Source organism: Euprymna scolopes, chromosome 37 (genome assembly GCF_053919585.1).
Source record: "Euprymna scolopes isolate OS-2025 chromosome 37, ASM5391958v1, whole genome shotgun sequence".
In the NCBI taxonomy this organism is placed as follows: Eukaryota; Metazoa; Mollusca; class Cephalopoda; order Sepiida; family Sepiolidae; genus Euprymna; species Euprymna scolopes.
Window position 1 is genome coordinate 26074690 of NC_136518.1, and position 72089 is coordinate 26146778.

Here is a 72089-nt window from a genome sequence, read left to right on the forward strand (position 1 = left end):
AAATGTTTGACAATTTACTCTAAGTTTATGTTAAGTTAGTGCAGAGATAATGTTGTTTTTTGGCGTTTTACTTCAAAAGATCATAACTCCATTCATAATAAACTTTATTAATCGAAATAAGAACCATTAGAACAGACACATTTTTGCCAATGAGAAACACGTTCATTTATCTCATTAGCATAGAAATTCGAAGTTCTGAAAGCAATGAAGTCAGGTGTGGCTGATCGGCGCCATCTCGGCTTTTGAAGACTTCTTCGTGCAGAAAGCTTCCAAGTGTTAATCCGTGGGCGACAAATCCGGTGAATATTGTGGAGTCTCGTAGCCCAATTCATTCAGCTTGTACAGGGTAAGACAACTACTGTTCCGAACGTTGCCGGTCGTCGTACAGAATTCACCTCTCATCACACGTAAAAATTCGCTACAGAAATGCGTCGATTTTGTTGCGCAGGAGCGTAGAAGACACCTCATAGCGATGATTTTTTTAAACATCGTTCAATTGCAGTTTTTTTTAACAATCATCATGTATTTTTTTTAGTTTCCCTCAAAAAGTATTTTTCCCGATTTTCTTCCAAGCATTTAATTTCGACTATTAAAGATAATATATCACGATATAATTTGTAAGTGTCAACTATCTCTGGAGTATATTCTCTGCTGTCAATAAAACAACTTCAGTTTAGCGCGGTTTCAAGCATCTAGGAATTATTTGAGCCATCATACAAATTAAATCTTAAGTAACTGGTCAGATCTATTATCAGGTCTATGACACAGTGTACCGAAAGATATTATAAGAGATAAGAGAAATAATAATTAATATACAAATAAAAAATTTTGCATACTTTGTAACCTTCAATTGTAAGCAACAGTTTTTTTTTTTTTTAGATTGAAGGTTCAATCCTCAGTGAAAGTAATACTAAAATACAGTTGGGAATTAATTATAACTTCTACCAAGTAATGGCTGACGAAACAAGAGCATGCTACTCCCGTGGGTTAAAAATAGGTTTCCGTTCGAAATTCCGTGCAGATACTCCAGTTTGACCGAAAACTTCTCGACAGAAACATTTCTATGTACGACAATACATCCGAACATGTTGGGATATTACATCGGCCAAAATGTTGTGAAAATAGAACTCAAAATGAGAACACTTAGGATCATTGAAGAAGAAAATGCGTCGCACTGAAAGTGTTTGGAGAGGATTCAGATAGATAACAGAAAATGGAGAAAGTTATTCAAAAGGGGAAGAAGCGAATTGAACCAATGAGAACTTTTTGTACTGCAATTTGCATAAAGCTACAATTAATTATATTTAGGAAAATTAGCTGGTAAAAAAAATACGTAGCCGTGATTGACTCAAAACTAGGTTTTGGTTCCTTTTTTATATGAAACACAATATTTTCCCAACTGATACAAAATCCTTCGCTACTAATGAGCGTATGTTTCCGTACACTCTTCCTCCGTGTGTACCTGTTTATGCCTCCAGTATGCTATCTCTTACAACATGAACATCTTAAGACATATGAACACTCAACACATGAACACTCCTAAGACTCTAATCTCTCACTAAGACTTTCCTAACACGAACAACAACAATACAGAATATACGTAAAATTAATAATAATAACCCATTACATAACACTTGTGTACACGCTAACAGAATTCGATCGTATATTAGCAACAGGCTGAATAAATTATTTCTATATTCATTTCATACCAACTTAGTTTCTGCCATTAAAAATTCCCGATCGTTTATCCATGCCCTCTACAAGCTTCATTCTACATTATTTTTCTTTGTGTTTACTTGACCCTTCTCCAATATATGTTCGCCACCAATCCTTTTATTGCTCCAATGTTTCGGCATGTCATCTGACAACCCAAGTCATCTGTTGAGGTAGCCATTATTAATTCTCTCCGTGGCCTCTCCTTAAAATATTATTAATTAAATGATGTCAGCGATTGCGATTTGCAGTGACTAATTAAACCACAACAGTGAACAAAAATGATCATTAATCAATTGAAATTTTGCTAATAGTTTTTGAAACATTTTTTAAGCAATAATAAAGAATTAGCTAATTTAATCTTTTAGATGAGGCTTTTGTCATCTAGATTATTCGAACTTCTATTCTCATCGTTGTTGTTAGATTCGCAACCTTTCGATCAATGTAATCTCCAACCATCGTTATTAGACTTTTCCTTTCGATCTGAGAAACGTTTAATCGGACTCAGATGTCTTTATATCGAACTCAGGAACCTGTATAAATCATCGAACAGAATATTTTATTTCATAAACCTGGGTAAATAGTTATTTTTTTCATTTGCATTATTATGGCAGAAAGTCCGAGAATAATATATTTCTAGAACAGATCACACAGAGTAAACGATACTGACCTCTGATTTATTTCTACTATAGAATTTAGTACAATATTGGAATTAGAAATTACAAACAGATTGAAAGATGATGAACAAAATTCTTAACAGCAATATTTAGTCATTCTAAACGAATACATCATAATACAATGCATCTAAACACACTCGATAGTAGGAGTATCTACATGGGGCTATTTCTTAACGGTTAAACGCTGTGGAAACAGTCAGTTCAAAGGTAAGTTAGCGTTCGAAGGTATAATTATTACTAAAAGTATAACTAAAAATAACATAACACTTTTATATGATCGTAGCCTATGGAATGTGGACTAAACAAAAAACGAATATTCGTAAATTTGCCATAAAAATGAATCCAAGCAAAGTAAAAAAGTACACCGAGATAAGTAGTTCGAGTGATCGAATTAATAACTTATATTATTGCCTTTTGTGGAAACACGCCTTATTATTCACAGGAAATAAAAATTAGAGTAACTGCGTTTTTATTATTCTTTCAATATTAACATTCTTTGGTTTGTATAGAATTTCTTCTTAATGTAAGCAAAATATATATGTACTTATGTACTATCTACAAGACTAGATTTTACAACTAATGCTATACGCTTGCAACTTCTAATATATAAATAATGCAACAACAACAACAAAAACAACAAAAACAACACCAACAGGCGATGCTTGAATGTCGCCGATCTCGACTTACAATGTCTCTCGCTTACGATTTTGGTTCCATAAATTATTTGACATGGGAAATACAGCAATAAATGACAATTATTTTCTAGTTTAACTTGACAACTTAACTGTGTTATACTCTATATTTTCTGTGACCTTTACTTGGTCTTGCCGAACTCCAATATACGAATCCATATGGTTTTGTGGAGAATTCAGCTTACTATTGTACTTATGTGATTCCGTTTTAAGCCATGAAGATTAGATCTTATTAAGACATGAAAGTGAAATTAGACATTATCTATCGCCATGAAATGTTCATTTGAAGTGTTATTACTCGCGTCGAATATCGTCGTATTACGCGGCGAAAAGTGTCTGTGATGAAAGGAAAATATATCTATTAGGAACTAAGAGTAGGAAAATAAAAATGCAAACACATACACGTATGACATAAATTATAGAGATCGTTACTTTTAAATTTTGGTTTCGTCGATGAATGTCGTGCCTTGGTTTGAAATAATATTTTCATTACAAAACGGATAAACAGATACTACTGATTGATGAAAAAGATCCTACACAAATATAGTTCACAGGAACGTTTCGTATCTAACGGAACATGTAGATAATCGACAATAGCTAAAGCATACACATGAAATAATAAATGCGATACGAGAAACTGGTTTCCCTATGAAGAAAATGTCCATTTGTAGATTTAAGAAATGGGAATAAACATTCATTATTCTGTATAGATGATAATGTTATGAGATTTTGCTGCAAGTGAAAATGCACAAATGATTGAAAGCTAACGAAATAAACGTATATTTGTTTAGAACAATCATATATGAATTGCACTTGTTTTCTGCCGAAGCAGATTCGTACATGACCGTTTGGATTAGAAAGATATAAAAGAGCCAATGAAAGAGGGAATACCATTTCACTTTTTATAAAGAAAATAAGTGTTTTCTTTTGTCAGTTGATCTATCAGGCTTAAGTTAAAAACAGATTGTGTGTTCCTCTGTCATAATAAAATTTGAAACATCTTATTAATGTTCAATTAAAATTCCAAATATCACGCTTTATTTGCAAGTTAACATTTTGTCGACCTGCCATGCTTAAGTTGCACATGACATTTCCGTCAGTTTGCCACGCTTCAGTTTAAAATAAGATTTTCAGCGGTAAAAATGACGGGGCAGAATGGCTAAACGGAGGTGGGGGTATTAAAAAAATACGCGTATAATTGTTTAACTTATTAAACCAAACAAGCTACACTTTCTTAACATTATTTCTTTAAAAGAAAACATGCATTGCTTTCTGTCTATATGATTCCCCGCTTTCGCTTTTCATTTCTTTACATGGTTCAATTTCCATTAATCTTTTTCATGCCCCTTATTATTTCATTTACTGTTTTAATTCTCTTTTCCTGCTTTGTTAATGGCAATAATTTCAACAAGTGAATTTTCTAATTTGATATATATTTAAAAAAGATTTCGTAAGTTTAAGAATAATTGTAACTTCTGCATTCAAAGACGCTCTATTGTTGAACAAAATCATTGATAAAATTCTAAAACTGATGCATTTGCTTGCAAACCGCGCATTCATATATTTGGTGCTTCGTTCTTGTGTCGTTGTTAGGAGAAATTATAGATAGAAATCTCTAAATGTAATAAATCTAACGTGATTCCGTTTTACAGTTAATTATGAAGTATGCACACAGACGTTCAGTACGAATATATATATATATATATATATATATATATATATATAACAGTTGATTATGAGGTAGGCAAAAAGATATTCAGTACGAACATATATATATAGAGATAAAGATGGCTTTACTTGCCCACTGTCCACTATAAAGGTGTGTGTGTGCGTGTGTGTATGTGTGTGTGTGTGTGTGCGCACTCCAACAACGATTCGCCTCCTCCCTTGAAGCTTGCATTTACAAATATTCGAGGACTTAGAACTAACTTAGATGATGTAAAATCATTTCTTCTAGCAACCTTACCGGATATCTTTGCACTAATTGAAACTAACTTGCACTGCCCCATTCCCTCTAACATCTGTAATATGTCTAGTTATCTTCCACTATGTCATAAGTATTCTGACAGACACGTGCACGAACCTGGAGTCTATATTCCTAACACCCTCCCAATGACTAGGGTACCTAAACTAAGATAAGATGACCAGGCTTTCATGGGCTTTAAACTAACTTTAGAACATAGTGTAAGCCACCTATATTATCTGTATCGCTCTCCCTCGACCCATGACTGTATTCTAATCAATCATATTCTGACAGCATAGATGTAGCACTCTCCTTTGACACTAGTGCCCAAATACATGTATTTGGTGACTTTAATGCCCACAATAATTAGCTTGGCTTCCTTAACTACACATACATAGCTGGTATTATCATCCATAACTTTTTATATCCCATTCCTTAAAACGGACAGTATCATTCTCGACCCGACTCCCAGATCGTCAGGGCCAGCAAGCCTCACCTCTGGATCTATTTCAAACAACAGTTCCTGAGGATTGTGCAACAAATGACATTTATCCACTCAGTAATGCTGATCATGCCGTTATAATGATAGACATCACTCTACACTCTCGACCCCAAGTTGAAGAGCTATTGCTCAAAACGATGAGGTACTAAATAAGGCTGACTGGGATGCCATTAGAGATCAAATCAGAGATGCCCCATGAGGAAATACCTTTTTTCTTCCTGCGGAGCAGTGCGCATATAAAACCACCGAATGGTTCAAAGAGGCAATTGAAGCACAAGGAAGTTCTATAGCAAACCCCACTCTCCCCAATGGTTTACTTCTACTTGCGCAGCAGCCATTACTCAGAGGCAACATGCATACGGCAGATTTATCCGGTATACGTTTAGTACAACCTGAAAATAATTTATAGAAACTAGAAGTGATTGTAAGAAAGAAGTAGCGACAGCTAAGAGAAAATATACTGAAATAACCAGAAAACGCATTAAAGCGGAGAAATTTGGAACTTTTAGAAAATCTACCACAATGTAATAATGGGTAATCAACAATTCCCCTAATATCTAACGATCATGGGTTTTTTTGCGCGGCAATCGAGAAAGCTTACATGCTTGCCCGTCAGTTTGTCCCAAACTGTACTTTGGACCCAGCAAATTACTCCCTCCTTGATTTTCCTATGTTGATAAAAACCACACTAGATGATCTGAAAATCACGCCTTCTCAAGTATATGATATCATAAAAATCTACAGACTCTAAAAGCACGTGGACTTGATGTCATCCCGGTTGTACTATTAAAAAATGCTTCCCTGAGGTTGCTCTAGTTCTCTCCAAATTCTTCAACAAATGCCTTAACGAATCATGCTTTCCTGACTTCTGCAAAAATGCTGCTGTGGTTCCAGTTTACAAGAATTCTGGCGAAAGAACTGACCCATTAAATTATCGCCCCATTAGAATTTTCCCTCTTCTCGATAAAATATTTGAGTCCATAATTAATCACCTTAAAATTGCTAGATTCTGTCTGACCATCAATAGAGATATAGGAAAGCCTGTTCTACTACAGATATTCTAACTGTAATCTCTTACCTTATAGACCATGCATTGAATAAGGCAGGGGAGCGGATGGCCCTAGAAATATCTATGGCTTTCGACTGGGTATGGCATGATGGTCTTATCATGAAAATCAGATCCTATGATATTACTAAAATAACTAAAAACTTTTTAAATAAGAGGTGAATCCAGGTGTACCTCAGCGGTCGATGATTGGCCCTTTATTATTTCAGATATTCATTAATGACCTCCCTGATAAAATGGTCTCTGGAATGCATATATTCGCTGATGACACTACGCTCTGTAACAGGCACGAGGGGAAAATGAACGAACATATATGCAAGGTAACGGCGAAACCCCTAGAGAAAGACTTCTAGTCTGTAGTGGAATGGAGTCTAAAATAGATAGTAACGTTCAATGCTGTCAAGACTAAGCTCGTTTCCTTTAATAATTACAAAAAAACTTCAGCATCATCAATAGCTATGGCTAAAGATGCATTACCTAAACGTTCCTCGTCCAAACTCCTCGGCTTAACGTTCACAGGGAACATGACTTGGAACAGTTACATCAAGAACATTGTCAAGATTGCTGCCAAGAAGGTGGGCACTCTATACCGTGTTAAAAAGTTACTTATACCTGCAAGGCTATCATTCGGTCATGCAGGGAGTATTGTTTGTACAGTTGGGATGGTGTATCTGTTACTTGTGTCTCTTACACCTGGACAGAGTTCAAAAAAGTCACCAACCTGATAGATCCTGAACTGTCATCTAATCTTCACACTTTGTCCCATCAACACTATGTGGAATCCCTCTGCCTGTTTTACAAGTATTTTAATGGCTTATGTTCCGACTAACTACAACTTCTTGTACCCGCTCGATGTAAATACAAACTCGATATAAATACAAACTCGATGTAAATACATACTCGATGTAAATACAAACTCGATGTAAATACAAACTCGATGTAAATACAAACTCGATGTAAATGCAAACTCGATGTGAATGCAAACTCGATGTAAATACAAACTCGATGTAAATACAAACTCGATGTAAATACAAACTCGATGTAAATGCAAACTCGATGTAAATGCAAACTCGATGTAAATACAAACTCGATGTAAATGCAAACTCGATGTAAATGCAAACTCGATGTAAATACAAACTCGATGTAAATACAAACTCGACGTAAATACAAACTCGATGTAAATACAAACTCGATGTAAATACAAACTCGATGTAAATACAAACTCGATGTAAATGCAAACTCGATGTAAATACAAACTCGATGTAAATACAAACTCGATGTAAATACAAACTCTATGTAAATGCAAACTCGATGTGAATGCAAACTCGATGTAAATACAAACTCGATGTAAATACAAACTCGATGTAAATACAAACTCGATGTAAATGCAAACTCGATGTAAATACAAACTCGATGTAAATACAAACTAAATGTAAATAAAAACTCGATGTAAATACAAACTCGATGTAAATGCAAACTCGATGTAAATACAAACCGACAAACCCGACAAGCAGCAAAGTCCCACCCGTAGACAGTAGAAATCCCCGGATGTAAGAAAGTCTTCTACTCGAATAGTTTCTTCCCTAGAACTGTTAGACTTTGGAATTCCCATTCCGGGTTCCTACTTCCCCAACTGTACTGACATGTAGAAGTTTTGCTGCTAAAATCCCAACATAGTAACCCTGTGACATATGCCCCTGATAGTAGCTCCCTATCACAAAGTGGCACTGTGCCTTGTGTGGGGTGAAAATGTAATATATATATATATATATATATATATATATATATATATATATATATATGTGGGTGTGTGTGTATGTGTGTGTGTGTGCATATATATGTGTGTTCTGAACCAGGACACGAGAATAACAACGGATATGTAATAGATATAGCAAACCATTATAATGTACAGGAATGCATATATATTACAATCAGTTTACTGATGAAGTGACTATATATGAATAGACTTGATATCGTCCCCGAAATGATCTTCAAAGTTCTAATCAGTTTTATTTTTTGTAAATTATATAAATGATCTTGTATTACTTTACTATATTCGTTTATCTTCAGTTTACATTCTATCTAGCTAGCAATCTTTCTACCGTCTCTCTCTGTATATATATATATATATATATATATATATATATATATATAAATATATATATATATATATCACACTTTGTGTATAAACAAGCGCTTAGAGAATTGTAAAAGTGGTGGACAAATGTTTGTTTAAATAGATATTTGGCGAGGTAATTTACGGGCGCCGCTCCCGTGAGTCGATCGGTAGAACGGCTGACTGACAACGCGGTGGTTCCTAGTTCAATCCTCGGCTTGGGAGTGGTGCTAGTCTAGCGGCACTGATGAGTTGTGATACAACGAAACAGGGTTGTATGTTGATGACTACAAATATATATATATATATATATATATATATATATATATATTGCTGTTATTTCGTATCATTAGAAACTATAGCAGCAATTTTAATCTCCTCTCTGTCAAGTCCAGATTTTTTTAGGGAAATATATATATATATATATATATATATATATATATATATATACACACATATATATAAATATATATAAAGCAAATAGTTAATAAAACATGTTAATATTGTTAATAAAACATTTTATATATATATATATATATATATATATATATATATATATATATATATATACATATTTATATAGGAAAACAATAAAAAACGTGTGGAGCTTTATATTATCCCGATAAGTCTCCTTTTAGAATTGAACTCACTCTCCTCTTTAAACTCAATAATATATATGTGTGTGTGTGTGTGTGTGTGTGTGTGTGTGTGTGCATTATTTTAGTCGTAACCTAGATAACGTATAGATGTGGGGAATGACAATGTTAGCGATCACGAATGAGTTTTGTCTGTATTTATGATCGATGCAACAAGCCTGCATATTGATGTATAGACTATTGAATGCAGTAAACGATATTATGGAAATAACTGCTTTTCTATTATCAAAAAATCAATGATACACAAGGTCACCGCGTACATACTGCTTTTTCTGTTTCTTTTACGCATTCACCCACGCGAATTTTATTACTTTCTCTCTAAATTGGTTTATTCTATAATCGTTTAGTGAATAGCATTGTCTTTTCTCTACTTTGTTCACATTTGCAACAAAGTTTTCATCTGCAAAAAAAAAAACACATATTTCTGCATTCGTTTTGCAATTATCGCGTTTTTTGTTGTTGTTTTCTTTTAGAATTTGCCTTTCATTATCACAAGTCTTTTTTGTTCCCTTTTTATCATATCTACTGTTCGATTTCCTTTTTATCCACACTGTTTCTCTACGTTTTCCCTGCTCTTCACATTTTGTATATAATTCGATTAAACCCTTTTGTGTTCCACACGCTGATATTTGTATTGTCATCATGATTGAGGTGATGGCAATACAAATAGAGATAAAAAAGAAAAGAAAAATATAGAGCAACGGTTAAATGATAAAATAGAAACATCTTCTAAATTCTTGCTTAGTTGGTTCTTTATTCCTCATATTTAATGAGCAATTTTACTATATAACAGAAGAAAGATTACAAAATCATTATAAATTTTCGAACATATATGCTAGTGGTAATCGATCAAAATAAGGACTATATTTAGTTTTATACAATGACCGTCAAAATATGGCGACAAATATCACCTGAAAATGAAAATATCATTTTTATTTTTATTTTTTACAATAAGTATCATAATAATATACGTAAATTTATAAATATTCCTCTTTTAGTATTTTGGAGTTTTTTTATGGATCATAATATACACATATATTTTTTAAATTAAATAAACCAGATTTGCATTAAATTTGAGCCCTGGTCATTAGACATAATTATCACTTCATTTAGGTCTCCTTAAGCTTAATACTATAGTTTGAGATATTTTATAGAAGAAAATCATAAACAACATGGATCAAAATTAGAATAAGGTTTCTAAGCCTGCGTATAATTATATTAGGAGTTTCATTTCTTAGGGGTATACAAATAAAAAAAGAATCTATTAAAGAAATTAACCTCAACCCCGACGGAACAGGTATATTTCTTGCTTTATATATTTATTCCAAATTTGCATTATTTTGATTATTCGAACTACTGTCCTCATCGGTGGTGTTACTTTCATAACGTTTCGATGTAATCTCCGTCCTTCTTCAGGTTTATCTTGGTGAACTTGGGAATTTTTCTATCGAACTAGAGAATCTGTATTAACGAAACTTTTCATTTGATCCTTAGGGAAGTATTCGTTCCATCTTTCATGTCCAGGTAGAAATCCTAAGTAATTCGTAATTTGTGTATTCATTTTTGCGGACTCTTATCCTCATCTTCATAGTTACTGTTTTAACTCGTTTCGAGCAACTCATTCTCTGGCCATCTTCAGATGGTTAACCGCTACGGGATAGGAATGTTTAGTCTTGCAACTTTATCCTCAGTAATTACCGCCTTTTATAGTTGTTGTCTCTGAACGTTTTTGATCAACTAATTCTCCGGTCTGCTATTGGGTAGGATTAAAACAGTCATTTTTAGACAATACTCATCGTAGAGACTCAACACCTCTATCTACTGTGCACGGGCCCGAAAGTCGTTCAAGGTCAGGTCCGTACCGAATGGCAATGTACATTTTTCAATTTTTTTCTTTTGGTATCCTTTGAGATGAGACTTCATAGTTTATGTATTCATACTTTTTTTGCGGATTGTTATACTCATCTTCATCAAAATAAATTCGCAATAGTTCGCAATTGTATTTTGAGTAACCACCACACAGAGGATTGAACCCTCAATCTCCAGAAGAGTTACAACTGAATTTTCCAAATACTGTAAGCGATAAGTCACATCATTACTAATAAATATGATAATTTCATTCATCAACATACAGTCTATGATCGTGTGTGCGATACCATGTCCCATCACCCGTCAAACTGCTGATAATAAAGTTTCGGTATACAGCCACTCCTAGTGCTGCCAGCAGCTTTTGCCAGTGTATTAAAACGCCAGTATGTCTTTTATAGCTGCTTAACATTTTATTAAAACCCAGCTGTTTTGGGCGATTTATAGCATGATATAGGTGTACGCGTTAAAAACACACACACATGATATAGTGTAAACATTAGAAATGACATTCCGTGCGCATGTTTCACGGAAAGTCCATTAAATTAATGAATTGTCTAAAATGTTTTAAATACATTGTTGCTTAGCAATGAAATTCTAAGGACTTTGTGTGTAATTCAGCCGTATATTGATGTTATAAATCTGAATACAAATATTTATCACTGTTATTTAAACAACTTATCGAATATTTGGTCGCCTTTTATATATCAGTAAATGACATCCGATTATTTTATCGAAAACTATTCATGGTCAGATGATAAGATTTTTAAACATTAAATCAGAAATAAACATCACTATTATCGATTGTCGGCAATAAAGATTCCAATACCTATAATTCGATTGTTTTTCTAATAGTGAGTATATATTTTAAACAAATCAGTTTTAAAATCTGTTACTAAATGAACAGTTCATATTTGTCTGATACAGAAACTCTTACTTAACTGTTAGTTGTAACATTGTAATATTACAATAATCTTGCAATGCTCAATTTCAACCTATTATACTAAATTAGATTAATGTACGATTTTTCTAATGCGAAATTCTAGATGGAGTGTTAACTGATCCGTTTTTTTTTTTTTTTTTTTTTTTGGTGGGGGCGTCTTCTGGTAAATCTCCTGTTTCCATGATCCCATCTTTCCAGGACATGACCGTTTTGTGAATAGATGGCTGTGTAGATTTTGTCGCGAGACAATTCTTGTATTTCTACTTAAAAAGTTTGTACCATGCTTTCTGTTATGATGAATCTCCCCTCGAAGTCATTCATTACTCAGTGCGTTTAAGAAGGTTTATCGATCGTCTTTTCATTATAAAATTTAACACGTTTTTATATAATAGCGAAGATATGTGAGTGGATGACTGAATGTTATCATTAGTGAATAAATGAGGAAATGATTCGGCGAATTAAAGAAATAATGTGGAAATGACTTTGTGGTTCATGTGCTGAAATTACTAAGAAATTGTTATTAGTATATTTATGTTTTTTTGTGTGAGATTTTGTTTTTGACATTTTTGGAGATTTAATGCCAAAACAGAAATATTGATTAAAATAAGAGATGCATAAATGGGTTCGTCACGTAAATATGCGATGCTTTTACATATCATGCAGAGGACAATTAAATTGCTGCTACTTGACTGCGTCAATAGTTTATATCTTTATTCATTAATAAATATCATATTGTGTGTATGTCGTGTGTTCCTTGTATCTACGTGACTTATACGTTTATAATTTTTATCTAATATTTCGAAATCCTAATTCAGCAATGTAAAATGATACAAATATTTTTAAAATCTATTAAAATATAATTTAATTACGAAATCAATTATACCAGTGTTTATTTTGCTTTTAAGTAAAGTCAACCAATTAATAGTTTGTTAGTAGTTGAAAACATAATGTATTGCTTCATGAACGTTAGAAAGGGCAGACGAAAAAACTAGTACTTTCTGCTTAGGAATTCATAGCAAACGTACGTGAAAGTTTGAACGATTTACATCCAATCATTTAATAAATAAAGGTAAAAACAACGGCATTAAAATATTACAATGACTAAGAAAATATTGCAATACATATTTTCGTCATTATGCATACTTTTAAATCAAGCAATTTTTTTTCCAACATATTTTGTACTTTTACCAAATAATACGTGGATCGATATTTAAATCTTCCAATAATTGACACCAGCAATGTTAACCAAACACATGAGACAAAATGAAAAAATAAGGATTCCTGGGTAATACTTGCATCCACATTAGTTGAAAAAATAATACTTGCATCCACATTAGTTTTATAGAATTCCATTTTTACATGTGCAAGTTTTTCAATAAACCACTAGAATTTATAAAACTTTTTTTTTGTTTTAAACAATGTCTTTCTAGCTATTTTATCTCTTTAATGCGCATTTTATTAAATACTTTCTCAGCATATTATATTTAGATAATAACTCCTGTAGTATTGACCGTGACTTCCATCGAAAGGGGAATTTCAAATTTGCATTTGGTCCCTAGTCGCATGTGAATTTTGTAGGAAATACTATACAGCGCCTAGTATTCCCAAATGCTCACTCATCTGGTTGCTTTACCAACGAGAACCGACGTGTCAACGTTGTTGTACCGATTTGGCATTACTTTCTAAAAAAGTAAACTTTATTTACTAACTAGTTAATGAATTTTAATGCTCAGCATAAATAACAAAATGAATAAAGTTGCTGCATGAAGTGCGCCTTTATAATTTGTAGATTTATTATTTCTGGCATATTCTTCGACTGGAATTGAATTTGAACTTCCAGTCCGAACACAATACGTTTATTTCGTGAAACTTGTTAATTACGTTCTTACAACATTCGCAATTCTTGTCCAAGTTATTAACTTCGATCCTCGATCCATTAATATTGGTTATACCCAGAACCAAGATCTCCAAACGGAAATTGACTAATTTAATTCTTTTTTCCCAATTTTTCTAAATTTTTTCTGAATATTTATTTTTTAGGTCAATTTCAGATTTTTTATTTGTGTTGATTTTTTTCTCCGATTTTCTGTAATTATCGTTTTTATTCATTCTCCTCTCTTTGTCGGGATGTAGAATTGTTTTCTAACGTTTCTAACGTTTCTCATTACTTTCGCAATCCCTTCTCAATCGCACTCGCTATTTTTATCTTTTCGTTCATAATTCAATTTAAATGCATAACTTCGTTACAGTTTTATTCTAGTAGCTTGACTACCAGGAATTGCCCAACTCTTAATTAGCTAATGATGTCGATGATAACTTAAATAATATACACGTATTGATATTAAAAAGCGTTGTTAATAAAATTTTAAAAAATACTCATCTTAGTTATGAGAAAATTATTTAAAATTTAAGTGCATTTCCATGTATTATTTTTATTCATTGAAATAAATGTATTTATGTGCATCACTACTTATATATATATATATATATATATATATATATATATATATATATATATATATATATATATATATATGAAATGACAATTTGTATGTGTGAGTTTGCTTCTTACCGACTCTTAAAGGGCTGAGTCTGTTTTTTTGTTTTTTTAATTTCACACGCATGTATTATGTGTACTGAGAATATACTTAGATAGGTTTTAGATAAGTATCGAAAATCGAAGAAAGTCCATTAAAGAAAGAATAGCCCAATTATGACCGAAGTTAACACTTTTATACAGCCTAATATTACAACTGCATTTGAGAAGTTTTATCATCGCACAAGTAAACGGACCCGACGTATAAAATCAACCGTAGGTCTATTGATCAAACAATGGCGCATTCAGAATGAATGTTTCTGTAAACACATTTAATCCATTGTACTTAGATCTTACCTTAAATTTTTATATAAAAGATAAGTTCATAAAAAATTGTAGGTTCTGTAAAGTGCAATGTATCCTACAATGATTTGTGGACTAAGTCGCCGCGGGGAGGCATATGAATCTTCACCGCGGCAGATTCCTGATTAGAACAGGCAATCGATTGATGTAATTGTCGAATTTTTATGACAATAAAAGTAGAGTGAGTGTGGAACATTCGTTGATCAACCCCGAGCAACGTGGGTTCTTTTTGCTAGTTTCATGTAAAAACGACATTAGCAATTTGCAAATTCAGACATATTATCGTTAATTTTGGAATGCAAAGTCATTTGTTAACAATCATTAGGCATGATTCCTAATTCCATTTAGATGTGCCCCCTTTATTTTCCGTGATGTGTCTCAAACGGAGAGATGCAAACAATGGTGTTAGCATTTATGCTGCAGAATTGGTAAAGAGAATCATTTGAAAACCATTCGCTGGCCATTAAAGTTCGAAATGTGTCTTGTTTTTGCTATGCGGACCACGTGATCTTACCTTGGTGAAATAATTCCTACGTGCACCGACTACACACTTCGCTTCTGAAAAGAAATTAAGAGAAAAAGAAAGAAAAAGAGAGAATGAACGGGAATATTAACTTTTTTTATTGTTCTTTAATTGAAACTCATTTCTCCAATTAAAACAAATTAATTACATACTCATTTTTTCCAATTTTCAAAGTGCCTTTATATATATATATATATATATATATATATATATATATATATATATATATATATATGTATATATATGTGTGTGCGTGTGTGTGTGTGTGCATATATGTGTGTGTGTGTGTGTCTGTGTGTGTATATAGGAAAAATATGCTTCCTCAATTATATTTCACTTTTTCTTATACAATCCTTTTACTTATGAATATTCATAAAGCTTGATATATAACGACAGAGAATATCCAAGTAAATGACAAAAAGTTTATATTGCAAAGTCCAAAGTTTTGTTTAACTTACCGTTTATTTCTTTGAAAGTATGTTAAAATGTTGAAGGCTTGACAGCACTTGTTTTGTAGCGCAGAAACAATCATTTAATTATTACGTAATTTTTGGATATTTTCCGCGATCACTCATCAGAAAAATAAAAACTTATTAACTTATTAAAAATACACACACACGCAAACGAATACACACACACACGCAAACGAATACACACACACACACAAACACACAAACACACACACACACATATATATATATATATATATATATGTATGTGTGGGGGTGTATTTTCTTCAATTTTCGTTGAGAAAAACAAAAGTTATGATGAATTTTCTAGCCTTCCACTAGTGTTGCAAATAAACGTAAGGAGGTGGACGACTATTTTTATGACTGGTTTCCATAGTAACCACGTAGCTTCAGCGACTACTGTTGCTGTCAATTCTCCGTATTCACGAAAAAAGAAGTAACTAGTGAAACATAGAGAATGATGGCATGAAAGGGAGTTAATTCGGGGATTTTGTTGAAAGCAGACGAGTGCCGTACATACGTGCATGTTATGTTTATCGGGCAAAAAAAAAATAAGACTGAAATTAAAAAAAGGACAAGTGAATTTACTTGAAACCTGGAAAAATCATGGATTGCAATAGAAAAATGCCAGCATAGAAAGTAATATTGTTAAGCTTAAACATGGAAAATCAAAGGTGTAGTTGTTAAAACTGGAAAAGAAAAGGACAAGATATTCTAGTAAAAAATATAATAAATTTAATACTTAAATAATTGCAACATTGGGATTTTTTAATTTAATTTATAACATTATATAATCTATTCTTAATGCTGTAATATTTTAAGTTTTTTCCCCCAAAGAATTCCCACTTACCAAGGCCCAGAGGTCACTCGAGGATAAAGGTTAAAGAGTGTACAGTAGTCAAAGGAACAATATCATAGTAATCGTTAGAAATGTAAATTTGGTAAAATTGGATTACTTATGGGGAGCGGCTCATCAAGAACTTGTTTACATTGGACTTGAAGACGGTCATATTGTAGTCAGCTAGAAAGCTGGAAGAGAATTCACATGTGTGTAGTTCATAGAAAGAAGCTTTGTTCATGGAATCTATGTTTAGGTTTAGGCACAGATAAAGAATGTGGGAAATTATTGATAGTGATTACAGCCAAACGAGTGTTTCTCGTGAATGTTTGGCAAGGGGGCATAGATTGGAGCTCAGACGAGCACTTACCATGAAAATAATAATAAAACAGAGACAGGCTCGCAACGCCTATTCTGTGAGAAAGAGGTTGCAGGGAAGAGAAAAGAGCATCCCACACTTGTCCCTTTCTTTTCCAGTTTTAAAAAATAGTCCTTTACTTTTCCATGTTTAAGCTTAACCATATTACTTTTCATGCTCGCATTTTTCAATTGTAATATATAATTATATATATATATATATATATATATATATATATATATATATATATATATATATACTGAAAAACTGATCTAAAAGAAGGAAGTAATGGCTGGGAGGATGATATCAAAGCGAACACACACTCCCGCTAAAGAAAGTAGAAGTTACTGCCTGGGAGCATGATATCATGACAACAGAATACATAGTGTATTACCCCCCCCCCATTCACACAAATGAGAGAAGGTAATCTTAGGATAATGACACTGTGAGAAACTGTCCCTCGACAAAAGAAGAGGTAATATCTGGGAGGAATGTATCATAGCGAATAAAAATATACTACACAAAATTAAAAGATGCAAACAGTTTTAATGTTAATTTAGTAGGATATGTTAAAAACACTTACGCATTTGTTCATTTATAACAGCAAAAGCAATGGCAAGTCTCATTGAAAACAAAAAGCGCCGAAATAAATTTTACGGAAAAATATATCGCCATCTTTAAAAACAAAAATATACCAGCGAAGCAAGAACGTTAACCTTCATTTTATTATTGTGTAGGCAAGAACGTTAACCTTCATTTTATTATTGTGTAGGCAAGAACGTTAACCTTCATTTTATTATTGTGTAGGCAAGAACGTTTACCTTCATTTTATTATTGTGTAGGCAAGAACGTTAACCTTCATTTTATTATTGTGTAGGCAAGAACGTTAACCTTCATTTTATTATTGTGTAGGCAAGAACGTTAACCTTCATTTTATTATTGTGTAGGCAAGAAAGACATGTTTTGTTTCGTTAGCTTTTAATTTTACTTGTTTAAATAAACTACATTTTTATTTTTATTCTGGTATTTCACGTTATGATGAAATTTGGCCTAAAAAAGTTGTTTTAAAGCTGTTGATGAGTCATGCCGAAATTGATTTTACTCTAAATAATGTACGTGACTAAAATAGGAATTATCCCAAATAAAAGTAGCATTTTTAGACTATAATGAATAGAATAATCTGCAAAACAACTTTTTCTTTATCAGTTGAGTAAATTAAACGCAAATGAAATAAGAGAAGAACGGAGAGCATGGCTGTCTTTTTTGCTTAATTATTTATTTTTGGTTTGAAAGATTAGAAATGTTCATAGCAGGGTTTATTACGAAATGTAAGAAAAGTTTAAAAAATAAATTCACAATTTAAAAAATACATCAACTTTTATTGCTTTGTATTTTAGGTGGAAGCGTTTTTATTATCGATTTATAATTTTTTTCAGGAAAAATGTTGAGTTCTTACTATTTGCAACATACACTGACCATTGTATTATGACGAATGGACACTAACGTCCCTACCCCAGAAACGAGGCGGTAATTCTTAGGAGGACGGTAGTATGACAGCACAGGTGATAATACACTACTAACTCCCATTAAAAGATATTCTGAGTCAATCGATGTTTTCGGTTGTTTTGGTGACCTTTTCGCTAAGATCAACGTGTAATATATGTTCTCAATGAAACTTGGCGTTATTACTATAGTTTTCGAGTAAATCTCCCTTCTTTAAAGTAACATTATAAAAAAAGGCTATAAAACGACAGCTTTTTCATATTAATGTTTATATAAAATTATTAATAATTATAATTATAGCACTATCGAAAGAAAGATTGTGTATATAGGGAAAACATTTGGCAATACGAAATAGAATCTGCAAAGGTCGACTCTTTCAAATCTCTTGGCAGCCAATTTTTCGCTCAAAATTGATGAAAATTCTTGTCGCATGTCTGAACACCTGGTATGTATTAATTTGAAATGTTTAGACCCAAAATTGGCTGAGTAGTTTGCTAGATACCGCAAAGGTCAAATCTTTTTAACTTTGACCCCTTGGCAGCTGCTATTTTCGATGCAAACCAATGAACAATCTTTCCCTTTCTATGAATACCCTTAAAGTAAAATTTCAAATGTTTACACTAAAGATTGGCTTAGTAATATAGTGGAGACCGCAGAGGTTAATTTTTTTTAACTTCGACCCGAATGTTGACCCCTTAACATGTTTTTAGGGTCAAATAAAATTACAAAGCTGGATCTATGTCCAAGTAACCTACATTTTTAATTTCAAGTGTTTAGACTCAAAATTGGCAGAGGAGTTTGGTAGAGTTTTCAAATGTTAAATCGTTGAACTATTACCCCTTGACAGCCAAATTTCTGGCCGAAAACCGACTACAAAGATTTCCCCAAATCTCAATACTCTTTATGTCAAATCTCGAGTCTCTAGACCGAAAATTGATATGGTTATTTGGTAGGGCATGTACACACACACACACACACACACACACACACACAGAGACATTTTCACTTTTATGGATATACTAGCAGTTCAGCCCGGTTTTGCTCTAGCCCTATGTACTGTTCAAAATTTACGCCCCAAAACTGATGAAAAAACGTGCCGCATGCCTGAATACCCGTTATGTATTAATTTGAAATGTTTAGACCCCAAATTGGCTGAGTAGTTTGCTGCACACCACCAAGATAAACGTTTTTGAACTTTGGCCGCTTAGCAGCTCAAATTTTCGACCTAAACCGATTTAAAATCTTGCCCTATCTCTGAATACTCTATGTTTCAAATGTTTAGACCAAATATTGGCTGAGTAATTTGTTTTCGTAGACCGCAGGGGTAATTGTTTTTAACTTTGACCCCAATTGTGACCCTTTAACATTAATTATTTTAGTCGTTAATTGAAATACAAAGTTTAACCTATGCCGAAGTTACATGCATATAAAATTTCAAGTCTTTCATTTTTAATTTGACTTCAATTTTTACCCCTAAACATGTATTTTTTGAGGCTCAAATCATATTTTAAAGTTTGATCTTTGTCCAAGTAATTGCATTTAAAATTTCAATTGTTTAGACCCAAAATTTGCAGAGGAGTTTGGTAGAGTTTTCAAAGGTCAAATCGTTGAACTTGGGCCCCTTGACAGCCAAATTTCTGGGCGAAAACTGACTAAAAGATTTCCCAAATCTCAATAAACTTTATGTCAAATCTCAAATCTCTAGACCGAAAGTTAATTAGGGAAATGTACACACGCACACAATGTCACCTTGCTAGACACCGCAAAGGTCAAATCTTTTGAACTTCGACTCCTTTGAAGCTCAAATTTTTTACCCAAACCTATTATAAAGCTGCCCTTATCTCTGAATACCCTTTATGTAAAATTACAAACGTTTAGACCTGAAATTGACTATGGGTCAATTTTTCTGTTAACTTCGGCCCCCAAACATTTATTTTGGGGGCTCAAATCAAATAAAGCATTTGCTTCATGTCTAAGTAACCTACATTTAAAATGTCAAGTGGTTAAACCCAAAATTTGCGGTGTTTGGTAGAGTTTTCAAAGGTCAAATCGTTGAACTGTGACCCCTTGACAGCCAAACTTCTGTCCGAAAACCGATTAAAAAGATTTTCCCAAATCTCAATACTCCTTATGTCAAATCTCGCGAGCTGTTTGGTAAGGAAATGTACACACACAGACATTTTCATTTTTATAGATACATAGATAATAAAATCCTACCTTATATTCTTTGAGCGGCATTATCATAATCGCCAGATATTTAGACGAAGTTATCCGTATTTTCCCCTCTAAATCCGAAGTCCTCCCATCGCTGTTAGTCAAGACCGGGTACATCTATAAACATTATAACTATATTGCCCTGACATCCTTATTAGCAGGATGAAACACTCATACACATACAACTACCTTTAGACTTCGTTATTTGACAATAATGATTTCTCCCGACTAACATTATCACTATTTTCATTAGCTGATAACAAAATTCTATTATTCCAGATTACACACATACTTACAAAAAAAAAAACGTCCAGTCTTAAACAAGATGGCCACTCAATATACACGAATCACTACTTTTATGCATATTAAAGCAAAAAAAAATCATATTCATAAATTTACATAGTTACACCTTCACATTTAACTACACACATTATTTCCACACATTGTTTTAAATAAAACACAAACATAGTTGTAAATTTGGTACAGATAAATCACCGCACCTTCTTCTGGTAATGTTTACATCAATTACAAATACCGTTGGTTTGTTGGCTTCAGCGTCGTAAATTATGCCATTTAGTATTGTTTAGATTAAGATTATTTACACATTCTTTGAAAAAATATTTGTCGCAGCTTTCTTTTTATCGTGTTCTTTTTAACATCCTAAATTATGGGATGATAAAATGAACTAATTTCTTAGAAAACGAATACAAACTGTAGTCTTTACCCGGCTATTAACAAAGGACCAACGAACCAACGATACATTCATTGCAAAAAACATTTACAAAAGAAGCGGCAGCCCATTTTATTTTGATTTTGAAGTAAATAATATGGTGCAGTTTTTTAATTATTTAGCCAATAAGCTGCGGCAACTACTTATTTTTTATTATTATGCAATACATGTTTTTGTAACATTTTTTTAAAAGAATTGTCTTTGCCATTAAAAACATATCCCCCCCCCAGTTTTCTTCCTTTATTGTTTTGATTTCATAAAAAATATTTTGGAACCGAGCGTCCAAACTTATGAGATGAAACTTGAACAAATATCTTAATAAAAGAGAGTTGTCGCCCTCTGCAGAGTGAACTATTGTAAAACATCGCCAAACTTGTTTACTGGAAATAGACATCTTGCTGCTCAACTCAATACATACTATCTATGCATTTATGTTGCAGATAGTAGCTCCCTACATCAATTTTACATTTCTGCGGCATTTAATTTTGCGAATGTGTAATCCGGGTCATGTCGATTAACTCCGCTAGTTCCTAATAAATCTCACATTTTTAAAGTCTTTATTTCCTTCGAAATAATTCACAGCAATATAATGAGGCAGTCACTTTCAACGCCAATGAGTTCAACTATGATCGAGCCTAGATTGGGGTGATTATACAAAAACAAAAAAATATTTATCGATTTTGGAGCGACTTCTAAACCTTTATACGATCCTATTGTCTTTTATGGTTTTGCTTTCCTTTGTTTGGGGGGGGCGCTTTGGATTCTATTTTTCCGCCCTTTTTATTATTTTCTACTACTGTGGCTGTTTCGTTTGTTTACAGACTGACAATGGTAATATTATATATTTTTGTATAAAACGCATTTTTACACTCATAGCTTAAATTACTTTTAGAAAAATCCTCATTTTCATTACTTTGAGTTCAGTTTGTATTTAACTACATTTACGACAGTTTTTATAATTTTTTGGCTGTGAAATAATTTACACCGCTGAAGTACAAATTTACCCTTTATTATATTGCCTACAGATAGACTTATTTGTTATATATTTGTTTTTTTATTATATTTGTTTTTGTTTACTTTTCTTTTCATGGTTTATTATCGACACAGCTCAGACATAAACTTTGTTTTTAGGAAATTTAAAACCTTAGCTCCACCTACACTATTTCCTTTAAACTGACAACTTTTATAGGTTTTAGACTATGCTGAATGAAACAATCGATTTTACCTTTGACGGAGACAAGTAGTTTTCGAGATATAATAACGTCCATTATGCGCTGTAATTCACGGTTCTACACACATGAAAAATAAGCCAACGTCTCTCCGCACACTGCCAACCCACAATTTTTTAATGGTTTATAATCTTTGCAAATGGCTATTCTGACAACGAATAGCAAAGTTTAATTTAAGGCAAATACTTTGACAATCTCCACTTCATAAAATAGAGTGTATAATCCGAAAGCCGTTCTTACCATGTCAAGTTATGACGTGTCTATTCCATACGTTCTTAGCATAAAGAGATTGAGGAGGTCTATTCAGAAAGCCGTTCTTAACATTAGAACATTAACGAAGGCGCAGTTGATAGAGACGTTGAATCTCTACGGTTCCAGATGAGCATTGTCTGAAGATAGAGATTTCAATCCTACACAAAATCCGACCAGAGGTTTACTTGGCCAAAACATGGTGAGACGACAACAACTACGGGTGGCAGTAATTGCTGAGAATGCAGTTAGGAGATTCGAAGTTCCTATCCGTAGCGGTTACCACCTGACGAAGGCCAGAGGAGTAGTTGGCCGAAGCGTCGTCAAACAACAACTAATAAAGATGAGAATAATAGTCTGCAATAAATGAATTAATACAATCTATATTATTTTCAATATGTCTCCGTAGTTAAAGAAAACATGCCCATGTGCTTAGCTAATTGTTTCTCTATACGAGGGCAATGTTGGGAAGTTTGTTTTTTTTTTTGTTTTTTTTTTAATATGGCGCATAGCTATTTCCTCCAAATATAGAGCTTAATGCATAAAAATAAAATTACCTCGATCGTGAAAAATGTTCATTTCTCTAACAGAGGAAAGAAAATAAATTCCACTTCGGAAAGAGCAATTTTCATTTTTTCATAAGAATAAAATGAAGGAAAACTCAATTATCTTTTTCATTATTTTTATTAATTGCTAATAACTTTATTCTTCACCTGCGGCTTAATATATTTGTTGTTGTTGTTATTGTAGAAGCATATTAAGTGATGCATGTTGTCTGTGTGTGTCTGCGTGTTGCTTAGCGTCACGTATTACTAATCAGCAAATATCATAATAAGATTGGCACATATTCAAAACAAGCCATTTTATGCCAGAAGGAAAATAACAATATAGAAGTTATTCGTTTTATCTGGCAGTATAGATATTAGTGCTTCGTTTATACTACATCATATATTCTCGAAATAGATTTGCAATCTGCATGTTTTTACAAAGGCATTATAATGGTATGTTCATTATAACATTCGCTTTTGTAAAACAACATTAAAAAGGTTAAATGTGTATTGTTCGTCGAAGATATTTCATAAGTAGTTTTATTTGGTAGGATGTCAAGTCCCTAAAAATGGGAAACTCTATTCCATATATAAAAATATAAGGTTGGAATCTATTGTGGTACTATCTTCTGTCGGGAAGTTAACCCTTCAATGAAAGAGATGATCTTGTTTGAAGGCTAGACAGGTCTTTTATAGGGGGTTTCGGTGTCATTAATCTAATTATCTGAGCTGGCACAAACATGTGAAACACGTACGTAAAAAGAGCGAACACTTAAAAATATATCTATTGATTCATTTTGCAGGAACATAAAATATCAAAGAGTTGACTGAACTGACTTCTAACACGACCGTCCCGCACGGAATCACAACTGCTAAATTCTCTAGTTGTGATAAAAACAAAGGGAGAAGGAGATAAAGGTTATAGAAGTACAGGGAGAGAAATGTGAATATATATTAAAAACAAAAAAATATTATTATTATTATTATTATTAGTAGTAGTAGTAGTAGTAGTAGTAGTAGTAGTAGTAGTAGTATTAGATTTATGGATTCTGGTGTCAGCGATGTGGATATGCATGTGCCCTGCCCGATGTACTTGCTAATTTTGATTTTAGAAAAATCTGCCAAACTCGCCAAGGATGAAATGTGGTTTAAAACTTTTGTCGTCAAAATATCTTCAAACGTGTTTTAATAACATCTTTTTTTATTTTACGTGTTTCTTCACGAAAACCATAAACTCAGTTACAAAGCCTCATCGATCGTGAGGAATGGTCTTCCATCGTAGACATGGGATTTTACATATCCTCAAAAAACAAAATTAATTAATGGTTAAATCACACAAACTAAGTGGGCAATTGAGATGTTCATTTTGCGAAATTGTTGGTATATCAAATTTTCTCTCAGTATAAAAAAATAAATTTGGACAATTTGTAAAGACTGCTCGTGTGTCAGTCATGATGCAAAATCTCTTCATGACGCAAAGTGATTTTATGATTAATTGCCAAAGTTGAACTCAAAATTACAGATAGTTGCTAAATTTGTCATTCAAGAAAATAAGGTTGTCAATTTAAAGTTCACTTCTTCTAAAAAGCAGCTCCTTTTAAACCTATTTTAATCAGTTCGGTGCAGATAGTTTGTGCTTTTCGGCATTGAATTAAAACAGATGATTTTTTAAATATAAAATTTAAATGGTTATTAAAATAAAATATATTCGGAATCATTTTTGAAATACTTTGTATTCATTTCTAATTAAGAAAACACAATTTTACTCTCTTCAAATAAAACAATATGGCAAATGATGGTTGAAATGCATATTCGATTATTAAAAGCGCATTATGCATTATCGACAAAGTGGAGCGCTAGAAATGTCGCAATATTCAATGTTGTTTATATTTTTATGTACAATTAACTTTGAATAATCATTTTTTAGAAAAGGTTAAAAAAGTGACATTAATAAGGATATCAGATCGAAAGTGCTGATTCTATACATGCAACTAGTTCGAATCACTTACCGTTTACTATGATACAGATTACTTTGCTTTATACATAAATATATAAATGTACTCTATAGTTTGGTTTCCGGGTGCTAATTGGCAATACGTAAACAATTTTTGAATTATTGGATGTCTAATGTCATTATCTACTGGAAAGAACTCAGAATAAACGGTAGGAAATAAAGAGGCGCAAAACACTATTTAGCTTTTTGGAGGTTTTGTTTAGTACAGTATTTTCTGGCTCATCTAAACTTATGTTTAATTCAAACGTTTAAGTATGATTGTCTTGTTATTTTGATCTAATCGTGCGTGTACACATATATATGCATGTGTATATGTATATGCATGTGTATGTGTATGTGTATCTGCATGTGTAAGTTATGTGCAGGAATTACATTCGTTTTGCAAGCTATTTAGTTTATGTCTCTGTCTGACGCAGTCTCGTTTTTTATCAAATGAAGGGACAAATAATTTAAAACTGAATAATGGATTCGTATAAAAAAGGAAATTTATTCGGTTAAGTTAAAAGAAACTAATAAAAACTGGTAAAAGAATAAAATACTTTTAAAGAACAATTAACAAACTGAGAAAAAAAGAAATTGATTCACATTTGAAAATTAAAAGACAGCAACGCAGGTTGAATGCGAGATCAAATAGTCGACAAATTGAACTTTCCTCCAATCACCAACGTCCTTGAACTTGAACATTTTTTTATTCTTCGTTTAGTTAAACGAGTTGATCTTTTCTATTTTTCTCTTTTTCTCTTCATTCATTTCCACAATGTCTTTCTTGGTCGTGATTAGAAAAAATACGTTAATGTTCCTTCCTTGTAATCATCTGAAATTTATTTTATAACATTTTAACAATAATTTTTCCCTTTCGCTGTTCGTTTCTGCCGTTCTTCGTTTGATTTCTAAATGATTCCTCTAACATTTCCGATAACGTATTTCCCTTCTGATTAGCACCCCCTATCAACTCTTCTCTGTCGTTGGCTACTTTCTAATTTAGTCTCTTACTCTGCCTATCACTCTACTAAACTCCAAGGTCCTGTTGCTAATCTGCAGTGGCACTCCCTGTCGAAGACGAATATATTGGTCAAATAGAATATGTCACTAACAGAGAATTTATTTGAAAAGTATACGCTCAGTAAACAAAGGAATCTATAAATTTCTAAAGAACCAGAAGAATTTGACCAAAATGAGAGAATTTGACATTACATAATTCGTAAAGAGTTTTCATTTATTACTTTCCCATGACAGGAAAATTTGACATGAAGTCACGACAATGTGATTAAAGGAAGTGTTTTCTAGCCGAACAAAAATTGCCTGGGCAGACCTGATTAATATTGAATTTGATCTATAGATTATGCCATATTCCCTTAAATTTTAGATAGTTTCTAGAATCAAACCAAGTAAAATGTTAAGCCGCAGTTCATTAGTTCGAAACACAAACTTTGATATCATTATATTTTAATTGTAATTTCTGTAAAGGCAACATAAATGTGATGCACAAGAAATTAATTTTATCCGTTCGGGAACGTCTATTCTTGTTGGTTTATATAACACTTTACTACGGGGAAATCATGACAATGGAAAAGTAGATTTTTTTATCACATTTTGCCTAGGAGTTTCATAATTATAATTAAACATCGCCAATAAAATAAGTGCGGTGTAAACGACGTATGCCTTCTTAAAATAAAGCACCTTTAGAGAAAAAGGAGTGATAACTCGCACGGCTGTTTAAAATATATGTAACTAGCTTAAAAAATATTACAGTTGAAATCGTATGAAAACATTAAATGTATAAATAAAAATAACAAAGAATCAGAGGTACTTTTTTTACATGAGGGGCACCACTTATAAAGGCCCGAAGGCCACTCAGGGATAAGGGTTATTGCGTGTACAGTAATCAATGAGATAATATTGTAGTAATCATTAGTATTGGGTTTTTTTATAGAGTGTCTTACTTAAAGGGGCGGTTTGTCAGGAGTTTGTTTATGGTGGACTTGAAGACGTCCAAGTTGTAGTCAGGTGAGAAACAGGCAAGCGGCAGAGAGTTCCACTGGCGTGAAGTTCTACGAAAGAAACTTTGCTCATGGAATCTATGTTTGGATTTAGGCACAGATAAAGAGTGGGGAAAATTATTGACAGTAGTTTCAGCCAGACGGGTGTTTCTCGTGAAAGATTGGCGAGGGGGGACGAGGGATTGGAGCTCAGACGAGCACCTGCCATGGAAATAACGATAAAACAAAGACAGGCTCGCAACCTCTCTTCTGTGGGAGAGAGGTTGCAGGGAAGAGAAAAGGGAAATAATTTATTATTTTTAATACAATTTTAAACCATATTTATTGATTGGGATTTTGTTTTTAATAAATGATTATCAAAATATTTTAATCAAGTTTAGTTTGTTATTTCAGTATTTCACGTATTTGTATTCAATTTAACGTATCTGTATTCAATTTCACGTATTTTTATTCACGCACAATGAGCATTTTTTATCAGATAAATATAAAATGATTACACATTAATGACTAGTGAAATTAATTTCAGTGATTTTATATAAAATAATGAAATTCTAACAAGTATCAATGCGTGTGGAATGCATGTTCAACAAGATATAACTAAACAACATCGATAGTTCGATCGGACGGAATGTTGTGACAGTAATCCTTAATGAGATAACATTAGTTCGAATAATACAAATAGACAACTATGAAAATTCGAAATGAATTTGTGTCGATTTTGCAAGAGGACAAAAATAAAGGGTTTTTTTTATAATAATTCGAACTTAATAATGTTAAACTTTTACACGGCGATGTTATTCGATTTACCGTGTTTCATAATATATTTCTAGATGAAACCTCTCTATCAAATTTTGGGAATTTCGAATCTCTTGAATCTCATAGTTTCATGTGTCTTCAATTGTGTTTTATTACGGCAAAAGTGAATTTTCAGTTGATTTAACTGTCATCTATTTTGTAGTAAATCCAAATAAAACAATTTAATATGATACAAATATCAATCGAAATTAAATAAATCAGCATTTAGTTGAAACAGAATTATAGTAAAATAAAATGAACTTCCTATCTGAATGCAATGAATATTTAACACATTTCCTTTTCTCCCGCCAGCATTACCCATGCCTTTTTTATTTGCTTTCATGTTTTACATTTAAAGAAAGAAGTGTAGGGAAAATAGAAACGGACATTCAAACGACCTACCTGTGAAGCGCCCATGCATCTTCCTGTCATGCGCGTTGGACAGGAAAAAGAGAAACCAAGATGGCGTCTGCGATATTTAACAGAAACTGTTTCATGTGATCTCGCGAGGTCACGCGAGATTAACGTGGGTGAATGTAATATAAAGCAGGTCACTTGGAGGAGTGGCGGAGTTTTCGCTGTGCAGACGGTAAGTAGGTGGCGTTACAAGACGGTTACTCAGTGCATTTGAACGAGTGAGGGAGGTTCTATTTCTGCATTCGTTTTCATCTAATTTCAATATGAAATTACACTAATACTAATTTGTAGTGATAAGTACCAAGATTTCACATCAGAAAACAAGATTGAAAGTTCGCAAACTTCATATGCGATGTACTTAACAGATAATTTACAAAATAAAATTAAGTTTTAAGTGACACTCTTCTTGAGTTCGAAAGGGCCGATACAGATGCCTGACAGAAGTGCCGATACAGATGTCTGACAGAAGTGTCGATACAGATGTATGACAGAAGGAAAAATGCTACCTCCGTCAATTAAATAAAGGATTCCATTCGAAATTCTGTAAAGATTCTTGAATTCGGTAAAAAGATTCCCGCGTTTGATAAGATATACTTGAAGAAAATCAGTAGTTAGATCAGACGTTATATGAGAACAGTAGTCTGAATAATTCAAATAATACACATTATCAATCATTATCTCAACATTTCAGAAACAAAATACATAAAATGTGTTGTTTGTCTTTGTTTGTATTTAATCCAGTTTCTATTTAGTTTGTTTCTTAATTCTTTTATCCTTATTTTGGGAAGGCGGAATTTATGGTTTCCTATAATTTTTGTTGAGTTTCTTCGAAAATTCATAATAAGTTTTCACTGTTAGTCAAACAGGAGATATCACGGTGTATATGACCAAATCACCCGAGACACCAAACGTGTAAAACATCCTAATCCCCGCCAATACCAAGTTTCTGATCGTGGTTTTAAAGGACTCTTCCTTCTACGTTGCACGGTCATTGCACTAAAACCGTTGCAAGTTAGAAGCACTTGGGAGATCAAGTTCGACTGCCATGCAAGCATCAGTCAAGATTTTAAAACATTTTATTGCTGAAACCAGTTTAAATATACAGATAGTTTAGTAAGTAATAGAGGTCTAGGTAGGATGGGTATGGGTAAAAGAATGTCTTCGGTTTTAACGACATTGGGATTGGTAGTAAGTGCAGTGGTTGGCAGTGTTCCTGTAATGGAGGGATGGGATATCCCGTAGGAAAGACAGGGCTAGTTGTATATTATTTCAACGTCGTTTCATACGTAATTGTTGCAGATTTTGTGAGTCAATTTGTGATTCTAAGTTATCATGTGTGTAACTAGCGTGTTCCCCTTTTATTTTATGGCTTTATTATGTTCATATAAACATCTATAAAACACATAAATGAGAATGTATCTAAACCCTGTGTATCGATTTATTGCAGGTCAATATTTTTTTAATATTTAAATTTATATGAAACGCAGGGAAGTGAAAGTTTGTACACTGAAAAAGCATAACAAGATTCCTTTTTCCCTGAGTTTTGTGTAATTTACACAAATATTTTGAAAGTTATGCACAGTTGTCTTTTTTCTGCTTTTTTTACGTGTGTACCACATTATTGAAGGTCTCCCAAAATGCCTAGAAAGGGTCGATTAACAGTAGTGAAAAAGAACGTGCTGTTGCAGGCTTTGCAGAGGGTTTATCTCTCGAAAATCTAGTCAAGGGGCTTGGAAGAGATTTAAGAACAGTGTCTTTATTCGCTAAAAATCCAAGCATCAAACCAATGCCGAAACAAAGGGCAAAAAAAACCCAAGAAAGTCAGTTTCTGCTCGTGATGTTAGAAAATTTCGCCATTAACTTATCAAGCAGACAGGCAGCAACAGTGCTGCTATATTTGACAATACTGGAATACACCCTTTGTCTAGAAAGACACGCTGCAATGTTTTAAAAGAAATGACAAGAAGCATTAAGCTCGTAGCACAACCTGTTTTCAACCAAACTCATAAGAAAAACGTTTGGCTTATGCTCTGAAATACATAATCAGCTTTTAAAATGTTCTTTTCACCAAGGAGGTCAGAGCAACCCTTGATGGATCAGATAGGTAGGCCGAAGTTTGGAGTCCCCTCGGATTCCCTGCTCCTGATTGATTCCGTCGTAAACAGGGCGATGGAAATGTCATGTTTTGGGTTGGAATAATCTGCGATGAACTAATTGGATCATTCCAAGTTCCAGAACATATCAAATTGTCCTTTTTTGTCCTTTAGACCTCATTTCCAATGAGTGATTTTTCTGACAAAGGGTGAAGAAAAAGCTGCTTTCCAGGTCGGTAATACTCAGTGAACCGCAGCCTGAGATGCCGGAATTTTTTTCTGTTTCTATATCTATCCTTGTGGCCACGCCACTAGTAAGAGTGCTGGAGGTAAACGTTTCATCTTGGCTGATAGTCAGAGACCCAAACCTTTGTTAACCTCTAAGGAAGCTGTCCTACTAACAGGTGTAAAGTACTGGGGTTGCTGTATTGGCATTTGGTGAATGGATTCTTGACCAGGCAGTAGTTTCTGGTGGGGCCTCTCGATGCCATACTAATGTGTAATTGTTACGGCTGTACCTTATGTGCTACAAAAATCATCTCTTTCTCTCTTTTACTTTCCCTCTCTGTCCTACTCTAACCAAGTCTGTCGACCTGTTCCACAAACCCCAAAAACTCAACATGAAATATATAAAAAAACACGAATAAACCTAGAATCCCATCCTTCAACGTAGATCCCTACTACCAAGTCTCCTTCTCAAACATCAAGGGTCTACATTAAGGTTAAAACCCAATTACAGGAGACGAAACCGGACTTACTCTTTCTAAGCGAAACTGGCATAAGGCCGACCACTTCCCTAGATGAGTTCATAATTAAAGGATACTCTAACTTAACATCTAAATCTGACCCCTAAGATCGCCATGGACATGAAATATGCGCCTACATTACAGATGGCTTCCCATGTGGTAGAATATCTCCAGAGAAAACCCTAATTTACCTTATATGTGCTTCCGGGTTGCACTTGCTTACACCACCGCATGCATATTCGCCCTCTATCGCCCCCCACAGCAGCGGGGTTACTGTTCTTAAGAGTATATCTGAGAAAATTGACCTTACCCTGTCTGCTCATCCTTCGGCTACTATTCACATTTGCGCTTACTTCAATGTCCATAATGTGGAATGGCTGATCCCATACAGTTGTATCAGTTAAGATAAAAATGAAATACAATGTTTTCACAGTTACCTCTCCATTATACTGTATATCGATACTCTATGGCTGACTGGGATAGCTTCCGTACATTCATATCTGATCTACCTCTGCACGCCATGTTTGAAAAGGATGTATCCTCTATAGTATCAGACCTGACCGAATGGTTAATTGTAGGCATAGACCGATTCATACCATCTAAAAAATTCCAACAAAAACCTAACAGCCAGCCACGGTTCTCCCCAGAATGTGCTGCTGCCATTGCGCACAGAAATCACTTTTTCCATAGCTATCAACGTAATAGATTTACTGAGACTAAAGCTGCCTTCAGGACTGCCAGCAACCACTGTAAAAGAGTAATAAAGATGCAAGAGAGCTATATGCTCAGTTCGTCAAATCCAAAGTAGCTTGGTTCCCACCAGTTTTGGCAAATAGCAAGCAGGATCCTGAATAGATACGTGCGTTCTATCCTAACCATCATCAATGGACCTGAAATCATCTTATCACCATCAGACAAGGCCAAACTATTTGCCAAGAACTTTGCAGCTAACTCTACCCTCTGCGACGAAGTTCATCAACTCCCCATATTTCCTCCTACAACAGACAACACACTATCCAACATACAAATATCTGTGCACGAGGTCGCCAAGCTAATCAGGAACCTTGATTCCAGTAAAGCAACTGGCCCAGACGGCATTTCAATTATAGTGTTGAAAAAGCTTCGACGAGAACTTGCCCCCATACTTACAAAACTGTTTAAGCGTTGCCTTAAGGTGAAGTGCTTTCCAACACCCTGGAAAACCTCGTCAGTATGCCCTGTATTAAAGAACTCAGGTGATGTCATCTCCCTCTCAGTACATGCCAATAAGTCTCTTGTGTGGCATGAGTAAGTTACTGAAATCCATATTAAATAAAGAAGTAGTCAACCACCTAAGCAGAAATAACCTCCTTAGTGGCATGCAATATGGTTTCCGTTCTTCTAGATCTATAGCAAATGTGCTAACAGTTATATTCCATAGGATTAGTGAATCTCTCGACAGAGACTTCCTTTTTAGGGCAATTGCTCTTAACATATCAAAGACCTTCGTTAAGGTTTGGCATAAGGGCCTACTTCACAAGATTTCCAGCTACGGTATAACTGGAAATGTTTTTTCATTAATTAAATCATTTATCTCTGATAGATTCATAAGAGTAGTGGTTGATGGGAAGCAATCAGAGGCCCAAAGTATTAATGCTGGAGTTCCCCAGGTGGTCATCCTGGGCCCAATTCTCTTCCTGGTCTACATCAATGATCTCTCAAAACACATACTTAAATCATTCGCTGACATCTATGCTGATGACACGACCATCTACGGCAACACATCAATGGCCGTAAATGACAAATCTCTCTCTGATTCCCTCTCCTCTGATCTAGACCGCGTGGTTCAGTGGAGGAAGAGGGTTGGTTACTTTTAATGCATCTAAAACCAACGTTACATCATCAACGGTCTGTTCCTCATCTAGTATCAATTGAAATGCATGGCTTTCGTCTTAGGGAGGCTTAATGTTTTGAAAACTCCTGGGTTTGACCTTTACTCCGGATCTGAAATCAAACACGTATATCAAGTCTGTTGCCCGGGTCGCTGGGAAAATGGTAGGATCCTTCTACCGCTCCAGAAGATATCTCACTACTGATGCTATTCTCTATCTCTAAAACAGTCAAGTACGTCGAAAGATGGAGTACTGCTGCCACATCTGTGCTGGAGCTTCAAAACCAGCCTATCCTGCCTTGACAAAGTACAAAATAGACTTCGTGGTGGGGATGCTCTCTTCCCTCCCCTTCAACCTCTCTCCCACAGAAGAGACGTTGCGAGCCTCTCTTTGTTTTATCGTTAGTTCCATGGCAAGTGCTCGTCCGAGCTCCAATCCCTGGTCCTCCCTCGCCAATCCTTAATGATAAACACCCGTCTAGCTAAAACCACTGTCAGTAATTTCCCCCACACTTTATCTGTGCCTAAATCAAAACGTACATTCCATGAACATAGCTTTTTTCTGAGAAGTGCACGCCTGTAGAACTCTCTTCCGTTTTGCTGTTTCCTACCAGGGTACAACTTGGATGTCTTCAAGTCCAACATAAACAAATTCCTGATTAATCGCCCCCTTAAGTAAGACATTTTATCATATCTCCAATACCACTTATTACTACGATATTATCCCATTGATTATTGTACACAAAATAACTCATCCCCGAGTGGCTTCGGGGCCTTGATAAGCGGTCATCCCCATGTAAAAAAAAACTGACTATCCAGTTTATATATATATATATATATATGTATATATATTTATATATATATAACTAAATATATATATATATATATATATATTTTGTTCTATTGATATATATATATATATATATATAACTACTTAATTTACTCACATAAAATTAATATACGAAAGTATAAATTTATGTGTAAACTTTAAGTATTTACTTCAAAAGTGCTCAATACGTAGGTAGAGCTAGTTAGTAAGTTATAAAATATATGGAGATTTAAATTCAAAAGTGCTCAATACGTAGGTAGAGCTAGTTAGTAAGTAAACTTAATCGCCATATATATTTTATATCTTACTATATATATATATATATATATATATATATATATATATATAATTTGGCATTTATCACCATGGCTTGACGACCTTCATCGGCGCGTCACCGCAATTTGATTTTTTATGCACGACAATGCGCCATTCCACTCAACCAAGGCTACGACTTCCTACCTTCAGTCATTAGGAATTACTTGAGAAAATATTATGATATGGCTATCTTGTTCTCCAGATATAAACTCAATTGAGCAGCTCTGGTCAATAATAAACATGAAAGTTCATGAAGAACGTGTTCAATTTTCGTCGAAGGATGAACTTTGGAGGAAGATTTAAGAAGTTTCCTATAGCATCGTATTATTTCAAATCCGCCGATTGACATCATCAGTTGACAAGAGGCTATTCAAAGTGAGTTTGCAGCATGGGAGTTATGTTGATAAATAAATATGTCCTTAACCAAAATAATGTGAAATGTGTTCTTGTTTTATGTTAATATTGTTATTACTGGATATGCTCTTTATTTCGTATAAATAGAAATATAAAGTGAGAATATTGTTTTATTACCGAAAATGAACATTTTTTGATACTTTCAATAAAGTGATACACGCGTAAAATTACCAGAAAATAGACAAATTAGCATAATTGTCAAAATATTTGTTTAAATTCCACAAAAATCAGAGAAATGAAGCACCTTGTTATGCTTTTTCAGTGTTATACTAAATTTCACTTCGCTGGTTTTAATAGCAATTTCAATTTTTTTAAATATTCACCTGAAATAAAGCGATACACAGGCCTTATGTTTGCTGAAGTGTTCATAATTATGAATGTGTTCTGAAAGGTTTGTATGTTGCTTAGTTGCTTTGTTTGTAAATTGCATTTATTATTATGAGCGCATATTCACTTCGAACATTTTACTTTACATACTTCGAATCATCTTTATGAACACCTTTATTCGTTGGTCGGTCTGTCACAGTCAAGTTTCAATCAGCACTTTTGTTGGACAGTTCTGCTTAAACAGTTCATTTAACGGTCAATCAGGTTTACATCTAAAATAACATGTTGGCTTGTCTAACCTGCCTTCAATTTTTAATATAATTCTTTGTTTTTTTAATATCAGAATTTTAATATTAAATATTTCATTTATGAGTTAATTTTCGCAAAACAACATAGTGTATGTGACGCGTTACCTTGAAATATCATTTTCATCGTTAAACGCGTAGAATGGGGGGACGCATAATACTAATATCAATTCTTATTTGAGCGAGATTCAATATTGAATATTTAATATTGTTAGTTTTTACTTAATAATTTTCTTCTGAAAGACTTATGGAGAATCAATGATCAACCATCTGTCTGCGAAAAGCTCTTTTTCTTCTTCTTCTTCTTCTTCTTTATTTTTTTCATCTTCTTGTTCTTGTCTTTCTTCTCATGGCTTAACGATGGTCAGTACTTGAAAGCGAGCAGATAGTTGAAAGCCTGCTTGATACTTAGCGAAGAGACGGTCACATCAAATGTTATCCTCTTAGCAAAACGAAAGAGACATCGAGTGAAGGGCACTCACCTTTACAGACAAACCTTTTCTCATTTATTTTCCTCCACACGAGATATGTATTTTCCCATCATACCATAAATACGTATATATATTAAGTAATCCTATAAGTTCTGTCCCAATTTTTATTCTTGCAGCTTTTATAGTAAGTACGAATATATAATGGCAAGAAATAATATTTCTATTATATATGTGTGTATACACATTTAACTTCGTAACATTTTATTTTGCGGTAAAAATGTTAAAATGGCATTATTAAAAACCTTTCAAACATAGAATATTTCAGTTAAATTATTCTGTATGACTTCAGCGAACTATCTACTCAGTTTATGGAGAGGAATGGCTAAAGCCTAAAAAAGTTGCAGAAGTTTATTTATAAACTTTAAAATTTGAATTGTAGCTCTTTATGATCTATCAAAATATCCAGTTGATTTTGGTGAATAAAAAATATTGAAAAAAATATAATTTGAGCAACACAGATAAACTTACGGATAGAACCTCTTATATAGATGCGAAGTCGGATCGTTAAATGCAAAAATAAGTCATCCAATATTTTATTTCATGACAATGCTTTGCATTATAATGATGCTTCTAATTATCTGAAAACACAGCAATATTATTTATCCATCCACACGTACCACGTTGTACGAGAATAGCGTGAGAAAAAAGCATTGTGATTTTTTTTTAGCGAGAATCAAAAAATAGAAACCAGATACATTTTCTCTCTTCGATATCAAAGGTCAAAGTAAACGGATGTCTTTTTGAGGAGCTTTCCAGCCTCCCTCTAGATTATTAGAGCGGGACCACCATCGTCTAAATGAACTTGCTAGAAAAAATTAACAAATCAACAAGAAAATAATTTGTTGGCCAGAGCAAATAATGGCATTTTTATTTTTTTAATTGCTTTAATTATTACAGACACAAAAAATGAGGAAGACTGCTGCATAAAAAAAGAAAAAGAAATATACTTATAAAACCTTTATACCGTTTCTTGTTCTAAACTCAACAAGACATCATTAGTTTAAGGGAAGAGCTACCGCCACAAAAATTTGCTGGATCAAAGAATTTAGAAGAAAAAGACTATAACACAACATAACGCCGCTTGTTTTTGAACTCGTAAAACAACACCTATATAGTGAAATACTACATATCAGACAATAGAATTAAAGTTTCTGGTAGTCTTGAGCGATCATTTTAAATGGTTATGAGAGAAAAACAAAGGATCATCAAGCTTTTCAAGAATTTACAACATTATGCATGTAAATTCATACCTTCTTTCATTTTGTTGCTAGATTTTAATTTCGATATATCCGCAATGTATATTTTTTTTAATTTTTAAAAGTGTTTATTTTTCTGATATATATTTCAAGAAAGTTTTTTTTATGTTTAGCGTTAAAAAACAAAGCGTCTACAGGTAAATGTTTGACGGTCATGTTTTTGTCTTTTAAAATAAGTAAACATAAACACCAAACAACATTAAGAAAGACGTTAAAATAAGTAAAGATAAAAACCGAACTACATCAAAACATTAAATATTAAAACGCTAATCATTAAAATCTAAACCGCTTATTGTGAACAGCGATGCATGCGACTATTACACCATAAAACCAGTTCCGACAAATTAAATAAACTTTGCCTTTCAATGTTTGCTTTTTCTGACATTTGTACCTTGATTGGTTTCTGTTTTTGAAATTGCTCTTTCTCAATTTTGTTTTGTTTTGTTTTGCATTGAATTTGTTCATTGTATTTTAATTTCGTGAAAATGCATGCATCTCTAATGAAAAACTGTTAGATTTTACAATGACGACGACGACGACGACGACGATGATGATGATGATGATGATGATGATGATGATGATGATGATGATGTTACCACAGGCAGAATAAATAACTGATTGTGATCAGCGTGATTATCGCGACTAGTTATTTTGATGATGATGATGATGATGACGACGACGACGGCGACGACAACGATGATGATGATGATGATGATGATGATGATGATGATGATGATTGCGTGATAATATTAGAAGTTCGCCAACTATTTTTATTTTTGATGTCTGATCTAGCTGAAGTTTTATAAATACAGATCTATGGCTTATGTAGCAAATTACAGTTCTGAACGAATTCTGATTTACATGCGTTCGAACTCAATTAATGATGTGAAATTGGGCAGTGATTCCGATTGTGCATTTGAAAGGCACACATTACAGGAGGCATTTAATAAAATGAAATAAGCACATCGTAATGATATAACCTTGTCAAACGCTGGCATCGTAGATTAAAGCCTGGTTAGAATCTGTGAAAATAGCTTTCAGACTTGACTGCCTCCAACTACGGCTGATATTTTGGAAAATTGACGCGTAACAATTTACCAAATATCCCAACAGGTTAAAATTAGTATAGTGCCTGTGAAAACTTACATTCATGACCGTTCGGCATAAAGAGTCTGCGAAATAGATTCCCAGGTTGCTGACACATTTCTAGAAACAAGAGCTCCTCGAGTGTTTCAGGACAAATTTAGAGGTGTGCGAAACGAATGAATGCAACTTTTTCAAAAGATTCGACAAGAGAATATCTCGGTCTTTCCCTGTGATCCTGAAAGTAAAACCCAGTCAATGTAGTCGAAGCACTTGGACTCAACACCTCCAAAGAAGGCATGTTAAGGTCATGCTAACATGATAGTACCAGGACTAAGTAGTGCTAATAAATTGCCTGGCAAAGTGTACCACAATTGTAGAAGTCTATTACGCTTCACTTTTAAGAAAATAAAGAGAAGTTATCAAAACCAAGAGCCTTCCTGCAAGATAACCCTTCAATTCACAACGCGCATGTCGGCAGATCAAAATGAATCAAATTATTTGCCAGTTTACATTTATAACTGCATTTCTGTACAATTTTATTTTGCAGTTTAATGGATGTTTTTTTCTGGGGGGTTTTTCATATGTGAATCTTTGCATATTTTAGCCAAAAGAAATGATAGACAGTGAGGATGACTGATACATCAAAAATGAATTATGAAATAACAGATACACATGCATAAAAGAAGTGACTAAACCCATCAAAATATTAGAAGTCTAGGTGTAGTAGTATTAAACAAAGCAAGGTGTCATCATTGAGTCAGTAAGTATACAATCATATCTCACGTGTAGCAAGACTCGTATACGACTTCACTTAGCGCTAAGAGAAAGGTGGCCAGGGTGGTGAGACTATTTCTGCGAGGTTTTTGAGTGAATATAACGTGTGAAGAATGAGTTTAAATTTGATAAATTATGGGTTTGTAGCTGGAATATTATCCGTTGCTAGTTGTAGGGAAGGTGACGTTAACATAAAAATAAATGGGTTTTCTAGAATTTTCGTTTTTCTTTTGTTGATCCGAGATTTTCATTACAAGTAACCCTCATGGATATGATGTGAGACTTTCATTACAGGTTACAAGTAACCCTCATGAATATGATCGTGGATGACATATCCCAGTCATGGAAGGAGCGGTTCTGTGTATAATTCATAGTGTTACTATAATCTGCGATTTACATTGATACAAACATCTATTTTGTTTGATTGCGACTTATAAGACTGTGGACATTTGCAATACAAAGCTAATGAAGCAATTAAGTTGTCATTTCGCTCATATTGTTTCAAAACATGGCAGTAGGTGTTCGTTTTCTTGAAAAAATAAAATGAAGATGGAACCGCACGTTCCATGGACTGCAAACATTTTATTCTATGAAAACACTGCGTTTCGCACAGACCTGAAAGGCACATCTGAATTCTATTTGCGACATGTTCGATTCAGTCTCCATTATGAAAAAGAAAGACAGTTGAAGAAAAAATATTCAAGTAAGAGAAAAAAATAGCTAGAAAGACAGAGAAACGTCCGGAGGGAAACGTGTGGATCAATTGATGGTTGCGTGGTTATCACTGAAAATAAGATATATTTAGCTTTAGAAGGCAACGTTGAATCATTAAACTTGCGTTGGAATAAAATGATATGACTTTGTTCGCATTAAGTGAGACGGATTCATCTCGCGGATTAGTTGCAAGGAACAAAGAAACAGAAATGCGAGATTATAAAAAACATCTAGTCATTATATGAACCCGTTCAAATACTGCTTTTAGAGATAATATCATTTGTGAAATTTTAGCGTGACGGATAAAAACAAGTAGTATTCCTGAATTGAAAAAAAATTCGAAGAAAAATTTTTACATATAAGCGTGACAAACTAAAAGCTATTAAACTGTCACCAGAAATACAATTAAATAGTTAAATAAATTTAAAACCCTACAATAGAAAAATGTTTAAAATAAAATTGAATAAAAGAGTATGGAATGAAATAGTTTCAGTTCTTCGTAAGCAACAAATATTGGTTGTTCATGATATGCTCAGTGTATGTCCTATGAAGTGCTTACAATTAAGCGTAGTTTTATGCCTAATATTAAGTAATTTGAGTCTGTTTTTAATGAGTCAATTCAACTTCTTTAATAATCATTTTTAGAATAATAATTTTGTACACGGAAAGAACTCAGAAAGTGTTAAAACGCGAGAAAATGCAAATATTAACATTACCAGGAAAAAATGAGTAATTATAGCTAGCAACTGATGATTCAATGTCCAAATAAATACAGCACACATAAACAAGAATTCGCTGACTAATCCAATAAAAGTGATCATTATATAACAAGCCTTTACAAAATAGTATTTGATTATTCTTTGATCAAATCAATAGCAAATCATGGGTGATAATTATATAATGAAGCAAATACAATATCATGACTGATAATTTTATGAGCAGGAATAATCGTGTGAGGGAATGATAAATAAAGGGGAAAATTTGTGACGAGATAACTAAAAGAAATAGAAAAAAATAGAAATGACCTGAAAAGGAAAGAGAGAACGTTAATGAGAGAGAAACACCGAGAGAAGAGAGATAGAAAATTTCTCGTAAAAATGGAGATAAATGTACCTGTAGAAGTAGATTATGAAACCTGAAAAAGGAACTGAAAGAGAGGGTGAATAAAAAAGGATAAAACCTAAACAGAATAAAAGAGAGATAAAAAAAGTAAATATAAAATAAAATGAAAGAATGGATAGAACGAAATCAGGAAGAAGAAAAGAGAAACAAACAACATAAAAACATGAAAACTCATCTCTGTTGAATGGAGATGAAGATAAAGCCGAAGTAGAAAAGAAGGAAAGAAGAAAGAAATGAACAAAAAAGAGAATGCAAGCAAAAAAGAAAAACAAATTTCAAATAATAAGTTCAGTAATGCTGGACAACACTATTTGGCGATCTTTAAACAACACGTGAACGGCCTGCAGAAAAAAAGCGCGAATAATAGATATTTGCTATCGCTGTAGTTTTTCCAGTTACAGAAATCTTACTCAATTCTAAGGATTTCTAATCCACTCCGTTCTATTCCACATTTACTTGGGACAGTCTGCAGGTAAAATGAAAGTTGACGGAAAAGCATTTGTTCCATTGCTAAGATAGAATTGCCTTTTAGTGAAGAACGTAGGTGAAATAATTCAAGAATTGGATAATTAATTGATCGACTTTCCTTGTCGTCATATATAGACATATCGAAGAGAAAACCGAATGGGAAAAAGGAATGCTATGATTAAAAGAGAACCGAGGAAGGTAGATAATACTTAGTATTTACAACACACACATACATACATACATATATATATATGTATATATAGATATATATAAATATATATATACATATATATATATATATATATATATATATATATATATATAATCCATTGTTAGTTAATAAGCACTGTTGATTGTGGAATGCAAATTTAAAATTTATCGATTTAAAATAAGACCAAAAATCGATTAACCTTATAATAAATATACACCCGGCCAAAAAATAGTAGAAAAACCAAGTTGATTTTTAAACGAATTAAAAATTATTAAAATCTATTATTCCTGAGCGCCATTTTTTCCAAAAAAAAAAAGTCTTATTTTTATTATATGAAAAGATGAATAATATAAATCTTTTTCTATTATTTTAAATAAAATTTTAATTTTCGAAATAAAAAACACCATTCATCATTTTTTCGATGCATAACATGATAACATTGATGATTTTCTATAGAATATGCTAATGTCTTGTAACATAAGTATTGTAACATAAGTAATGTAACATAAGTATTGTAACATAAGTAGACTTATACATATTTGTTGCCTACATACATGCTTGTTGCCTACATATATATTTGTTGCCTACATATATATTTGTCGCCTACATATATATTTGTTGCCTACACATATATTTGTTGCCTATACATATATAGTTGCTAATAAATATTGTAACATAACTATTATAACATAAGTATTGTAACATAAGTATTGTAACACAACTATTGTAACATAAGTATTGTAACATAAGTATTGTAACATGAGTATTGTAACATAACTATTATAACATAAGTATTGTAACATAAGTATTGTAACATAAGTATTGTAACATAACTATTATAACATAAGTATTATAACATAAGTATTGTAACATAAGTATTGGAATTTAAAAGAATTCCATCTTTTATCTCAGTCTATAGATTTCCCATGGCGAAATTAACAAAAATTAAAATTGAATGATAGTTTGGAAGAAACTACGAAAGCCTTTACATGAATAACTGCAAAGACGTGTTTAGTTGTACACGTGCCACGGATGAACTCGTTTCATCATATGTACTGTGGATGCACCCATCAGCTCACAATCGATCACAAAAGTTAACTTTTCCAGATAGGATACAACGAGATGCATTCATCTCCCAGGAAGATCTTTTGGGTGTTATGACCGAGGAGGAATACTAGAAGGGTGCAGTGAGTTCAATCTCGGCCGAGGTCTCGAGATGATCATGATAATTACATAACTAAATGAAGTTATTTAGTATTTTAAATTTTCATGGATTTTTAACGTTTGTTTTAATAATTAAATGAAGAATCAAATTTATACAGATTTAATTCTTTTTTTCATAAGCGATACATATTTGTTGCCTACACACATATTTGTCGCCTACATATATATTTGTTGCCTACATACATATTTGTCGCCAACATACATATTTGTCGCCTACATATATATTTGTTGCCTACATATATATTTGTTGCCTACATACATTTTTGCTGCCTATATACATATTTGTGGCCTACACACATATTTGTCGCCTAAACACATATTTGTCGCCTACATACATATTTATTGCCTACATATATATTTGTTGCCTACATACATATTTGTCCACTACATACATATTTGTCGCCCACATACTTATTTGTTGCCTGCATATATATTTGCTGCCTATCTACATATTTGTCGCCTACATACATATTTGTCGCCAACATACATATTTGTCGCCTACATACATATTTGTTGCCTACACATATATTTGTCGGCTACATACATATTTGTTTCCTACATACATATTTGTTGCCTACATACATGCTTGTTGCCTACATATATATTTGTTGCCTACATATATATTTGTTGCCTAAATACATATTTGTTGCCTACATATATATTTGTTGCCTTCATATATGCTTGTTGCCTACATATATATTTGTTGCCTACATATATATTTGTTGTCTACATATATATTTGTTGCCTATATACATATTTGTGGCCTACATACATATTTGTTGCCTTCATATATATCTGTTGCCTACATATATATTTGTTGCCTAAATATATGTTTGTTGCCTACATACATATTTGTTGCCTATATACATATTTGTGGCCTACATATATATTTGTTGCCTACATATATATCTGTTGCCTACATATATATTTGTTGCCTACATATATGCTTGTTGCCTACATATATATCTGTTGCCTACTTATATATGTGTTGCCTGCATACATATTTGTTGTCTACATACATACTTGTTTCCTACATATATGCTTGTTGCCTACATACATATTTGTCGCCTACATATATATTTGTTGCCTACATATATATTTGTCGCCTACATATATATTTGTTGCCTACATACATGTTTGTTTCCAACATAGATATTTGTCGCCTACATACATATTTGTTTTTTACATATATATATTTGTTGTCTACATATATTTTTGTTGCCTACATATATATTTGTTGCCTACATATATATTTGTTGCCTACATATATATCTGTTGCCTACACATATATTTGTTGCTTACATATATATCTGTTGCCTACATACATATTTGTTGCCAACATACATATTTGTTGCCTACATATATATTTGTTGCTTACATACATATTTGTTGCCTACATATATATTTGTTGCCTACATATATATTTGTTGCCTACATACATATTTGTTGCCTACATATATATTTGTTGCCTACATATATATTTGTTGCCTACATACACATTTGTTGCCAAAATACATATTTGTGACCTACATACGTATTTGTTTTCTACATATATATTTGTTGCCCACATGTATATTTGTTGCCTACATATATATTTGTTGCCTACATACATATTTTTCGCCTACATATATGTTTGTTGCCTGCATATATATTTGTTGCCTACATATATATTTGTTGCCTACATATATATTTGGTGCCTTCATATATGTCTGTTGCCTACATACATTTTTGTTGCCTACATATATATTTGTTGCCTACACATATATTTGTTGCCTTCATATATGTTTGTTGCCTGCATATATATTTGTTGCCTTCATATATATTTGTTGCCTACCCATATATTTGTTGCCTTCATATTTGTTTGTTGCCTACATATATATTTGTTGCCTACATACATATTTGTTGCCTACATATATATATTTTTATCCTACACATATATTTGTTGCCTACATATATATTTGGTGCCTACATATAAATCTGTTGCCCACATACATATTTGTTACCTACACATATATTTGTTGCCTACACATATATTTGTTGCCTACATAAATATTTATTGCCTACATATATATTTGTTGCCTACACATATATTTGTTGCCTACATATATATTTATATCTTACACATATATTTGTTGCCTACATACATATTTATTGCCTACATATATATTTGTTGCCTACACATATATTTGTTGCTTATATACATATTTGTTTCCTACACATATATTTGGTGCCTACACATATATTTGTTGCCTAAATATATATTTGTTGCCTATATATATATTTGTTGCCTACATATATATTTGTTGCCTACATATATTTTTGGTGCCTACATATATATTTGTTGCCTACATATATATATGTTGCCTACATATATATTTTGTGCCTACATATATATCTGTTGCCCACATACATATTTGTTTCCTACATATATATTTGTTGCCTACACATATATTTGTAACCTACATATATGTATTTCTTTCCTACACACATATTTGTTGCCTACATATATATTTGTTGTCTACATACATATTTGTTGCCTACATACATATTTGTTGCCTACATATATATTTGTTGCCTACATGCATATTTGTTGCCTACATACATATTTGTTGCCTACATAATATTTGTCGCCTACATATATATTTGTTGCCTACATACATATTTGTTGCCTACATATATATTTGTTGCCTACATATATATTTGTTGCCTTCATATATATTTGTTGCCTACATACATAATTGTTGCCTACATACATATTTGTTGCCTACATACATATTTGTTGCCTATATATATATTTGTTGCCTACTTACATATTTGTTGCCTACATATATATTTGTTGCCTACATATATATTTGTTGCCCACATACATATTTGTTGCCTGCATATATATATGTTGCCTACATATATATTTTTTGCCTACATATATATTTGTTGCCTACATACATATGTGTTGCCCACATACATATTTGTTGCCTACATATATATTTGTTGCCTACACATATATTTGTTGCCTACATATATATTTGTTGCCTACATATATATTTGTTGCCTACATATATATTTGTTGCCTACATACATATTTGTTGCCTACATACATATTTGTTGCCTACATACATATTTGTTGCCAATATATATATTTGTTGCCTACTTACATATTTGTTGCTTACATATACATTTGTTGCCTACATACATATTTGTTGCCTGCATATATATTTGTTGCCTACATACATATTTGTTGCCTGCATATATATTTGTTGCCTACATATATATTTTGTGCCTGCATATATATTTGTTGCCTACATACATATGTGTTGCCTACATACATATTTGTTGCCTACATATATGTTTGTTGCCTACACATATATTTGTTGCCTACATATATATTTCTTGCCTACATACATATTTGTTGCCTACATACATATTTGTTGCCTACATATATATTTGTTGCCTACATATATATTTCTTGCCTACATACATATTTGTTGCCTACATACATATTTGTTGCCTCCATATATATTTGTTGCCTACACATATATTTGTTGCCTACATATATATTTGTTGCCTACATACATATTTGTTGCCTACATACATATTTGTTGCCTACATACATATTTGTTGCCTACATATATATTTATTGCCTACATACATATTTGTTGCCTACATATATATTTGTTGCCAACACATATATTTGTTGCCTACATATATGTTTGTTGCCTGCATATATATTTGTTGCCTTCATATATATTTGTTGCCTAAACATATATTTGTTTCATTCATATATGTTTGTTGCCTACATATTTATTTGTTGCCTACATACATATTTGTTGCCTACAAATATATATTTTTGCCTACACATATATTTGTCGCCTACATATATATTTGTCGCCTACATACATATCTGTTGCCTACATATATATCTGTTGCCTACATACATATTTGTCGCCCACATACTTATTTGTTGCCTGCATATATATTTGCTGCCTATATACATATTTGTCGACTATATATATATCTGTCGCCTACATATATATTTGTTGCCTACATACATATTTGTCGCCAACATACATATGTGTCGCCTACATATATTTGTTGCCTACATATATATTTGTTGCCTACATACATATTTGTTGCCTGTATACATATTTGTGGCCTACACACATATTTGTCGCCTAAACATATATTTGTTGGCTACATACATATGTTTTGCCTACATACATATTTTAGCCTACATACATATTTGTCCCCTACATACATATTTGTCGCCCACATCATTATTTGTTGCCTGCATATATATTTGATGCCTATATACATATTTGTCGCCTACATACATATTTGTCGCCAACATACATATTTGTCGCCTACATACATATTTGTTGCCTACACATATATTTGTCGGCTACATACATATTTGTTCTGTACATATATATTTGTTGCCTACATATATGCTTGTTGCCTACATATATATTTGTTGCCTACATATATATTTGTTGCCTAAATACATATTTGTTGCCTACATATATATTTGTTTCCTTCATATATGCTTGTTGCCTATATATATATATTTGTTGCCTACACATATATTTGTTGTCTACATATATATGTGTCGCCTATATACATATTTGTGGCCTACCTATATATTTATGCCTACATATATATCTGTTGCCTACATATATATTTGTTGCCTACATATATATTTGTTTCCTACATACATATTTGTTGCCTATATACATATTTGTGGCCTACATATATATTCGTTGCCAACATATATATCTGTTGCCTACATATATATCTGTTGCCTACATATATATTTCTTGCCTACATATATGCTTGTTGCCTACATATATATCTGTTGCCTACTTATATATTTGTTGCCTGCATACATATTTGTTGTCTACATACATATTTGTTTCCTACATATATGCTTGTTGTCTACATACATATTTGCCGCCTACATATATATTTGTTGCCTACATATATATTTTTTGCCTACATATATTTTTGTTGCCTACATATATATTTGTTGCCTACATATATATTTGTGGCCTACATATATAACTGTTGCCTACACATATATTTGTTGCCTACATATATATTTGTTTCCAACATACATATTTGTTGCCAACATACATATTTGTTGCCTACATATATATTTGTGGCCTACATATATAACTGTTGCTTACACATATATTTGTTGCCTACAACCATATTTGTTGCCTACATATACATTTGTTGCCTACATACATATTTGTTGCCTGCATATATATGTGTTGCCTACATATATATTTTTTGCCTACATATATATTTGTTGCCTACATACATATTTGTTGCCTACATAGATATTTGTTGCCTACATACATATTAGTTGCCTACATATATATTTGTTGCCTACACATATATTTGTTGCCTACATATATATTTGTTGCCTACATACATATTTGTTGCCTACATACATATTTGTTGCCTACATATATATTTGTTGCCTACACATATATTTGTTGCCTACACATATATTTGTTGCCTACATATATATTTGTTTCCTACATACATATTTGTTGCCTACATACATATGTGTTGCCTACATACATATTTGTTGCCTGCATATATATTTATTGCCTGCATAGATATTTGTTGCCTACATATATATTTGTTGCCTACACATATATTTGTTGCCTACATATATGGTTGTTGCCTGCATATATATTTTTTGCCTACATATATATTTGTTGCCTACGTACATATTTGTCGCCTACATAAATGTTTGTTGCCTGCATATATATTTGTTGCCTACATATATATTTGTTGCCTACATATATATTTGGTGCCTTTATATATGTCTGTTGCCTACATATATATTTGTTGCCTTCATTCATATTTGTTGCCTACATATATATTTGTTGCCTACACATATATTTGTTGCCTTCATATATGTTTGTTGCCTACATTTATATTTGTTGCCTTCACATATATTTGTTGCCTTCATATATGTTTGTTGACTACATATATATTTGGTGCCTACATATATATCTGTTGCCCACATACATATTTTTTCCTACATATATATTTGTTGCCTACACATATATTTGTGGCCCACATATATATTTATTGCCTACATATATATTTGTTGCCTACATATATATTTGTTGCCTACACATATATTTGTTGGCTACATATATGTTTGTTGCCTGCATATATATTTGTTGCCTTCATATATATTTGTTGCCTACACATATATTTGTTGCCTTCATATATGTTTGCTGCCTACATATATATTTGTTGCCTACATACATATTTGTTGCCTACATATATATATTTTTGCTTACACATATATTTTTGCCTACATATATATTTGGTGCCTACATATATATCTGTTGCCCACATACATATTTGTTTCCTTCCTATATATTTGTTGCCTACACATATATTTGTTGCCGACATACATATTTATTTCCTACATACATATCTGTTGCCTACACATATATTTGTTGCCTACATATATATTTGTTTTCTACACATATATTTGTTGCCTACATACATATTTATTGCCTACATATATATTTGTTGCCTACACATATATTTGTTGCCTACGTACATATTTGTTTCCTACACATATATTTGTTGTCTACACATATATTTGTTTCCTACATACATATTTATGGCCTACATATATATTTGTTGCCTACATATATATATGTTGCCTACATATATTTTTGGTGCCTACATATATATCTGTTGCCCACATACATATTTGTTTCCTACATATATATTTGTTGCCTACACATATATTTGTGGCCTACATATATGTATTTGTTTCCTACATACATATTTGTTGCCTACATATATATTTGTTGTCTACATACATATTTGTTGCCTACATACATATTTGATTCCTACATATATATTTGTGACCTACACACGTATTTGTTTCCTACATACATGTTTGTTGCCTACATACATATTTGTCGCCTACATATATATTTGTTGCCTACATACATATTTGTTGCCTACATATGTATTTGTTGCCTACATATATATTTGTTGCCTACATATATATTTGTTGCCTACATATATGTTTGTTCCCTACATACATATTTGTTGCCTACATACATATTTGTTGCCTACATACATATTTGTTGCTTACATATATATTTCTTGCCTACATACATATTTGTTGCGTACATATATGTTTGTTGCCTACATATATATTTGTTGCCTACATATATATTTTTTGCCTTCATACATATTTTTTGCCTTCATACATATTTGTTGCCTGCATATATATGTGTTGCCTACATATATATTTTTTTCCTACATATATATTTGTTGCCTACATACATATTTGTTGCCTACATAGATATTTGTTGCCTACATACATATTTGTTGCCTACATATATATTTGTTGCCTACACATATATTTGTTGCCTACATATATATTTGTTGCCTACATACATATTTGTTGCCTACATACATATTTGTTGCCTACATACATATTTGTTGCCTACATATATATTTGTTGCCTACACATATATTTGTTGCCTACACATATATTTGTTGCCTACATATATATTTGTTTCCTACATACATATTTGTTGCCTACATACATATTTGTTGCCTACATACATATTTGTTGCCTGCATATATATTTATTGCCTGCATACACATTTGTTGCCGACATATATATTTGTTGCCTACACATATATTTGTTGCCTTCATATATGTTTGTTGCCTACATATATATTTGTTGCCTACATACATATTTGTTGCCTACATATATATATTTTTGCCTACACATATATTTGTTGCCTACGTATATATTTGGTGCCTACATATATATCTGTTGCCCACATACATATTTGTTTCCTACACATATATTTGTTGCCTACACATATATTTGTTGCCTACATACATATTTATTGCCTACATATATATTTGTTGCCTACACATATATTTGTTGCCTACATATATATTTGGTTCCTACACATATATTTGTTGCCTACATACATATTTATTGCCTACGTATATATTTGTTGCCTACACATATATTTTTAGCCTACATACATATTTGTTTCCTACACATATATTTGTTGCCTACACATATATTTGTTGCCTACATACATATTTTTTGCCTTCATATATATTTGTTGCATACATATATATTTGTTGCCTACATATATAGTTGGTGCCTACATATATATCTGTTGCCCACATACATATTTGTTTCCTACATATATATTTGTTGCCTACACATGTATTTGTGGCCTACTTATATATGTGTTGCCTACATACATATTTTTTGCCTACATATATTTTTGTTGTCTACATACTTATTTGTTGCCTACATACGTATTTGTTGCCTACATATATATTTGTTGCCTACATACATATGTGTTGCCTACATACATGTTTGTTGCCTACATACATATTTGTCGCCTACATATATATTTGTTGACTACATATATATTTGTTTCCTACATATATATTTGTTGCCTACATATATATTTGTTGCCTACATATGTATTTGTTGCCTACATACATATGTGTTGCCTACATACATATTTTTTTGCCTACATATATATTTGTTGCCTACATACATATTTGTTGCCGTCATATATATTTGTTGCCTACATATATATTTGTTGTCTACATATATATTTGTTGCCTACATACATATTTGTTGCCTACATACATATTTGTTTCCTGCATATATATGTGTTGCCTACATATATATTATTTGCCTACATATATATTTATTGCCTACATACATATTTGAAGCCTACATACATATTTGTTGCCTACATACATATTTGTTGCCTACATATATATTTGTTGCCTACATATATATTTGTTGCCTACTCATATATTTGTTGCCTACATATATATTTGTTGCCTACACATATATTTGTTTCCTACATACATATTTGTTGCCTACATACATATTTGTTGCCTACATACATATTTGTTGCCTACATATATATTTGTGGCCTACATATATATTTGTTGCCTACACACATATTTGTTGCGTTCATATATATTTTTTGCGTACATACATATTTGTTGCTTGCATATATATTTGTTGCCTACTCATATATTTGTTGCCTACATATATATTTGTTGCCTACATACATATTTGTTTCCTACACACATATTTCTTGCTTACATATATATTTGTTGCCTTCACATATAGTTGTTGCCTACATATATATTTGTTGCCTCATATATATTTGTTGCCTACATACATATTAGTTGCCCACATATATATTTGTTGCCTACTCATATATTTGTTGCCTACATATATATTAGTTGTGTACATATATATTTGTTGCCTACATACATATTTGTTGCCTACATATATATTTGTTGCCTACATATGTATTTGTTGGCTACACATATATTTGTTGCCTACATATATATTTGTTGCCTACATACATATTTGTTGCCTACATACATATTTGTTGCCTACATACATATTTGTTGCCTACATATATATTGTTTTCCTACACATATATTTGTTGCCTACATATATATATGTTGCCTACATACATATTGTATGCCTACATACATATTTGTTGCCTACATACATATTTGTTGCCTACATATATATTTATTGCCTACATACATATTTGTTGCCTACATATATATTTGTTGCCAACACATATATTTGTTGCCTACATATATGTTTTTTTCCTGCATATATATTTGTTGCCTTAATATATATTTGTTGCCTAAACATATATTTGTTTCATTCATATATGTTTGTTGCCTACATATTTATTTGTCGCCTACATACATATTTGTTGCCTACATATATATATTTTTGCCTACACATATATTTGTCGCCTACATATATATTTGTAGCCTACATACATATCTGTTGCCTACATATATATTTGTTGCCTACATACATATTTGTCGCCCACATACTTATTTGTTGCCTGCATATATATTTGCTGCCAATATACATATTTGTCGACTACATATATATCCGTCGCCTACATATATATTTGTTGCCTACATACATATTTGTACCCAACATACATATGTGTCGCCTACATATATATTTGTTGCCTACATATATATTTGTTGCCTACATACATATTTGTTGCCTGTATACATATTTGTGGCCTACACATATATTTGTCGCCTAAACATATATTTGTTGGCTACATACATATTTGTTGCCTACATACATATTTTTTCCTACATACATATTTGTCCCCTACATACATATTTGTCGCACGCATACTTATTTGTTGCCTGCATATATATTTGCTGCCTATATACATATTTGTCGCCTACATACATATTTGTCGCCAACATACATATTTGTCGCCTACATACATATTTGTTGCCTACACATATATTTGTCGGTTACATACATATTTGTTTCGTACATATATATTTGGTGCCTACATATATGCTTGTTGCCTACATATATATTTGTTGCCTACATATATATTTGTTGCCTAAATACATATTTGTTGCCTACATATATATTTGTTGCCTTCATATATGCTTGTTGCCTATATATATATTTGTTGCCTACATATATATTTGTTGTCTACATATATATTTGTTGCCTATATACATATTTGTGGCCTACATATATATTTATGCCTACATATATATCTGATGCCTACATATATATTTGTTGCCTACATACATATTTGTTGCCTACATACATATTTGTTGCCTATATACATATTTGTGGCCTACATATATATTTGGTGCCTACATATATATCTGTTGCCTACATATATATCTGTTGCCTACATATATATTTCTTGCCTACATATATGCTTGTTGCCTACATATATAACTGTTGCCTACTTATATATTTGTTGCCTTCATACATATTTGTTGTGTACATACATATTTGTTTCCTACATATATGCTTGTTGTCTACATACATATTTGCCACCTACATATATATTTGTTGCCTACATATATATTTTTTGTCTACATACATATTTGTTTCCAACATACATATTTGTCGCCTACATACATATTTGTTTTTTACATATATATATTTGTTGCCTACATATATTTTTGTTGCCTACATATATATTTCTTGCCTACATATATATTTGTGGCCCACATATATAACTGTTGCCTACACATATATTTGTTGCCTACATATATATTTGTTGCCGACATACATATTTGTTGCCAACATACATATTTGTTGCTTACACATATATTGGTTGCCTACATATATATTTGTTGCCTACATACATATTTGTTGCCTACATATATATTTTTTGCCTACATACATATTTGTTGCCTGCATATATATGTGTTGCCTACATACATATTTGTTGCCTACATATATATTTGTTGCCTACACATATATTTGTTGCCTACATATATATTTGTTGCCTACATACATATTTGTTGCCTACATACATATTTGTTGCCTACATATATTTGTTGCCTACACATATATTTGTTGCTTACACATATATTTGTTGCCTACATATATATTTGTTTCCTACATACATATTTGTTGCCTACATACATATTTGTTGCCTACATACATATTTGTTGCCTGCATATATATTTATTGCCTGCATACATATTTGTTGCCTAAATATATATTTGTTGCCTACACATATATTTGTTGCCTACATATATGGCTGTTGCCTGCATATATATTTGTTGCCTACATATATATTTGTTGCCTACGTACATATTTGTCGCCTACATAAATGTTTGTTGCCTGCATATATATTTGTTGCCTACATATATATTTGTTGCCTACATATATATTTGGTGCCTTTATATATGTCTTTTGCCTACATATATATTTGTTGCCTACATTCATATTTGTTGCCTACATATATATTTGTTGCATACACATATATTTGTTGCCTTCATATATGTTTGTTGCCTACATATATATTTGTTGCCTTCACATATATTTGTTGCCTTCATATATGTTTGTTGCCTACATATATATTTGTTGCCTACATACATATTTGTTGCCTGCATATATATTTTTTGCCTACACATATATTTGTTGCCTACATATATATTTGGTGCCTACATATATATCTGTTGCCCACATACATATTTGTTTCCTACATATATATTTGTTGCCTACACATATATTTGTGGCCTACATATATGTATTTGTTTCCTACATACATATTTGTTGCCTACATATATATTTGTTGTCTACATACATATTTGTTGCCTACATACATATATGTTTCCTACATATATATTTGTGACCTACATACGTATTTGTTTCCTACATACATGTTTGTTGCCTAAATACTTATTTGTCGCCTACATATATATTTGTTGCCTACATACATATTTGTTGCCTACATATATATTGTTGCCTACATATGTATTTGTTGCCTACATATATATTTGTTGCCTACATATATATTTGTGTCCTACATATATTTGTTGCCTACATACATATTTGTTGCCTACATACATATTTGTTGCCTACATATATATTTGTTGCCTATATACATATTTGTTGCCTACATATATGTTTGTTGCCTACATATATATTTGTTGCCTACATATATATTTTTTGCCTTCATACATATTTTTGCCTACATACATATTTGTTGCCTGCATATATATGTGTTGCCTCTATATATATTTTTTGCCTACATATATATTTGTTGCCTACATCCATATTTGTTGCCTACATAGATATTTGTTGCCTACATACATATTTATTACCTACATATATATTTGTTGCCTACATATATATTTGTTGCCTACATATATATTTGTTGCCTACATACATATTTGTTGCCTACATACATATCTGTTGCCTACATACATATTTGTTGCCTACATATATATTTGTTGCCTACACATATTTTTGTTGCCTACACATATATTTGTTGCCTACATATATATTTGTTTCCTACATACATATTTGTTGCCTACATACATATTTGTTGCCTACATACATATTTGTTGCCTGCATATATATTTGTTGCCTACACATATATTTGTTGCCTACATATATGGCTGTTGCCTGCATATATATTTGTTGCCTACATATATATTTGTTGCCTACGTACATATTTGTCGCCTACATAAATGTTTGTTGCCTGCATATATATTTGTTGCCTACATATATATTTGTTGCCTACATATATATTTGGTGCCTTTATATATGTCTGTTGCCTACATATATATTTGTTGCCTACATTCATATTTGTTGCCTACATATATATTTGTTGCATACACATATATTTGTTGCCTTCATATATGTTTGTTGCCTACATATATATTTGTTGCCTTCACATATATTTGTTGCCTTCATATATGTTTGTTGCCTACATATATATTTGTTGCCTACATACATATTTGTTGCCTGCATATATATTTTTTGCCTACACATATATTTGTTGCCTACATATATATTTGGTGCCTACATATATATCTGTTGCCCACATACATATTTGTTTCCTACATGTATATTTGTTGCCTACACATATATTTGTGGCCTACATATATGTATTTGTTTCCTACATACATATTTGTTGCCTACATATATATTTGTTGTCTACATACATATTTGTTGCCTACATACATATATGTTTCCTACATATATATTTGTGACCTACATACGTATTTGTTTCCTACATACATGTTTGTTGCCTACATACATATTTGTCGCCTACATATATATTTGTTGCCTACATACATATTTGTTGCCTACATATATATTGTTTCCTACATATGTATTTGTTGCCTACATATATATTTGTTGCCTACATATATATTTGTGTCCTACATATATTTGTTGCCTACATACATATTTGTTGCCTACATACATATTTGCTGCCTACATATATATTTGTTGCCTACATACATATTTGTTGCCTACATATATGTTTGTTGCCTACATATATATTTGTTGCCTACATATATATTTTTTGCCTTCATACATATTTTTGCCTACATACATATTTGTTGCCTGCATATATATGTGTTGCCTCTATATATATTTTTTGCCTACATATATATTTGTTGCCTACATCCATATTTGTTGCCTACATAGATATTTGTTGCCTACATACATATTTGTTACCTACATATATATTTGTTGCCTACATATATATTTGTTGCCTACATACATATTTGTTGCCTACATACATATCTGTTGCCTACATACATATTTGTTGCCTACATATATATTTGTTGCCTACACATATTTTTGTTGCCTACACATATATTTGTTGCTTACATATATATTTGTTTCCTACATACATATTTGTTGCCTACATACATATTTGTTGCCTACATACATATTTGTTGCCTGCATATATATTTATTGCCTGCATACATATTTGTTGCCTACATATATATTTGTTGCCTACACATATATTTGTTGCCTACATATATGTTTGTTGCCTGCATATATATTTGTTGCCTTCATATATATTTGTTGCCTACACATATATTTGTTGCCTTCATATATGTTTGTGGCCTACATATATATTTGTTGCCTACATACATATTTGTTGCCTACATATATATATTTTTGCCTACACATATATTTGTTGCCTACATATATATTTGTTGCCTACATTTATATCTGTTGCCCACATACATATTTGTTTCCTACACATATATTTGTTGCCTACACATATATTTGTAGCCTACATACATATTTATTGCCTACATATATATTTGTTGCCTACACATATATTTGTTGCCTACATATATATTTGTTTCCTACACATATATTTGTTGCCTACATACATATTTATTGTCTACGTATATATTTGTTGCCTACACATATATTTGTTGCCTACATACATATTTGTTTCCTACACATATATTTGTTTCCTACACATATATTTGTTGCCTACATACATATTTTATGCCTTTATATATATTTGTTGCCTACATATATATTTCTTGCCTACATATATATTTGGTGCCTACATATATATCTGTTGCCCACATACATATTTGTTTCCTACATATATATTTGTTGCCTACACATATATTTGTGGCCTACATATATATGTGTTGCCTACATACATATTTGTTGCCTAAATATATTTTTGTAGTCTACATACATATTTGTTGCCTACATACATATTTGTTGCCTACATATATATTTGTTGCCTACATACATGTGTGTTGCCTACATACATATTTGTTTCCTACATATATATTTGTTTCCTACATATATATTTGATGCCTACATATATATTTTTGCCTACACATATATTTGTTGCCTACATAACCCCGGTGTTAAATAACGATGAGGCTTACCAGTATCAGATGGGTGACCATTTGGGGAATGTTAGGCGCCGTATGTGTTGGAAACAACATTTTCACCTTCTATCACCTTGATTGTCTTGACTCTGTCTTGCTATCAGGACCAATCGAGCGTGGATGCAAAAGTCACCCACACTTTCAACTAAGTCACAGCAAAAAGGAAAAGGGGAGGTAACGACTGTTTGTAAATAGGAACAGCTGTTTGTAGGCCTTTATGGTCTGCAATAGGTGAAGATATGTCACAACGAGAAATTGTCGAAAAAATTTTCGTATTTTTAGCAAAACGTTCAGTTATTTATCGATTTTTCCAAATCATTTCGTACTTCCTGGTATATTAGCAAAAGGAAAAGAGGATTATTTCTTTTCAAAGATTTAAAAATAGTAGTTCCTAAAATAATTAGCATATATATATATATATATATATATATATATATATACTCGATTAGATGATACTCGCAAAAATGTTTAAAGTCGGTAGACGTAAATTGCGTTCCATTTTCTGTAACAATACAGTTTACTACTCCAAACCTATATATATATATATCGATTTTGAAAAAAAACAGTCTTGCGTCGTGGAACAACAATGAAAATAAAAACAATCAAGTCGAGGTTCGGTTAAGAACAAGTGTATTAACAATAATGTACAAATATAGGAAAGCGTGTATACCTGCTGGGAACTTGGCTAGCAGTTGAAGTGCAGTCGCATTTCTCTCATCGGTGTTGGAATTACTAGCGCTATTTATGGTGCTAATCGATGTAAATTCCTCTGCTCAAGGAAAGCCGTTATAACACCCACCTTTGAAAATATTCCGACTGGGATTAATAACGTTTTTGTTTTGGGTTCACCCTAATCAATTCTGTTGATTTCCGTTTTCTGTTTGATCTTCTGTTCTCCGGAGCTGTCTCTGGTATGCGCACCTGAAAAGTATCAAACACTGTGTCGATGATGTCCTCCTCGGGGTCTGGTCACATCACTGTTCGAGTATCTTTTCCGAATTTGGTTAGTGTGACGTTTGTGCAAAAAGTCTGGCCTCTTAATCATGTAGACCATGTTGCCTATTTTTTTCTTTACAATGCTGGACCCCCAGAAAGTCGTCTTATTTTTGTGAATCTTGTAGACAACTCTTTCGCCAATTTTATACCGTTTTTTTGTTATCGGTTTTTTTAGGTTTGACCTATCCTGGTTTGGTAACAACTTGTGAAAAATCGATCTAACCTTGCGTCCGAACATAAACTCAGCAAGTGTCTTCGACATTTTGATGTTTGCATTCTAAGTGACTCTGTAGACTTGTAAAAACTGTTGGATTGACTTATCCGTCGGCGACCCACTAGCTTTTTTCTGAGCGCTCTTGAATGTGTAAACGAATTTCCCTGCTTGTCGATTACTTCTTGGGTGGTATGGCGGAATGGTTATAGGCTCGATTAGATGATACTCGCAAAAATGTTTAAAGTCGGTAGACGTAAATTGCGTTCCATTTTCTGTAACAATACAGTTTACTACTCCAAACCTAGCAGATAGTTCATACAGGAAGTTGATAGTTACCTCGGATATGGGATTCTTACATTTTAATACTTCCGGCGATTTAGATAGAATGTCTACCACAATTGTTATGTATTCCGTTTTTTAGAGGGGGTACGTATTATTTACGTGACGGTCTGTACATATATTATTAAACGTTCCTTATGGGTGACAACACACATTTTTTTAAATGTTCATTTAGAGAGGAGACAGAGTGACAGCAGGTACATGTTGAAGACATTTATACGGAGAGAGTTACTGGAATAATTAAACACATTACCCTTTCTCGTTGGAATGATGAACACAGAAAGACGGCAGTTATAAAAAAACATGATGATAGTTTATTGTTCGACCGGTCAGAGATGATTCTCTACTTCAAAGTTGTTACATAGTTCCTTCTAAGCCTCCCGCTTCCAAGAGGGTGTCCTGACACTAACTGAGAATCGGTCTGATCCCCTCTGCTTCTCTGAGTCTCTGATCCCAATGATTCTCCTCTCCCCTAACTTCGAACCCTTTCCTATATTGAGAAATAATTTCTGCCAGGAAGACACTCGTATGTCAATGTGATCACAACTCACGTGTTTTAAAACAACGCGATTTGCACGTTTTGAAACCATTTCTGACGACCAGGAAATTTCCCATTCTCTTTGTTCTTGTACAAAGGAATCTAACCTACTTGTTAATTCGCTAACCGATATTTTATTATGAATTCTTTCTAAGAATGTGAATAGATTTTCCAGCCAAATTTTATTTATAAAATATTTTAAAGGAATAAAAATTTAACTGGACATTCCATTTAAAACCTATTGTTCTCTAAAACTTATCTGCAGGGTTCGATTCTCGTTTTATCTGATATCATTTTCATTTAACTAATTCTCTTTTTTTACTTATATGAAAAGGGGTAGCCCTTTTCATGTAACACAATGAGATAGTAGAATCCATCTAGCGATCCTGCAAAATTTAAATGAATCCTAGACCAAGGTCGGTCCTGTTTTGCCCGCGATCCGAATTGAGTCGGGGGAGCTTTCATAGCTAATGCGCATCCTCTACACTCCCTGATTTTTCCTTCTATATCCTTATCCATGTTTGGCCAATAAACAAAAGAGCGCATAAGGGTTTTCATTCTTGATATACCTGGATGTTCTACATGAAATTCTTTAAGCATTCTTTTCTGTAATGTCGCAGGAATTACCACCCTGTTGCTATATAACAGTACGTCATCGCAAATTGAATAAATTTTTTCATCCAGTTCGTTATTGTTGATCCTTTCTTTCGTGCGTATAATAAATTCGTCCACCTCTGCCTTACTCTTAATCTCACCAAGCCTTACTTGAAGTTCTCTTCTTGTGTCACATAACGTATTTTTTACTTCAGCTTCCGCTTGAATGGCTGCTATTATCATATCCTCCAATTGTTCTGTCTGCTTAGGTATTAATCTCGATAACCCGTCTTATTGACTAAATTTTTTAGATGGTAAATACTCCATTTGAAAATTGAATTCAAAAGTATGGTACCCCATCTTTGGAGTCTATTCGCCGTATGTTTTGGTAGTCCACTTTTCGATCCGAAAATCGTTAATAATTGTTTGTGGTCTGTTTGTAACAGAAATTGTCTACCGTGCAGGAAACAATGAAATTTCTTTACCGCAAATATAATGTTTAGCGCTCCTTTTTCAATTTGTGAGTATTTCTTTTCGGCTGGCAAAAGTGATCCGGATGAATGTGCTATGGGTTTCACTTTTCCCTCATCCATTTTGTGTAAAATGCATGCCATAGGAGCTGCGATCGCTTGCAACTATAATTTCACGCTTGGGATTATAATGTGCCAGAAACAAGTCAGACGTTAAAGTCTCTTTAATTTCCAGAAATGTTTCTTTGCACTTTTGAGTCCAGACCCATTTTTGATCTTTCCTTAACAGTTCATTTAAAGGCGACCTTAGTTTATGCATATTTGGCATAAATACATGGTAATAATTTGCCAAACCTAACAAACTTTGTAAAGACGCAATATTCTCTGGAGAAGGCATATTCTTTATTGCACTCGATCTATCTGGATCCGGCCTTCTTCCATGTTTATCGATGTCGCCAAGTATTTTATTTTCTCCATGAAAAATGTACATTTTTCCTGTTTTATTTTAAATCCTGGAGCCTTTTGAATACTTTGTTTACACGAGATTTGTGTTGTTATTTGCTAGCGCTTTTCATTAACACATCGTCCAGATACCCTACTGCGAAATCCACCCCATTTAACATAATATCCATAATTTGCTGAAAAATCGCAGGGGCGACTTTGACCCCAAAAGGAAGTCTGTTAGGTATTTATATATAGCAGCTTTGAACACTCGACTGAAACCAGAACTTGCTCCCATACTTACGAAATTATTTAAGCGCTGCCTTAAGGAGAAATGCTTTCCGACTCTCTGGAAAACCTCATCAGTTTGCCCTGTATTTAAGAATTCAGGTGATAAGTCATCTCCCTCTCAGTACAGACCAATAAGACTCCTGAGTGTTATGAGTAAGTTGCTGGAATCCATATTAAATAGAGAAATAGTCAACCACCTCAGCAGAAATAACCTTCTTAGTTACACACAATATGGTTTCCGTTCTGCAAGATCTACCGCAGATGTGCTAACGGTTATATCTCAAAGGATTAGTGAATCTCTTGACAAAGTCTTCCTTTCTAGGGCAATTGCTCTTGACATATCAAAGACCTTTGACAAGGTATGGCATAAGGGCCTACTTCACGAGATTTACAGCTACGGTATAACTGGAAGTGTTTTCTCAATCATTTAATCATTTATCTCCGTTGAGCTCATAAGAGTAGTGGTCGATGGACAAATATCAGAGGCCTGCAGTATTAATGCTGGAGTACCTCAAGGGCCAATCCTGGGCCCAACTCTCTTCCTGATCTACATCAATGACCTCCCTAAACACATACTTAAATCATTCGTTGACATCTATGCTGATGACACGACCATCTACAGCAACACATCAAAGGCTGTAAATGACAAGGTTCTCTCTGATTCTCTCTCCTCTGATCTCGAGCGCGTGGTTCAGTGGGGGGAAACGTACTGGTAACCTTTAATGCATCTAAAACCAAACTCCTATCCTCACATCATCAACGGTCTGATCCCCATCTGGCATAAATTGGGATGGATGTCTCTCGTCTGGGAGAGGTCCCGTGTTTTGACAAGCTTCTGGGTTTGACCTTTACTCCTGATCTGAAATGGAACACGTATATCAAGTCTGTTGCCAAGGTCGCTGGAAAGATGGTGGGATCCTTCTACCGCTCCAGAAGATATCTCACTACTGATGCAATTCTCTATCTATATAAAAGCCAAGTACGTCCAAGGATGGAATACTGTTGCCATATCTGGGCAGGAGCTATTAAAAACAGCCTATCCTGCCTTGACAGAGTGCAAAATAGACTTCGTGGCTTAGTGGGGGATGCCCTTTTCTCTACCCTGCAACCTCTCTCCCACAGAAGAGACGTTGCGAGCCTATCCTTGTTTTATCGTTATTTCCATGGCAGGTGCTCGTCTGAACTCTAATCTCTGGTCCCCCCTCGCCAATCTTTCACGAAAAACACCCGTCTAGCTGAATCAACTGTGAATAATTTCCCCCACTGTTTATCTGTGCCTAAATCAAAACGTGGATTTCATGAACAAAGCTTCTTTCTTAGCACTGCACGCCTGTGGAACTCGGTTCCGTCTGCTTGCTTCCCACTTGACTACAACCTGGATGTCTTCAAGTCCAACGTTAACAAATTCCTAATGAACCGCCCCCTTAAGTAAATACTTCACCAAATCTCCACACTAATGTACTGTACTTGCAATAACCCTTATCCCTGAGTGGCTTCCGGGCCTTGATAAGTGGTTGCCACCATGTAAAACAAAAATCTTGTAAGTACGCGTCACTGAGGTCGATTTTAGAAAAATATTTCCCTCTACTGTTTCGCACATATCTCTTCAGGGCTCGGAAGAGGATAATTGTGCTCTTGTAATGCCCTATTTAAGCCTGTCGCGAAGTCGGCGCAAACCCGAATCCCCTTATTCTTCTTTTTGATGTAAACCGTTGGTTCAGCCCACTCACTGTGATCATTTTTCCTATGTCACCCATGTTTTAGAGTCTTTCTAATTCACCGTCTATCTGTTCTATAGCGGCGTATGGAACATTTCTTTTCTTTCTGAACACTGGCTATTCATTTACTTTTACGTCAAATTTTGCTACCGCTTTTGTACACCTTCCAAAACCACCTGAATATACATCTGGGAAATTCTCTTTCAACTACCTCTTTTCTGCTTCCACATTCGAATCCTCAACCTTTTGACAAAATGAACTTAAAGGAAAATCCCATAGTCTAAACTTTTCGAACAGATCAGTTCCAAAGAGGTTGTTTCATTTTCGCATGACAAAAATCCTTGCTTTTTCGTCCCTGTTCTGGAAAAAAATATTCGTCAATAATTCTCCTTCGAAGGTAATATTTTCGCCACTGACGCTTCTCGCCGTTTTATGTGATTTAATCATAGTGGGTCTCCCAAGCCTCTTCCATATCTGTACATTAATAATGGAGATTTCAGACCTACTATCAAGCTGTAGCCTTACTTTCTTTTTAAACATTTGGACCTGTACATATTTCCGGATATTTGTTCCTCAGATTCAATGTTCGTAAGTGTAATGGATGTCTTTCTACCAGATTTTTCTACAATGCGATGCTTTATGCCCTTTCTGGTGGCAGTTGTCACATTGTTTGAATTTATAGGGACAGTCATTGTACTACCAACATGGTCCAGGTTGATCTTTTTTCTGTTTCTTTCTCTGGTGATTTTTTGAAGTCAAATTTTTCTTTTGATGGATCTTTTTAATATGCGACACTCCGCTTTTTCTCTATGTCACAACTGTCTTGTTTCAACGCAATAAACCGTTCACAGTCTTCTGCTAAGTTTTGTAGTTTTAAATTCGGTTCGTTTTCGAGTTTATTGAAAACACGACGCCTGATTTCAGCGTCTTTATTTAAGACCATCCCTTGTACAAATATTAAACATTTAAAATTATCCGATGATAATTCCTGCAGTTTAAAATCGTCGCAATGCTGGTTCACTATACTTGCATAAGTAGTGTGGTCGTCTTCCTCTCTTCTAGTATCATGCATACATTTATATCGCCTATGGAAAAGAGACGTTTTTGCAGAAAACACTTCTGTAAGTAGCGTAACTGTTTCTTGGAAGCTCAACTCACTGATCTTTTTTGGGAGAATAAAATTCACAAACTTTGTATGCTCGGCTGTTCTCAATTTCCTTCGCAAAAGCCTAACTTTTTTCGCGTCAGACCAGGTACTACAATCCGATATAAAAATATCCTCATATCATATCGTCTATAGTACTGGACGAAAGTGACATCGTCTTCTGGATTATAATTTAAATTTTCAATAGCAACTCAAACAGCTGTTTGAGAAAATGCGTTATGATTATCGTCCGCTTTAGTTAACTGTGTCGCCTCCAGAATTTTTTTTTCATGTGTTTTCATCAATATTTCCTCGAAGCGTTTCTGTTATTGAAGCATTTTTTCTTCAAATGCTTGTTTAAATCTCTCTTCTCTTTCTTCTTGTTGTTGAATTTGCTGCTTTTGCAACGCGAGATTTTTCTCTGCTGGAATCGGAACAATTCGAACAGTGAATCTTTGAATTTCGCATCCACCATACGAATTCAGTTTACAATTTACGTTTGTATTAAATATTCCTTCTTAAAAAAATCAACCAATTTTTCTTTCCCAATTCTTTTGTTTGAAGAACAACAGTTTAGCAGTCCTTTTGTAACTTAATTTTTGACGCTATATTTCTAGTCTTACGAGAAACAATCCAGCGAAATTACATTTGTTTAAATTTTTTTTTATTTGCACGCATTTTTACGTAGCAAAAATAAAATCCGTCGCTTTAAATATCCGACGAATTCGTATGGGAAACTTTTAGGTGTTTTTATTACCCTCTTTTCCTTTTGCCAAAAATGACTTGATTCTTTACTTGTTTGCTAAGCACAAATGACGTGCGCGAATAATTATTTTTCACGGTTTGTCTCTTTTTCTCTTGACAAAGTCGAGCGTGTTTTTTTTTAATCCCAGATGTTATCGAAATAACGATAAGCTTACACGGTATTTGCTAGTTGGTTTTATACATTTAAATTTGCAGAAGAAAATTCTTACCGCAGGAAAAATGGCTTCTGGTGAAAAAAAATGAACCCTTTTTCCCTTTCTAAAACACTTGATAAGTGTGTTCAATTATTAAATAATTGGCAACATTCGCGTTTTTCGCTGTAGATTTTGGTAGCAAGTTTTTTCCCCGTCGCCAAATTATTATTGTAGTAATTAATTCGCTGTTAATCCTTGCGTATCCAAATATTTGTTTAAATGATTAAGACGTTCTGCTGTAAAGATTTTATGAATCTTTATTTCAATCACTTTTGGTGATTCTCTGCAGTGATGGTCGTTTCGATTCCTTGTCGCAAATCTGTTGTGTCGTAGAACAACAGTGAAAATTAGAACAATCAAGTCGAGGTTCGGTTAAGGACCAAGTGTATTAACAATAATGTACAAAGATGGGAAAGCGTGTATATCTGCTTGGCACTCGGCTAACAGTTGAAGTGCAGTCGCATTTCTCTCACTGGTGTTGGAATTACTAGCGCTATTTATAGTGCTAATCGGTGTAAATTCCTCTGTTCAAGAAGGCCGGTACAACAAACAGTTACCTTATATATATATATATATATATATATATATATATATATATGTGTATATATATATATATATATATATATATATATACTAGCATGGGGCCCGGCGTTGCCCGGGTGTTTATAGTTTATGCTGAGCAAAAAAAACTGTTTTTTTTTTAATTTGACCCCTATTATGACCCCTTAAAATTTATAGTTTCGGGATCAAATCACTTTATTAAGTTAGATCCAGGTTCAAGGAACTTATATCTAAAATTTCAAGTGTCTAGACCCAAAATTGTCGGAGGAGTTTGGTAGAGTTCTTAAAGGTCAAATCGTTGAAATTTGACCCCTTAACAGCCAAATTTCTGGCTGACACCCGTCACATCGATTTTCCCAAATCTCAGTACCCGGTATTTAAATTTCGAGTCTATAGACTAAAAATTGACAGAGTTATTGCGTAGGGAAATGTACACAGAGAGACAGACACACAGACACACAGACAGACAGACACGTTCACTTATATATATATATATATATATATATATATATATATATATATATATATATATATATATATATACAGGTAACTCTTTTTTCATAATTGATATATATATATATCGATTATATATATGCATATATATATATATATATATACGTAACTATTTATAATTGATATATATATATATATATATATATATATATCGATTATGAAAAAAGACTTACCGTTATATAGTTCGGGAAAATGTTGTATTGATTGAACAATTACTTGATTTTTAGAAGATTTTTAAACTAAGACTTTGTCAAAAAATACTTACTCCCTCCTTCTGTTTTAGCCGTACCTAATTTATTACAAACGAAAATTACGATTCGCAATCATAGTAATCCAATATATTTTTGTTATTTTATTGACTTCCACAAAATACCAGTTAGCCTACTGCATGGTCGATTATATTTTTAAGTTATAAACAAGAGTATATAGAGCAAAAAAAAAAACGTCCACATCTAAAAACAAAATAAAAGTAAAATCGTTTGATTTTGCCGTCTGTACAATCAAATTGTTAAAACTAACCTAGGAAAAAATTCTGAAATTTAATTAAGTTACACTATCCCTCCAAGAATATCGCCAAGAAAATATTTAATAAAAACAGAATTAAATTAAAGTTGCAGCAATAACTTTGAAAGAATAATTAAAAACAAGTATGATAAAATGTCAAATGATAAACAGAATGTATCTAAAGTAAAAATAAAATTTTGTAGTTATATAGAGAAATCCAATTGTCCCCTCAAACAGTCTGACAACCTATTTTATATACATTAGATCACAGGAGGTCCCTACCACAATCAAATTCTACATAGGTCAAACTAGCAATACATTTAAGTAGAGATACACTTGCTATAAAAGTTTCTTCATGAAGACAAAGTACAGTTATAGGGCATCATTAGCTGCATATTACAGTGAACTAAAAAGAAAAAAACTTAGCATCAATTGTTAACTGGGAAATTCTTTAAAACTGTCAATCACTTAAGTTCCCTTATTTCCTTTGCTTAAATGAAAACTCTTTATCACCAAATTTAAAAATAAGGATAAACTCCTAAATAAGAAATATCAATAAATTGTGAGCATTACAAAACCTTAACACTTGCATACCTCTTAAGTTCCTATCAAACACGTCTCAAAGACTACAAATACCAAGACCCCACAAAAATGCAGCTTTTCACTTACAGATCTACAAAATTTAATATTAGCTAATTTCATTACTATACCATCTTTGTCAGCAACGCACCGAAAATTATTCCATATAACTGTACCCTTTACTTCTTAGCAAATACTCTGCATACTCCAACTATTTTTCTATCTACCTAAATTCATCCACTGAATTTCGGGCACTTAATATATACATGTATGTTATATTCCATATCAAGTCACCCCCAAACTCTTTAATAATGAATGTTTATTTACTCTAAATAGAAACATTCAACAAAATCAAGATTATCTGAATGTGTTGTGTTTTCATGCTTTCCTAAGCTATTACACTACAGAAATGCTATCATCTTTTGGATACGAATTAACCCAACCAAATAAAACGGAATAAAGATCGGCCTAAACATAAAATTACGTTTTAACGTTTTGTTCTAATTGAAATCAGTAGTTCTCTCTACTATATTTAAGCACTCTTAACATAACTTTTAGATCGCCAACTCAAAACTCCGACTAGTTTCAATCTCTCACAACCACCGAGTACATTAAAAATTTAAACAGTAAAGAATATGCATCATTACATAACATTAACTTCAAATCATTTTTATTTGAATCTACTTAAAAGCAATTAAAAACACACACATATGTGCATCGACCTATATGTGTATATATGTATATGTATACATATACACAACACACATATATATATTAATATTGATAGTTGATATTGATAATAATATCATTAAATAGTTAAATAAATAAATAAATTAGAGTCATGGAAGTAACTAATTAATTATACAATTCTACATTAGTTGATAATAAGTTTGAACTTAAGAACTCGATTGAAATAATCCATTATAATATAATTTTTATCGGTAAAATTAGCAAATTATTTTAGATAAAGAAAAAGCCTATTTAATTTCTAATAAATAATAATGAATGTAAGTCAGTAAAAATATACTATAAAGTTAAATTTAATTATTATCAGATAAGGATATATGTACGTTGGGGATGAATAAGTAAAGATAAATAAATTTAATATTGTGAACGATGAAGTTCACAATATTAAATTTATTTATCTTTAAGGGAAGTAACTCGATTTGCATTTTATTAAGTTTATTTGATGAGAGATGGATGTAACGATTTAAAAGAATTTTTAAATCATTCTGAACTTAACATAACGTAAGGATAATCTCCGTAATGTATAATAATAAATATTGTTAGTATTTGTGTTGACGGGTGTGATTGGATCTGGTCTGAATTAGTTTTTACGTTTATTCGGGATAATTATTTAATCACATGATTTGGCTATTTTAATAAAAGTTTTTTTTTTTGTTTTTTAAATTAGCTTTAGTTTCGTATGTAAGGACATGTATTTTAATCTGTAATTTGTGACGTATATTTTGGTGAAATTATTATCGGAAGTAGGTAGACATAAATGAGAATTAATAAAAATAAATATAATAGTTATAGTATGTTTGTTAGAAGATTCATAAATTAATTAATTTGTTAATACGAGGAGGGGGGATTCAATGACTTTGTTTGATTTCATCCAAGATGGCGTAATGGTAAAATATAAAGGTAACTGCAGCTTCTCTTCCAAATTTTGGATTCTTACCATATCACATTTTAATTCCTTTTGTTGGATTGGTTTTTGCTATTTCTTCTGATGAGTTAAGGGCATAATAAATTCACTGATTGATATAATAATTAAGTGATTGATTGTGCGGTACGAAACAAATACTGTCAAGAACTGTATAAATCAATTGATGTAAAGGAATAAAATACAGAATCGTTAACATCATGTACTTTGGAATATAAACTTTTTTTATTTATTATATATATTGCTCTGTATTCATATTGAACTTATTATATAAGGACTGATATATAACAAACAAAAATATATTTCTACAGAAATATATATATATTAATATATATATATATATATATATTTAATATATGTATGTATATGTATATGTATGCATATATATGTATTTAAATTTTAGGATTTGAAAAAGTTAATCTTCAAATATATACTTGTTTATAGTTTGAAAACAAAGAATACAATTTAATATATTAATTCCTTTCATCCATGAGTTTTCGAGGTGTATTCATCTCTTCAGCGGAAACTTTTTAGCACATATTTTTATTTGGGTTACACCTCACTTCCTAAAACCACTAAACATAAAAAATGAAAGTTATTAAAGTTTCTGAAAAGCATGTAATATACATAGAATAAGGGAAATGGACATTGAAGCAGAAAAAGGATGTACTTCAAAGCTAAAATGAAAGCTAACCCTTGAAATGAAAGATCGTGCTTTACCACTTAAATTTTTACTTTTTTAATTTTATATTTAAAAGAACATCGTTACCGGGGAGATATAAACAAATATTTGCCGGATTTCTAATTCAACTAGCGGTGAAACGAAGGAAATATGATTGTATGTGATTGTTACTTAGTACCTTTGAAGGATAACAACACGCGTTGGATTTCTTTATCTCCTTACTACCTGGAAGTCGCTAATATTAGTGTGGAGAGTTTTATTTACTTTAAACAGGTATTTATTTCTGTTTATTGTTTGTTTAGCCATGTTGTATTTTAATTATTGTTTGTTTAGCCATGTTGTCTTTTAATAATTGTTTGTTTAGCCATGTTGTCTTTTAATTATTGTTTGTTTAGCCATGTTGTCTTTTAATTATTGTTTGTTTAGCCATGTTGTCTTTTAATTATTTTTTATTTAGCCATGTTGTCTTTTAATTATTGTTTGTTTAGCCATGTTGTCTTTTAATTATTGTTTGTTTAGCCATGTTGTCTTTTAATAATTGTTTGTTTAGCCATGTTGTCTTTTAATTATTGTTTGTTTAGCCATGTTGTCTTTTAATTATTGTTTGTTTAGCCATGTTGTCTTTTAATTATTTTTTATTTAGCCATGTTGTCTTTTAATTATTGTTTGTTTAGCCATGTTGTCTTTTAATTATTGTTTGTTTAGCCATGTTGTCTTTTAATTATTGTTTGTTTAGCCATGTTGTCTTTTAATTATTGTTTGTTTAGCCATGTTGTCTTTTAATAATTGTTTGTTTAGCCATGTTGTCTTTTAATTATTGTTTGTTTAGCCATGTTGTCTTTTAATTATTGTTTGTTTAGCCATGTTTCTTTTAATTATTTTTTGTTTAGCCATGTTGTCTTTTAATTATTGTTTGTTTAGCCATGTTGTCTTTTAATTATTGTTTGTTTAGCCATGTTGTCTTTTAATTATTGTTTGTTTAGCTATATTGTCTTTTAATTATTGTTTGTTTAGGCATGTTGTCTTTTAATTATTGTTTGTTTAGCCATGTTGTCTTTTAATTATTGTTTGTTTAGCCATGTTGTCTTTTAATTATTGTTTGTTTAGCCATGTTGTCTTTTAATTATTGTTTGTTTAGCCATGTTGTCTTTTAATTATTTTTTGTTTAGCCATGTTGTCTTTTAATTATTGTTTGTTTAGCCATGTTGTCTTTTAATTATTGTTTGTTTAGCCATGTTGTCTTTTAATTATTGTTTGTTTAGCCATGTTGTCTTTTAATTATTGTTTTTTTAGCCATGTTGTCTTTTAATTATTGTTTGTTTAGCCATGTTGTCTTTTAATTATTGTTTGTTTAGCCATGTTGTCTTTTAATTATTGTTTGTTTAGC